The 68,018-nt window shown below is 35.5% G+C and overlaps 3 protein-coding genes across 5 annotated transcripts; 2 read left to right on the top strand and 1 right to left on the bottom strand.

The window, feature by feature from the left end:
• Nucleotides 1-34,877: 34,877 nt before the first annotated feature.
• LOC133851710 (ARM REPEAT PROTEIN INTERACTING WITH ABF2-like) lies at nt 34,878-41,918 on the top strand. The gene is made up of 19 exons (XM_062288258.1): nt 34,878-35,357; nt 35,645-35,805; nt 37,445-37,617; nt 37,696-37,816; nt 37,900-37,974; nt 38,077-38,171; nt 38,455-38,530; nt 38,642-38,749; nt 38,871-38,999; nt 39,110-39,178; nt 39,330-39,389; nt 39,551-39,674; nt 39,798-39,937; nt 40,154-40,217; nt 40,358-40,437; nt 40,730-40,794; nt 40,886-41,003; nt 41,087-41,211; nt 41,637-41,918. Exons 1-19 carry the CDS (start codon nt 35,108-35,110, stop codon nt 41,731-41,733), a joined length of 2,130 nt encoding a protein of 709 aa, XP_062144242.1. The 5' UTR covers nt 34,878-35,107; the 3' UTR covers nt 41,734-41,918.
• Nucleotides 41,919-45,848: 3,930 nt separating this feature from the next.
• LOC133851455 (DAR GTPase 3, chloroplastic) lies at nt 45,849-53,733 on the top strand. Of its 2 annotated transcripts, XR_009895807.1 has the most exons (10): nt 45,849-46,097; nt 46,831-46,965; nt 47,086-47,202; nt 47,521-47,664; nt 47,746-47,832; nt 49,957-50,072; nt 50,753-50,934; nt 52,690-52,747; nt 53,056-53,297; nt 53,375-53,733. XR_009895807.1 is itself a non-coding variant. In XM_062287889.1 (9 exons), the coding sequence occupies exons 1-9, from the start codon at nt 45,951-45,953 to the stop codon at nt 53,177-53,179; spliced, it is 1,110 nt and encodes a 369-aa protein (XP_062143873.1). In that variant the 5' UTR covers nt 45,849-45,950; the 3' UTR covers nt 53,180-53,733. The 2 variants fall into 2 exon arrangements, 1 of the variants encoding a protein (XP_062143873.1); XM_062287889.1 differs by having other exon boundaries at nt 53,056-53,733.
• A 332-nt stretch (nt 53,734-54,065) lies between these two features.
• Nucleotides 54,066-57,908, bottom strand: LOC133851456 (cyclin-P3-1). 2 transcript variants are annotated; one of them, XM_062287891.1, is made up of 3 exons: nt 57,678-57,908; nt 55,063-55,470; nt 54,066-54,701 (listed from the first exon to the last, which is right to left on the bottom strand). In XM_062287891.1, exons 2-3 carry the CDS (start codon nt 55,461-55,463, stop codon nt 54,446-54,448), a joined length of 657 nt encoding a protein of 218 aa, XP_062143875.1. In that variant the 5' UTR covers nt 55,464-55,470; nt 57,678-57,908; the 3' UTR covers nt 54,066-54,445. The 2 variants fall into 2 exon arrangements, with proteins under 2 accessions (XP_062143875.1, XP_062143874.1); XM_062287890.1 differs by having other exon boundaries at nt 57,646-57,905.
• Nucleotides 57,909-68,018: the final 10,110 nt, after the last annotated feature.

The following is a 68,018-nucleotide window of genomic DNA, read 5'->3' as shown; positions in this document are numbered from 1 at the left end:
TTCGACAATGATATTGGAATAGCACTAATGACGTAGTTGAAAGAAGTTACCTAGTGAACAAATTAAGTGTGTGCGTGGCTTGAGAAATAAAGAGGACAATTGGATGATTGAGGTAAAGGGCAATTGGTGAATCGTTTTGGATTATATGATTATGCATTATGTATGTGATAAGTGATTTTTAGAGAATGCTTAGATGAATGGACTGAAGAGCTCTTGGGTACAGGTATTGTTCATTGGAGACTTTGACTTGTAGGGTAATGATTTTCTAGATAATGGGAGAATGGATCACAATAGATGGAATGATTAAGTAAATGAACATATTGGTGAAGAGTGTCATTGCTAAGAATGTGGAGCAGCAAAGGCCGGCATGAGCACCTTGACCACTACTCAAATAGAACGAGATAGCTATGGATTTTGGTAATGGGATTATTCAGGGTATCATCTGGAGAGGACACTATTTTGGTAGTAATGGACAAGTACCCCCCAATTCATTCCATTGAAGAATAAGCTGATAGGATTGTATGTTTCGGGTGTTATATGGATGTCGGAGCATAGATTGTTATTGTATCAAAATGTGATTATAGATTTACTATTAAGATTTTGGCAGATTTGTAGTGGGAGGTTGTGCACAGTTAAAGTTGAAACTGCTTTTCATACATGGAACAACGGTTAGTCAAAGAGGGCTATTCGGATTGTTGCCTTGGATTTCAAGAAGTTGGGTTCAATGTCTACTATGAATTGGGATTGCTTACAATACAAGATACTAGGCGATTATTGGAATGCTTCTTTACGAGACACTCTATGGAAGAAAGTGTCAATTGCCATTGTATTGAAATAATGTTGGTAAAAGACAATTATGTGGGACTTGAGATAGTGGCATACCATGTTCCTTGGCACCGACCCTAGTAAGAATGCATGTTGTCTTGCTCAATATTGAGGTTCAAAGATTTTATTTATTTGGTTAATTTCCTGGAATATGTGCCTAGTCGTTTTGGTTATCAATAATAGTTACGGTTGGATTATCTAAGAATAGTCGATTAAGATAAGTTTGCTCCTGTAATATCATGCCAAAGACACCCACAGACCCTGATTGCTTACGAAATTACTCTTTCTACAAGTTGATTTGCTGCATCTTTTGAGGACGCAAACATGGATCCGTTTATATTGGATGAAGAAATTAACTATAGTGCCAGAAAAAGAAGATAAGATGAGGTTGCCCAAGAATGAACCGAGAACGAACCTTATGAGACTATGGACGTTAAGGTGATGTTACTATTCCTTCTTGTGTTATCATTTTGGGATTTCAAAATTTCGAGGACGACATCTTTATAAAGAGGGAGAAATGTAGTACCCCAAAATATTTTATAGGGTTAATTGAACTTTTGAATGTTAACGAGTTTGATAAGGTTAATTAGGGATTGTTAGAAGTAAGGGTGTTGAATTCTGCTATGGCCAAACGTTTGAGTACTTGTCGTATGCTATAGTCTACTATATATCATAAAGTATAGCCCACACGTCTGTTATATATGTCAAAAGATACATCGAACGTTCGACAAAAGTGACCGAACATTCCATTTTTGGCAGCAATGTGTAAGAACATCTCATCCTTATCTTCAGATGCCCGAGACTGTAAATACCCCACCCTTCGCCCTTTTCACCTCATTTTTGCTCCTTCCTTCAATGTGATCCTAGAGTGAGAGTGAGAGAGTGTTTTGGAGAGAAAGAATGAGCTCTATTGATTCTTGTTCTTCTTAGGATTTAACATTCATAAACCAACTCTTTTCTTAAGTTCTTGTTATGTTGTTTAGTTAGTTTTCATACCCTAGCTTATGGTTTTATATCTCTAGTTTTTTATTTTTATTTTTATTTTTAATACTATATTTGTGTTTGATTAGTAATTTGGTGAGGTTTAACTTACCAAGTTCTGCATAAAGGTATTATTGAGGCTTGGGACTCTTTTAGAGATCATATGAAGATCTTAGGACTTGCTTAAAAGTGGTTTTGTCGCTTTTAGGTTCGAAAATGAGATTCTACCCCAACACTGAACGTTTGACCCTGCACTGGACGAACGTTCGATGTCAAGGCCGAACATTCAAACCTTATCTCCAAACTTCGATCAATTGGCAAAAAGCGTATTTTGAGTTTATTTAGGATTTAGGGTGCTTGTTTAGCTCGAAATTAGGACTGATGATAGGTCTTCTCTCAGATTTGGAGGTTGGAGAGTGTCCAGAAGATTACTCGGTGGAAACACAGGACTCAAGTGAGTAAAAACTCACACGGATACTTGTTATTATATTTTCCGCATAAGTATGATTATTTTGTTACCAAACATGCATGTTTACAACTAAAATGAAATACATTTTTGACAAATGTGAACTCTACTTTGTAAAAATGAGTGATGAATGAAAAATTGAATTGACTTCTAATTTAACAAACAAGTGTGTGTGCACAAAGTGTCAACAAAATAAGCACAGCGGGAAGTAAATGACACAGAGATTTTTGTTGACGAAGTGGAAACTCAATTAAGAGAAAAACCACTCCGAGGCAGCGAAACCCAGGATATCCACTATTCAGAAGACAAAGCTAGATACAAAGCAGTAACACTCACATACTCCTGATGCAGTGGTCGTACCTTGCTCTCTAACGTGTAACCCAACACGAACGCTTCCCAACCAGGTCTCCTACCTGAAAGGGTATTCAATGGAATCCTTTACCTTAGAGCCAACCCCTAAGATAGACTTCACAGCTGATCAAATCACACACTTGGCAAGGCTTTAGAGGAAATATCACGTCTCTAAGCTGCACCACCGAATTTTTGCAGTTCTCAGTGCCCAGGGGCCTCTATTTATAGGATGGGGGCTCAAATGAGTGTCAGGCAAAATATACTTGGGCACCGTCCGGATGGTGGACATGGGCCGTCCGGACGGACAACTGTGCGACAAGATTTTCCGAAAAATTCGCGGAGAAATCTTTCCTGTTTAAGGGCATCGTCCGGACGGGATGGCACATCGTCCGGACGGTTGAACATCTGCCGCAAGTAATTTCCTTATAAGGCTCTCGAGCGTCCGGACCATGGGGGATGAGCGTCCGGACGGCTATTCTTCAACACGCAATTTCCATATCGGTAATGCACGCGTCCGGACCATGATAGGCAGTCGTCCGGACGGTTGAAGTCGAATCGGCAATTTCCTTCTTTGATGCACGCGCGTCCGGACCATAGCTGTCAGACGTCCGAACGGTCATATTTCAATTGCGATTCTTGCCTTAAGGAGACGCGCGACCGGACGGGATACCACATCGTCCGGACGGTTGACTGATCTTCCCTTTCTTGGAACTTGGAAAGAAATCAGAAGCTGATCGAGTACTGGGAGGCGTCCGGACATGCTGTTGAAACGTCCGGACGGATGCAAGCTAGCACAGAAACTTCTCGATACAGTATGGGGTCCGGACGGAATGAACACTTCGTCCGGACGGGATGACACGTCGTCCGGACGGATGGAAAAGTGGACAGATGGGCTTCCGGACGGGATGGCTCGATCGTCCGTACAACTGACAGGGAACTTGAATTCTTCTAACTTGCAGACTTTAAATAGTGGAATCCCTGTTTACAGCATCTTTACACTTAAGTGATTTTGTCCAAACACAGAATGAGGCCAAAATACTAACAATGAATAACGAGATAAAAAAAAAAATACTGAGTGTATAAAAACTTGCATCTAAAAAACGGTTAATATTAAATTGCATCGTAACATGGTACAATGGTACGTGCGGGATAACGGCCATGAGCATACTATACAGGTTAACCCTATGGTCAACGGTTTATTTATTTTTATATTTAACCTTAGATACAATGGTTGTTTTGTAACCGGCACACCATGTTTGAATGGAGGTCACGATTGTGGATGTTATTAGCCGAGTTGGCCACCCAAAGTCGGACTCGGTCAGGCTGCTAATGATAGACGATAGCGTACATATCCGGAGCACCGGTGTTGTATTATAGGTCCCTCGGGATATATATATATATATGTATATATATATATATATATACTGCATCCATAATGACATTTTCAAATAATAAACTCTAACCTTGCATTTCTGCATGTAATTTATAAATAACTGAGTTTCACTACATGATAACATGTACACCAAGTGTATTATTACCTACTAAGTCATGAAATTACGTTTTTATCTTTTCTATCTATAAAACATGTGTTGTGTTTTAATTGGACTACCTGTAGATATTGGATTTGAGATGAACCTCGAGGCTGATGCGGCTGTTTGGCGTAGTGATATCGATCCGGTTATGTTTGAGAGCTGATTGTATGATTTGAAGATCACTTATGGTAATTTGTAATTGTGGATAATGCTGTAGGCTTAGCATTTGAGGCTAGATTGTGTATTAAGGATTTAGTTTAGATCTTTTATATAGATGATTTATATAGTGTAATTTCAATTATATAATAACTCTATGTAGATGTTCTGGTTGTAATTAATGTTGAAAGAATATCTTATATTTTTGCTGCATAGTATTTTTTTTTTATTTTTTTTTTTGAAGATTAGAAACCTTTGAGTCTTATTCCTAATAAAAGGAGACTAAAAGATGAATCGTGAAATTAATTGCTAGTGAACTTGGCAAAGTGAATTGGTCGCCATTTGCATAAGAACGTGTGCTATGTAATATTCCATAACAGGGGAAAAGAAGCAAGTCTGTACTTGCTTTAAAAAGACTGTCCGAAGTCACAAGAACTTGGACTCTTTGAGTCAATCAGTTTCCAACATAAGAAAAAGAAGAGTAAAAAATTATCAACTTCTCCCCGAGTATGACTCAGCATGCAACAACACTGACTAATCCACACCACACCCATTCCGCCATGTTTCCAGATCTCATGCACACGTGTGCCTCTCTCTCTCTCTCTCTCTCTCTCTCTCTCTCTCTCTCTCTCTCTCTCTCTCTGCATGTGTATATATATAATATGATATAGATTATGATAAGATCTTGTCTCCCTAGTTTTTCTTTGATTTTTCTCTCTCATTTCCCTCCTTGTCTTCTTCTTCGTACACAATAACACGACGAATAAAGTTGTCTAGTATTCCTCCCTGGCCTTCATAAGTTTCGATTTGACTATATATTTGACAAACACAATCTACAACCCCCATGCCTCTACCCATAAACCCCATGCATGCATCCAATTAATATCCATCAATTCTCACCAACCATATATTACCCACAAAATGAAATACAAAAGCAAACGTACCCATTACCAATTTTACCTCTTCATTTCCTGTTATTCAACCGTGGATGTTATATACTCTGCCGTTTTACTTCACAGAGGAAGGAGCATATTCTTCTCATCAACGTACGTGTAGTTATTGTACTTCCTATATAATTTTATAATGCCATTAGTACTGATGATTAGGTACATTTACTTAAGTCCGTTGTAAGGCTTGTTTGTACGAATAACTTGTCCGTGCAATCAGTGTCACAATAATGAATCTTTCTGCTCTCGAAATGACTTGGAGGAGACAGCGGGCTTGTCAAGTAAAAGAATTAAAGTGATCGATGGGCATATATATATATATTCCCCTTTATGAGTTGGGAATCTTTCAGACGTTGATCAAGCTAGAGCGAGCTCAACTAATTAACATGCACAAAATGCATGTTGAGCCATAAATAGTTCAGGTTCTGTTTGCTTGTGACGACTTAATAAAGATGTTAATTAGGGATTAAAATGACGAACGAAAATAAAAACAAAGACACTATTTTGTTTCTTCTGTTCGATCTATTAGATCAATTAAATATGTTTATGTTTGGGACAAATCGCAAATGGGGTTATTAATCTGTGTCTTCTTGGTCTCGAGAATGCAATTAACATGTTATTTTCTGTCCATGGGATCTTGAGATTGAGAATATTGCTGAAGAAGAGGTGGAACCTCTGGCAAGAAGATGGTCTGGATCAAAGTTTAATTTTATGCGATCCGAGACCACTATATCTGTGACACTTGTCACACATGCGGGGGCGGCGGACCGCGATTCTATGGACCCTCGTGTGCAAGATTTAATGATATTTACCTCTACGTACGACTTTGACTCAATTGGAAAGATCTTCTTAATGACTCGATCAGTCACACAACTGGCACTGATTAAGCCCTAGCTAGGAGAATCTAGACTCAAGAAACACCAATATACATACAAATCGGTTTATTAATTATAATGTAAAAATAGTTAACATCACATGATCACTAAACTGTGATTAGTGGTCCGTCTGTCATATGAATAATAGTATATTGATACAAATTTTTAGTATAATTCACTATAAAAAATTGACTTGGTAGAATAAGGATGTTTAAGAGCTCATATGTATATGGTTAATATTAGAGATATCTATTCACTCTATTGACATTGATTTGATGGTAGCCATTTTTCTTTTGCCAGCTTCATTCATTTCTTAGTATTCAATGACTTAATACTATGCTCATAGATAGTATCAAGATATTTTAATCCGGTTTATAGGTCGTTCATTTCGTGACTCGACTACAAAGTTGTAACTCATTCGATTTCATATTTGACGAACTGCGTTTGATCCCATTTCAATGCGGTAACTGTCTCTAATATCACATAATACGAATCTTTGGCGGAATTAATTCTTAAAAATTAGTTTAATGTCAATAATATCACATATTATTGACATTAAACTTAACCCATCTCTCTCTCTCTCTCTCTCTATATATATATATATATAAACAAAACAAAAAAAACAAAAAAAAAAACTCTTATGATCGTAATATATCCCGCTAATTATGTGATATGATTAAAAAACACCGACACAAATTATGTGAAAAATCATTTGATTTTTCTACCTTTTCGTTGGTTACGTATATACTTTATTAGCTAGCGTGGACAAGGACCTACCCTAGCCATCCATGATCCAACCACTGCAGGTGGAAATCAAGTAGTGCCAGTCTTCTTGCAGTAGTACTGCCACTGTCGAGTACTATATTGTCACGAGGCAACTTGCTTAGTAGTAGGGTGGAGCTCGTGAAGTTCCGATATGGGTATGGTGGATTAGTTTATATTATTAATTATTAATTATTATTAATTACTAATATAATAGTAATTGGAGGGTGGGATGTATTTAATTTATAATTTTATATATTTAGTTTCTTGCCTAAAAGACAAGCACCTGGCCGCGATAGAGTAGACGTCTCGTGATTGACTTCTTTGTCATTTAATTGCTTGTGAGTGAGCGAGCATCCAGTTGAAGGACTCCACAGTCTGCGCTCTCACAAGTTACAAGAGAGAGAGAGAGAGAGAGAGAGTAAAAAGAGCAGTTAAAAATGGCTGCACCGCTGCAAGTGCGGTGGGAAGGAATCTGGCGGAGGCCCTGACTTTAGGAAACACCACGGGAAGCTTCTTCACTCAATATTGTTTAGTGAGACTTTAGAACACTAGTACTGATTCTTAGGATGCCCTTTGCTTGTTTGTTTTTTCTCATGTCACATTATTATCTCTTATCTTCATTATGCCCTGTAGAGGAGATTCCCTTCTTGCATTGGTCTTGTTCACCCTGTCATATATATATATGGGTCTATTTTTTGCAGTGTTTTTTATAGACAGAATACGACAAGGACAGTGAAGAAAGCTATTAAGAAGAAGAACAAGACAAAATCTATAACAAAGATTCATAGGACCACCACTAAACTCAGCCCAAAATTGTCCACATCGGAATGGGCTAGCCCATGAATCTCATCATGCAAATGAGAGACCATGCATTAAGGTTTGTGAGATGTTGAACAAGAAGTACTAAGCAAACTACGACAAGTCATGCTTGCTAACGTTGCTTTAGTTTATGAGCTAGATAAGTCTACAGAAGAAATCAAACGAGAACCATGGAATTGTATAAAGGCAAGTGGAGTTGTCTTTTCAATCTCTTTTTGGGAGGTGGGGTTGGGGTTGGGGTTTTGCTATATATACAACAGTTATTTGACAAAACGAGAAGGCTCATCAGGGTCGAGGCCATCTTACTCAATTCACACAAAGGATTGAGATAGGAAACAGCAGGATGGCCTAGGAGCTTTAACTGAGACAAGCCCATTACCCCATATTTTGAGTACTCATGTCACCAATACCGTCTCAAAACACACACACACACCCAAAAGGAAAAAAAACCCAAAATACAAAAGAATCTACAGTATCACCTTAATATACGTGCAGTGGCGCCACTGTATTTGAGCACGTAATTAATTGTTCTAACAGTTTGGCGTTGTCCGTGAAAAACCGATTAATAGTTCATTGACAAAAACCAAATGTCAAATACACAGTCAATAAGTGCCCAGGGTAACAACGTTGGTACTTCCACCCAATCCAGCGTCGGAACCACAAACCCCAACTAACCCCCAAGAGCAACACCTCTCGTCTTTCGGAACCCATCTCCTTCAACTTTCTTAGAACATAGATTTCTTGATGTAGCTAAACCACAAGATTATGCAACATATTTAGTGTGACCGACAGAACTACTTACGAATTGTTTTAGCACAACGAGAACACACCCTCGGCCTACAAGGAAGGAATTATTGGAGAGGACTGAGAAAGTGGGAAGGGCCATCGGAATTGTAGTACTCCAAAATAACAAAATAAAAATAACGAGTAGTTATCCGTTATAAATATTGTTTTATAAAGTAATACTCATATTGCTAAATTTCTTCAACAAATACCATTAAACAATTTCTTAAAAAATATCAAAACAAATAAATAAAAGATAATAATAATAATAAATAGGGAGAACTTCACTAATTAAGGTTACCGAACTATCGACCTATTTGACTTAAAGGTACTAAACTTAAAAAAGTCTCAAACTAGGAAATTTAATTTTCAAAACGTCTCAAATAAATATTCCGTAAGGATTTGCCGTTAAATCCTACCAAAATACCCGTATGTTTATTTTTAAAAAATTATAAAAAATTTCAAAGATTTAAGCATGGGTATTTTTACAAATTCCATTAAATTCTGACCAACACCTAAATCCTAAGAATTTTTTTTCTTTTTTTTCCTGAAAAAAAAAAAATAAGGGTATTTTGAAAATTAAGGCAAAATTTAACAGCATGAAATACCTATAATTGAGACATTTAAAAAATTGGATACCCTAGTTTAAAACGTTTTGAAGTTCAGTACCTTTAAGTCAAATAGGCCGGTAGTTTGGTACCATTAAGTGAAGTTCTCCCTAATTAATAATAAACCCTGGCCGAACGTTCAAGGTTCCCATCGAAGGTTCAAAGTGGACCCCCTTTTATTCAAATGTTCGATGTATCCTTGGAACGATCAAGGAAAACCCTAGGACTGTTGGTCCAACAATACACCAAACATTCGACCCTGCCTGAAAAACAATTTTAACTTACTATCCACATTGTTCAGCCTTATCCACTCAAACCCACGCCTATAAAACTACACACACGTCCTTCAGACTTCATAGCTGCTACATGTATCCTATTCACCCTATTTCTTGAGAGAGATAGATTCTAGAGAGAGAATGAGGTAATTTTGGTGTTGTTCTATATTCATTAATGTAAACCTTGAATCTTAAACTCATTTTTCATGTTGTTGGTGTTTTGTTGATGTGATTTATCATGCTTTTTATGATTCTTAAGCATACCATGATGAGTTCATAATTTATCTCTCGTAAAAGGAAATAATTTTCTAAAAAGTTAGAAATTGCTCTCATTTTTCAAGAACTCTCACATTGATATGTTTTAACATGTTTTTATAAAGTTATTATGAGCTTTGGTTATGATAGAAAGTGGTATGGGTAAGAGCTTTGATTTTTTTTTTTTCATGCATTATGGTACCCATCAAACGTTCACTGTGTTGGACCGAATGTTCAACCCTTACTGGTTGATTTCAATACTGAATGTTTGACAGTGCATATAAATGAATAATTAGGATTTTAATGATAAATTAGAGTGCCTAGGTTGTTACTAGGGTTTTTACGTGCTTGGTTAGAACTTTCGTTATATTATATTTAATTTTACAGTATTTTTCGATATAACGGAAGTCCAAGATATCCGAATCTATGGATGACCATTTGAATTAAGTAAATGATTACGAAACTAGTTTCACTTTAATGTGCTATATGTTAGTGGACCGAGCATGCTTTACTCTTCTAAATGTTATGTCCTGAGCCTACTAATTTTATCACATGTATAGATTGTTTCAAATGGATAAATGCCTAAGTATGATTTTCTTAAAATTAAATTAACAATATTTGCTTCATTTGACATGGTACACCGATACGTGCGGCATTTCGACCATGGGCTTACTATTATACGGGCTTAACCCTATGGTCACAAGGATTTACTTTAATGTTTGGCCTTGAATCCAATGCTTTTTGTGATGGACGCATCATGTACGGATGAAGTTACAGTTACGGATTTGCTAGTAGCGTGGGCCACTCGAAGTCGGACTCAGTCGGGCTACTAATATATGATGGTATGCGTACAATATCTGGGGCACCGATGTTATATTATAGGTCCCTCAGGACAGTGCTAACCCCACCAAGAATGGGTAGACCATATGGAGAATAGCTATAATTAAATGAATATATACATATATAGCATGATTTCATGCGTTACAATATCAGTGACTGTTATCAGAAAATTATTGATAATCACCGACTATTGCACGTTCAAGCCCCTTAACTCGCATATGTTAATTCCTTAGCATTGTTATTTGTTTAATTTTTTTTTTTTTTTTTTTTTGTGTTTCAGGGTTTTATATGACAGATGTAAGAATTCTGGTGGAAATTGGGCTTAAAGGACACTTTGGAAGCATGCTGGCAGCCATGGGATAGAGCGCATCACTACCTAAGCTCGAGTGCACTCGGGCGTACAGTACACGGCAACAGTCCTTTTCCACCTTGAATTAGGTTTTCATTCTCCTAGTTGGACTAAGAGACTGACCTACGTTTTTTTCTAGGGTTTCTAGGACTTCTACGGTTCTCCTAATCCCTATAAATAGACCTTTAAACATTGAAGAAACACACTGCTACCTAGAGCTAAAATTCAATAAAATACTTCTTGAAGGCTTTAAGAGTTGAAGAGGAGTAAATCATGGTAGGAAGCCATCTCAGCAGCGTCATGAACGGCTAAAACCCTTTGTAAGGTATTGATGTAACCCTATCAAGCACAATTGTTTGATTGTATCTTAATTTAGAGAATTTTCAATTTATGCATGTTGGTTGTATAATTATGAGAATTCCTACAATTCCATATTATTCTTAATATTTAATGCAATTGTTCTTAAATTCAAAATCAATATTGGTGAAATCCTTATCTTGTCTTAGAAAGCTTTTTACCTTTATTGAACTCAAATTTATTCTCATTTTCTGTGATTATGGGAATGATGATTGTACAACGGTTTTAATTGACATATGACCAAGAGGGTTAGATAGGTCATACTTAGGGAAGACGGATCGTACTACACCCTAGTTTAATGTAATTTAGGTAGATGATCCGTGCCAACTGAAGATGGGTTATGCTATTCCATTGATTGTAGGGATGTAATCGAGCCGAGCCGAGCCGAGTCGAGTCGAGTTTGAAGATTTCAAGATTGGCTCGTTTATGAGTGAGCCTAAATAGTTGAGCTCAAATTCGAGCCAAGCTATAAATTGCATATTTAAGCTCGACTCGTTTAAAACTTTGGCGAGCTCAAGCTCAAGCTTTAGTTATTTGAAAATGACATTCGAGTCGAGCCGGATTACTTGACAAGCTCGGCTCAACTAAAGCTCAAGGTAGACTATTAAATTTTTCAATGAGTGATCAAAGTAGAATTCAAGCTCAAGTTTATGAACAACCTCTATGCATTTATTAATAACATAAATATATAATATGTAATTATATAAGGCATATTATAAAATATAGTACATAACTATAGTTTATAAGTAATAAATTAACAATATGTTATTATATATAACTAGAAAGTATAAACTATGGTATATGTATAATGTGAACAAATAGTAAGTCTAATATATTCTATATAACTAAGTAACTATAATATAAGTATAATATATAATTATTGTTAATCTTGTATGATGTGATATATGTGTTTATATATATATATGCTAACTATTTAATATTGTTATATTGTTATATACTAACTATTAATAACTTAATATGTTAATTTAACATACTAAATATTGTTATCAAAGTATTATAATTAATATGTAATACTATATATGTTATACTATATTTACTATTTACTAATATATGTGTAAGATATGAACGAGCTACCGAGTCGGATTAACGAGTCGAGCAAGCGATCCGGTCGAGCTTTAAACGAGCTGAGCTCGCGAGTCCCTATCTAGTTTTGTCGAGCGAGTCGAGTATGTATCACTTACTAATCGAGCGGGTTTCTACAGTAATGATTGAGTTTCTATAGTATCGAGCTCGAGTTCGGATCAGGCTAAATTGAGCAGTATCGAGCGAGTTGTCGAACGAACTAGTTTATTTACATCCCTATTGATTGTATGTATCCTATTAAAGAATTGGCACGACCCGTCTTCTCTAGGTATGGATTTTCTTGTTAAAAAAAAAATCCATACCTAAGGAAGACGGGACGTACCGCATCTTAATAATTCAATGGACAGTCCGTGTCAACCAAAGATGGATTATACTTATTCTTTAATAATGTATTTTCTTGTTTATTTATAACATGCATAGAATGAATTTCTTTGATTAAATATGATTAACCATTGATGTGCAGATAACGGTGAAGTCAATACCCTCTCTCTCTCTCTCTCTCTCTCTCTCTCTCTCTCTCTCTCTCTCTCTCTCTCTCTCTCTCTCTCTCTCTCTCTCTCATATTTCAACTATCTTTTGCGTTTATTTTATGCACTTTAGTCAATAACAAAAATCAACCATTTTTTCTTAAATTATTTTTAATATTCATAAACTTGATAACAACACCCTTACAGTCCTTGAGGTTTGACACTCTCTATATAGCCTTAACTGACAAGGATTCGTACTATTGCATAGTAATTTATTATTGATGTATTTTTACTTTAAAAAGAACAAATCAATTATGCCTCATCACTTCTTCAAAATAAACTACATTTTTAATGGTATTATAACGGAGAAAATACACGTTATAATTGTAAAAAATCACGTCTAATATTCCATGTTATGTTCTGTCAATTAAGGCTCGGTGCATAATTGGTTTTGTAATAATTTGCTTACTAAGTTGTGGATTTACACAATTATTTCTCTTACACTGTAAAACACCTTGGTGTCTTGCAGATTAGTAGGTTGCTACGCGGTAAAGTGAGAAATTCACTGGGATGAAGATGCCAAGCAAATGGCTTGTACTGTCAGGTTGGATTAGTTTGCAGTTAACTGTTATTTTGTAGTATTATATTCTTGGAGGCTTTGAGTCTATATTGATGATACATGATTATCTCTTAAAGGTTTATTATTAGAAATATCCGATCAATTTATTCTGCTTTCTGCTTTAGTATACTCTGATTATTAATATAGCATGATAAAATCAACTAATTACCAGTTAATGGTTGATGACACTTCGAGTAACACTCTATGTTAAGTAAAAATAATTATAGTTGGAAATTGGTTTGCAAAAACATATTTGCTCAGTGGAAAATAAAATTCACAAGCCAAAATCAAACTTTATGAAGAACAATGCTATTTTAAAATAAACTGCAAAGCAAATGTACTTGAAGATTACGTACACTCCCTGACTTTAGGGCAAAAAATTTCTTCTTTGCTCTTCAAGAAAAACATGCAATCTGAGGGATCATGAAACTTTCAGATCTTCTCACCAATGAATAATAACAACCGAGAGTCTAGGCTCTCAACTTGCATTTCAAACTTAAACTTATTTTTTAAGAATTAACTCAAGAATGTTAGTTCTTAAAAACTTAAGAACTATGTAGATCAGTATACAATTATATCTTTTCTAGAGCTACAAGCATATCTATTTATAGCCTCAGAATACTAGGAGAGTAGGAGATATAAGCAATGTGGGACAAGTAGTAGTGGAAGTTCTAGTAGAACTACAACTCCACTAGGGGCGGACGACTAGGACTTGGAAACCCCTAGCTTCCACCTCATGAAATTAACACATGGGGCCAAGGAAAAATTCTCTGTCCCATGCGTCAATTGCAATCCCTTTAGGCTTGCCTTTTACCCCAAGCCCAAACTTCCCTCTTTGCATCTCATACACAGTTTCTCTCTGACCCATGTTTTAATTAAATAAAACAAGAATCCTAATAAATAAATAAAAAACTTGACTTGGTTAAATTACATCAACTTGGTGAGGGATTCGAAAGGAAAAAATAAAAAGGACTAATTACCTTTTCCCCCTATGAATTACTAACTTTTGTGATAATCCTCCACGAACTACCAATTCGACCAAAATAGAGCATCGAACTACCAAAGTTATAGGTTTTCCCCCCTTCCGTCAGTCAGAGGGGTTAATTCTGACGGTCAACGCTTCACGTGACCGTCATATGCCATTTTACAATTTTTTTTTTCCTATTTTACCCTCATCTTCGTTGTTAGTTCATGAGGTCATGTTGAAATAGGGTGGTAATTCATGGGGGAAAAATGTAATTACCCTAAAGAATTAGAATCCACGCCAACAATTTTTTTTTTTTATAAGTAAACGCCATATCTCGTTCTCTCTCTACTCTCAAATAGCATAAAAATTCCCCAAACTCACACACATAGAGAACCAAAAAACCATAAACCCAGAGTTTGAATTGCGAGAATGGCGTCTAGGGTTTCGATTTGCTTCATGGTGCTCATTGTGTGTCTCCTTGCGTCGTCTCTGACAAGGATTGGTGCCAAGGATTCGGAATCGAAGGAGTTCGTGCTCACCTTGGACCACTCGAACTTCTTCGAAACTGTCAGCAAGCACGACTTCATCGTCGTTGAGTTCTATGCCCCATGGTAGTGTCTGTTATAAGCAGAATTTAGATGGTAGCGTTTTGTAGGGCAAAATTAGTCATATTTTTGTGAAGTATTTAACATACAATCATTGAAATTCACTGCGTATGAACGTTTCAAGTTTTTAAGAGGGGGGAAAAATTAATTCTATTTTGGATGAACTTGCTCTGCTTGGTTTGCTTATGATATTGAAATCTGTTTCTATTATTGCATTTCTAGCTAAATTTATTTGGTTTCAGCAACTTTTGACAAGAATTTCATTTGTGTTATTGTTGTAATGAATTTAAATTGGGATTGGTTCAACTTATGTGACGACACTTTTTTTTATTTATTTTTTTATACAAAACATGAAACGAGTCATCGTAGTGGCATGGCTTAGTGTCACTCAGCCAACATAGACACATGTCCCATAACATGTACCTGATATACAGAGTTACATCTACAGCGGAATAAATCATGATACCATTACACATAGCGGAAAAACATAACTATAAATGAACCTGTTATCTATACAAAAGTGAGCCAAAACACAAGTCTATCTGTTTAAAGTTTAACTACACATTACTATTACAAAAGAATGGCTTATACAAAAGAATACGTGACACACACGTCACAAGTCATATACAAAAGTACCCAAAATGAGGACACCACAGTCCTATCCCACTACGACTGTCGCTACGGGCTTCAATCGTAGTAACCCAAATAGTATGCTATCGGATCATCATCCGCCTCAGGAGTACCTGCAATCACAAAAATATCATCTACACGGTTATGGTGGTATCCACATCCGCATAGGTGAAATGATGAGTTCACCGCCTTATTATAAAACATACTAAGACCTCAGTGATATAAGACTAACTGAGTTTTCACAAAGAACCAACCTTTATTTTATTTTTAGTCGTGCAAGCACTATATTAGTCACAATTTACCAATAGCTAATGCAGCAAACACCGACTATCCAGAAAACATTTAAAACATACTATATAGCTGTGAACATATGTAGAAGTTCCAGTCATCCCTCCTTAGAAGTTTCTACATATAGTCCCCTCTATAATAATACTTTTCAACGGTGGCTTAGACATATGTGCATACGATCACTCAATCACAGATATCAAGCATACACATAGGTCTTAAGCAAAGAACATGGCATCTTACTCTTCCATACTAGGATAACATCCTTCAACAAACACTCGCAACACCATCTCTAATCATATTCCAGCTTCATGCTTTGAACGTCAGTAGATCATGAGAGCACTAGAGTTAAACTCAATCATGCTAACACATCTTTAACAGTCAACCTTCTACTCATAGACATGCCATTACTCGCACTTGAGTAGTCATGTATCCATGTACTTTCAAGTTCAATGTATGATCTTAACACATGCGACCATTCGATAGAAATATATATAAGCGCTTTCCATGTAAGACACTTATGCATATCAACACGTCTAATAAAAGCTATTCATAACATAAAAACATCACTCATAAAACAATGCTATATATGATATGCATGAACTTGGGCTATTAATACTAATACTGCTGATACTGATATACTGATACTGATATGCTGCCGATACTGTTATGCTGCTGATATACTGATACCGCTGGTATGTATGCTCTATACTACATGCTCTATGTTCTGTGCTTGACCAGTATATATTTCACTACTGTATCATGCTGAAATCATGCAGTTGCTAAATCACGTTCTCTTAAAACTAAACAAATCCAACATTTTATCCAACGCTTTGAAATCATTCAAAACTTAGTTTCTTCATAAAACATAAACAGTTTAAATCAATTCCATACTTTTCACTCTTGCACTATTTCTTAAACATCATTGATATAGTTTAAACATAATCGAAACTAATCAAATTATCCAAAACATATATTTTATCATATGGTTGGTTTATATTCATAAAACAATATACATTTTACAAATCCATAATACATAAAAGTATAATTTTTCAGTGAGTAGAATACTCACCTCAGATCGTTTGTACTCCCAATATCCAAACAACTCTAAGCTCAACCGTAAAGCGCCGCTAAAAATACAACACAGTATTAATTAGCATTCTAACTAATAATCACACTAAGTAGCATTTTGAATCGCTCAAAAGCCACATTACTAATTTACCCATCAAACTCTAAAATTCCTAAACATTTATCTAAAATTTCTAATCACTTTATTAAACCCAATATTGCTAACCCATAAGCATCACTTAGGGTTAATCACAATAATATAGCATTTAACGAAATACCCAAAAACTAACGTCTATAGAAAACTTACCAAAAATTCACCAAGCAATGACCAAATGCTCGGGAAGCTCCTAGCAACTCCAAACCTCACCAAACCTAGAGAAAATGCCAAGTTAAACTCATTTCTACAAGATTTATTAAAAATCTCCAAAAATTGCGAGTTTAGCTATTTACCTCAAAACATTCTGTCAAAACTTAGATCGGGCTTCGAGGATTACGTTATCGAAGCCGGATCTAAGATTGGACGGCTGGATTTCAAGATATCACGGTTTTTAGGTGGAAAAACCGAGAGAAATTGGGAGGGAAACGGAGCTGCCGAGAAGAAAATGGCATTTTGTCCTCTTTAATTCGGACCCCGTTCGGATGCGCGCCATCTGAACAGGCACTGTGACACCGGACAGAATAGCGATTATTCTGCAGGCTAATCAACAAGTAGTTTGCAAGGAAGAAAACAAGAAATTCACCCCAAAAACATAGAGAAACTCTGAATTCGATAAAATTATCAATAAACAACAACTGTTGGAAAAACACCCACAAGCCGGGCTTATATAGCTGAAAATTAGGTCTTTAGCAAAATTTTACCAAAAATAGCAAAATCCCGAAAGCCCTAATAAAACGAAATACTGAATAAAATAAGCAGTCTGCCGAAAATTTGGCCCAAATCGGGCTCAGAATCACCTCCTAAACAATAAACGAAAAATTACCATAAATGGTAAAAAATATCTAAAATTAGGGTTTTGGAAAGGAAAACAGTGGATTTTGGGCTTGAAACAAGGCGCACTGAGCGCAGTTGGGTGGCCATGACATGCGCGTAGAAGAGAGCTTTCCGAATTGGGGTTATATGCACGAATCGGATACTCATAGTCAAAGTTATGGCCAAATTACTGCAGTGCACTCGAAAATTTCCCCAATTAGGCCAGATTACGATTTCTTGCCAATTTTGCGCTGATCTGCCTGTTTCAGGTAACTTAGCGCAATCAATGTGCAATCTGATAGCTCAGCATCATCTGACTCGGATCCTCCTGCATCACACTGACTACCGTCCGGACGCGCACCGTTTAAGTAGTCGAGCGCCACACGTTGCAAACCGTCCGGACGTATTAAAGCAGGCGTCCGGACGAGCGCGAAATAAGGCGTCCGCCACGTGATGATAAGGTACCGTCCGAACAAGCCCGTTGAGCCATCCGGATGCGCCACATTAATTTTATTTATTTAATCCATTTTTCGCATTTTATTCCATTTCTCATTCATTCTCACATATGTTCTCCTTGTATAATTTATTTCTTTGGTCCACAAAATATTCTCTGTGCGTCCCATTGTATTTTCCAATCATCTAATTAATTCTATTTATCCCATTGAATTTTTATTCTTAAAATAGCAAATAATATTAGGGACATCACAAGTTACGTTTTGCTAGTTGAGCATAATTGCATATTTTTCTTCACATGGCCGGTTATTTGAATTCGTCAATTTTCATGACACTGATTTGATACTAGCTAGTCGCTTAAGGATGTCCTAAATTTTTTTAAATATTTGATATTTTTGGGAACCTATTTTCAGAGGAAATGGTTTCCAAGATTTTATTTGTGTGTAAAACAAGTTAAGAATCATTTTTGCTTGAGCCTTCTCCTTTCTCAGTTCATGGAGATGTGCTCCAATTTTATTGGATTACATTTTTCTTTCTAACCCATTTAGTTCTTATAAAAAAAAAAATTTGAGTCTGTGGGTAAAGGTCAACTTTTTGGGGTGTTACCCAGATCTTGAATTGTTATGGCTAAGGGTTGATTACATAGTTTGGATCTATATTTGTTAGATGAAGGATTATAGATTTAATGACAGTCATTGTTGGGGACTAGGGGATGCCATTGTTGGATCCAAAATTGAAATGATTAAGGTGGTTTGATAGAATTTTCTCTAAATTAATCTACATAATTCTTGACCCAAATGAATTTGCTAAAAGTATTATATCTTTGTAGCTGAATTCTCGTTTTGTGTTGTCCTAATGGCTGAATTCTCAAATATGCAGGATATCTATTGCTTTATATGTTTGTTTCAGTTCTGAAATGTTTAAATTTTCACTACTTAAAGCTTTGGAATTGATCTTTTAGATTCTACTTATTATCCAATGCGGAACACTCATGTCCCAAAACTAACTATCATAACTAGTTTTTCATCTTTGTTGTTATTGTTCTGCTGCTACTACTGCTCTACTTTTGTAATCTTGGTTTCTTTGTCAATATATATTTATGTCATCTGTTGTTTATTATTCTCAAGAAGTGTTCAAGAGGGCCATACTACAGCCTGGGCCACTTGAAAGTTTTGCACTAAAAACAGTTCAGGAAGTTGTTTATTATTTTGAGGAGTTAGTTGCTACATATTACAATTTTCAGTTGAGAGAACTATGTTATTTTATTTTGGTTCTTGTGAACAAAATGTATCTTAAACAATTGAGATTAATTGAGTCAAGTTGAGTTTAGTTTAGTTTTTTTATCTGGAAATGTTCTTTTAGATCCTTCTATTCCTATCAAGTAACTGTTGCTTGTAACTTTCTTTTGAGTATCTAATTCTGGAATGGAAATCTCCATGTAACTGTCAACCAATACATAATGCATGTAGTCTCTTTACAATTGGTACCACCTCTTTTCTCATCCAACACCATGGCAGGTGGATAATGCTATTGTTTCTCAGACAACACTAGCATTATTATGTAAGGCAGAACACAAATTTCTAGACATATGAGGCTTTTTTGTCTGTACCATAAATGGGAAGGTGTTTTGAAATTTGATTGAATTGGTTTTGGTGAAGAGTGCATCGGTCATATATATATTTAAAAGAAGAATTTAAATATAAAAGTTTAATTATGTAAACTTAAACGTTTTAAGATAAAAATAGGATGAAATTGATTTGAATTGTAGAAAGAATTTTTTAGCTTTTACTTTTTTTTTGAAAATAATTGTTGGCGTAAATTCTAATTCTTTGGGGTACTTACATTTTTCCCCCATGAACTGACAACAAAGATGAGGGTAAAATAGGAAGAAAAAATTATAAAACGGCATGTGGCGATCACGTGAGGCGTTGACCATCGGATTTATCCCCTCTGACTGACGGAAGGGGGGAAACCTGTAACTTTGGTAGTTGGATGCTCTGTTTTGGTTGAGTTGGTAGTTTATGGAGGATTAGCACAAAAGTTGGTAGTTCATTGGGGGAAGAGGTAATTACCCCAAATAAAAACAACTTAATAGGCCTATAACCCAGTTAACTCTGTAACTGTCACTAGACTCCTATTTAATTACATTTAATTCCACTAAACAAATGTAATTGAACTCTAGTATTTCTTTTTTATCAATTCAATTAATTCCTTAGACTTACTTAATACTGACTTTTGATTCCTCTATGAAAATCTTCCGTAATAGAATTCAAGTCAAGATGCTTTAGTAACTAATTTTATCCATTATTCTTGTACTCATGAAAGACTTATCACATATACATTATATTTTGGTCTGTTATACCAAAATGTTCTGGCTAGAGACTGAGAATAATCAAATCCACAAAATCTAGCTCAATGAGAAATGTCTAATCCTTTTAATAAAGGAATTTGATTTTTTTTTAGAAAAGCTTTCTCACAATATTAATTGCGATCACCCAACGCACCAGGAATGTTGACCATAAGATTGGTCTCACCCATAAATGTATCAAAGTGATCTACACTTCACATTTAAGTACATAATCATCTCAAGATTTAAAATCAATATCATAAGAAGTCGATCTTGAGAGTATAAGTTTTAAACAACTCACATAGTCCGTTCAGTACATAACACCTACACATAAACCCGATGCCTCCAACTTCGCCTGATCAAGATAAATCACAAAGATTTGATGTGTGACAATAGCCTTCCCAGATGGAATGTCCAATTCCATTACCGACTGCGAACTTTACAAAGTTTAAGACTATAAGGATTATGTACTAAGACCTTGTGAGATAACCGTGTTACTCATACCATATATCATATTCAATGTAATCTAATGGCCTTTCACATACAAAATATACATAATCATTATTAAGCATGTAAAATATCATGTCTTATGCTCGAAAATAGATCAGTAAATAACAATATTTATTCATAACAAACTTATATGTCAACAGTACATTGGGATTTATGGCATAAACCCCAACAATTATTTAGGGGTAATTACATTTTTCTCTTATGAACTACCAGCCTCTGTCAATATTCCTCCATGAACTGACACCCTCACCACACGACTGCATCGAACTATCATTTACTTACCAAAACCTTCATTCCGTCAGTCAACCTTGTTAAAAAAACTTGAAATGACACAAATACCCTTAGTTTATATAACAAAATTTACATATAATATCCTTAAAAAAAACAAATTAAAAAAAAAAATTATTAATGTATCAGAAACAGTTCCAATAGAAAAAAAAAAAAATCAAAACCAAAATTTAAAAACCAAATAAAAAATTAAAAATAAAAAAAAAAAAAAAAAAAAAAAAAAAAAAAAAAAAAACACACACACACACACACACACACACAAAAACAAAACTTAAACTTAAACTTCTTTTTTTTTTTTTTTTGGATAAATACAAAATTAGTTCATATGCCTAGCCTAAATTGCAAAATTAACCACAACCACCACTCGGGGTGACCAGCAAGCCACCACTTTCTTGTTTCATTTTATTTTTTTTTCTTTTAAATTAATTTTTGGGATAAATGCAAAATTAGTCATTATGATTGGCCTAAATTACAAATCATTTTCTAGAGTATAAAAAATAATTTTAGAGGTCCTTGGGATAGGCCAAAATAACAATTTAGTCCTTACAGTCAAATTTCGTTAAAAAAATATATAAATATATAAAAATTAAAAACATAAAAATTCATTTTTTTAAAAAATAAAAATAAAAAAGGTTGCTTGCGAGCCACCGCTAGCCCCAATCTGTGGACACCCTATAGGCTGGGGGTGGCAAGCGAGCCACCCTAAAGCTGGTCGACACCACCTTTGGGAGTGGTTCATTGGCCACCCCCTCCCCCCCTTTTTCCTTTTTTTAAATAAAAATGTTTAAAATTTTTAGGTTTTATATATTTGTGTTTCTAATACATTGATATTTTTATTTGATGGTATTTTTGTCTTTTAACGAGATTTCATATCTAAAAATAGAATATTATATCTGATTTAACGAGATTTCGTAACAGAATGAGGATTTTGGTAAGTAAATGGTAGTTCGATGTGGTCGGGTGGTGAGAATGCCAGTTCATGGGAGCATATTGATGGAGGTTGGTAGTTCTTGGAGAAAAAGGTAATTACCCCAATTATTTAATTTTGGGGGTATTACAGTGGCAAAGAAAGACCATCTTTCCAAAATCAAGGCTCCAAACCTTAGCTCGTAGGTCACTCGGGGGGGGTTAACTGGGTGATGTGGGGAATTTGATTGCAAAAACATGTTTGTGTAGCGGAAAATAAAAACTTTCATGCCAAGATCACTTTTTAAGAATAATAGATAAAGAACTATGCTATTTAAAATTAAACTACAAAACATGAATACTTACTTGAAGATCACGACCACTCCTTGGCTTTGAGGCAAAACTTTTCTTCTTGCTCCTCAATGAGAAACGTGTGATCCCAAGGATTATGAGACCTTCAGATCTTCTTACCAATGACTAATAATAACTGAGAGTGTGGGCTCTCAACTTGCTCTTCAAAACTTTAAACTTATTCTCATGAGTTAACTCATGAATATTAGTTCTTAGTAAAAACTAAAGAATTATTGTGATTAGTTATTTTGCAAGAGCTACAAGCTTATTTATTTATTAACTTGGAATACTAGGAGATGTGAGACATCCCAATGTAGGGCAAGTAGTAGTGGAATTACTAGTCCTAATAGGACTAGTGATAGTGGGCGCCTAGGGCTTGAAAACCCTAGCCTCTATAGTTGATGCACGGGCCAAGGGAATTCTCCCTGGCCCATGCATCTACCACACTGGGATTACCCAAGCCCAATCTCCCCCTCTTTCATCTTCTGCAAAATTTCTCACTAGTCCATGTTTTAATAAATAAAACAAGCAGAACAATAAATAAGAAAGCTTGACTTGGTTAAATTACATAAGCTTTGTGAAGGACCCAAAAGGAAAAAAATAAAAAATAAAACTAGATTAATAGGCATGTGACCTAGTTATCTCTGTAACTATCATCACTCTCCTATTTAATAAGCATGTAAAATATCATATGCCATATACTCAAATAAATAGATTAGTGAATAACAAATTTTATTCATTACAAACTTGAATGTCAATTGTAGATTGGGATTTATGGCATAATCCCTAACATGTGGATGCTTGTATTGATAATTGCAAGTTAAGTTCGAAGAAATAGCTAGGAAGATGAAGGGTAAGCAGTCCACTGTCGAGAACTTAGTTCAGAGTACTAACCTCCCCTTCACTGCAAAGGTGATGGAATTGTTGCTTCCCCTGAAGTTCAAAGTTCCGCAAGTCGACATGTACAACGAATCCAAGGACCCCCGAAAACCAAAGGTGAGGGGTTGTGGAATTGTCACTCAGGTCCCCATCGAAAACTCATTGGGATCTACCCTACATATTCGAGTATTAAGAAGTGGAAGCAGAGGTTCTTCTATGTATTGGGAACATATTGGGTTCCACCCATGGGATGATGATAGTCAATCTACCCCTTGCGATATCAATCGATCATGGAGGACTCCACCCAAGGTGAATAATATTAGCATTTATTGCACTCAATTGCCCTAAATATTTCTAACCCGTGTCATTTCAGTTATCGCATATGTAATACCCCAACTATTGTTTAGGGTTAAGAAAGCCTTAATTAAATATAATGTATTAGGGTTGGTTAAGGAGGAGAATTTTGATTTTCTATCCTAGCCAAACATTCGACTAGGGATGCCGAACATTCGATAAACATAGTACATTGAACGTCACAAACGTTCAATCTTATGACGTATAGCATTGTTTAGGCGATCAGGCTTTGTGTAAGGAAGTGCATTGAATGTTCGATCAATATGCCGAACGCTCAACACAACCCTAAGATCGTTGGATAAACAATACATCCAATGTTTGACAAAATTGGACCGAACTGTTAGTTTTTGTGTTGGCTACATTCTGTTGGACAAAATCACTTCTATGTAATGTTGCTGCTTTCACAAGGATGTTGCTTTATCCAGAGTCTACTCTTCAGCTATGTTCTTCGAGAAGATTCTGTGAAGTTTTCAAGGATTTATTTCGGTTCCCTGTTAGCCGTCCGGACGACGTGGTATTCCGTCCGGATGCTCATCAGTCAGCAACATTCGTCTGGACGCCCATCAGTGTCTAGAAGCTTTGAACAGTTCAAGATTGCATCCGTCTGGACGTAATGGCAAATCGTCCGAACGCTCTTCAGAGTTCGAGAAGACCCAGTGTTCCAGTGCATCTGTCCGGATGACGTGGTTATACCATTCGGACGCCATTCAGGGTTTGACAAGCATTAGGGTTTCTGCCTCAAGACACAGTTATGGGAAGACGGCTGCTACCGTCTGGATGATGTGTGATCCCGTCTGGACGATGTTTTCTATAAGGCAAGATGTGCACCAGTTCAACTGTCTGGACATCAGTCTTTAGGGTCCAGATGCTCCAAGCCTTATTATGGTAATTACGTGCAGCCGAGATGCTGTAAACAGGGATTCCACTAGTCAGGGTGAAGTCAGAAGAAATTCAAGTTCCCTGTCAGCCGTCCGGACGATGTGTCATCCCGTCCGGACGCCCATCTGTCTACTGCTCCATCCGTTCGGACGATGTGTCATACCGTCCGGACGCCAGACAGTCCAGCATCATCCGTCCGGACGACGTGCTTCTTCCGTCCGGACACTTCACTGTATCGAGAAGTTTCTGTTCCAGCTTGATCCGTCCGAAGGTCTCAGCAGCACGTCCGGACGCCTATCAGTTCTCGAACGGTTCACTGATTCTTTCCAAATTCAAGAAAAAGAAGATCAATCAACCGTCCAGACGATGTGGTATCCCGTCCGGACGCGTGTGTCCATAAGGCAAGAATCGCAGTTTGAATTTCACCTTCCGAACGCCTGACAGCTGTGGTTCGGACGCTGGTGCATCGTATATGGTAACTGACGATTCGACTTCAACCGTCCGAACGTCTCCCCCTTATGGTCCGAACGCACACGCATCAGATATGGAAATTGCGTGTTGAAGTTTAGCCGTCCGGACGCGCGAAGCCTGTTATGGAAATTACTTGCAGCGAACGTGCGTCCGTCCGGACGATCGAGCCATCCCGTCCGGACGATGTTCTTATACAGGAAAGATTTCTCCGCGAAAATTTTGGAAAATCTTGTCGCACAGTTGTCCGTCCGGACGGTCATGGTCCACCGTCCGAACGGCTCACAGGCTTATTTTACCTGACGCTCATTCTGACCCCCAGACTATAAATAGGGGTCCTTGGGCACTTAAAGCTGTAAGAATTCGAAGTGAATTCCTCTAGAGCTCAGAGAAGTTAGAAATTCCTCTGAAGCCATTCAACAGAATTCGGTGGTGAATTCTCTACTGCTCAGAGACGTGATATTTCCTCTGAAGCCTTTGCTAAGTGTGCTGTTGCTGTGCTAAAACCGAAGTCTATCTTAGGGATTGGCCCTAAGGTAAAGGATTCCATTGAAGACCCCTTCAGGTAGGTGAACCTGGTTGGGAAGCGTTCGTGTTGGGTTACACGTTATAGAGTAAGGTACGACCACTGCATCGGTATATATGAGTGTTACTACTTTGTATCTAGCTTTGTCTTCTGAATAGGGGATATCCTGGGTTTGGCTGTCCCGAAGTGGTTTTTCTCTTAATTGAGTTTCCACTTCGTCAACAAAAATCTCTGTGTCATTTACTTTCCGCTGTGCTTTAAATTTTGTTGACACTTATGCACACACTTTACTTTTAGAAGTCATTTCAATTTTTCACGAACATTCAACGTTTGGCAGAATTGTGTTAAAGTAGCTTATTCTTATCTTCATATTTCCAAGCATATAAATACCCCACCCCTTACGTCCCTTCAGACCATTTCCACCCTCTTTTGATCAGTGAATCCCTTGTGAGTGTGTGAGAGTGTTTTGAAAGTGGAATGAGCTCTCTTCATACAAAGGATGTAAATTTCTTGGCTTAGTTCATTTTATTAAAGTTATTAGGTTGCTTATTTACTATTTTGTTAAGTAGTTCTACATAGCTTTACATCTTTAGTGGTTTTGGCTTTAATACTAGTTTAGCATTGGATTAACGACTTGATGAGGTTTGATGTACCAAGTTCTGCATGGAGGTGTTGTTGTGGCTTAAGACTCTGTTAGGGATCATGTTAAGGCCTTAAGACTTGCCTAGATGAAGTGTTGTGGCTTTTAGGTTCGGAAATGAGATTATGCCGAACACTGAATGTTCGACCCTTCACTAAACGAATGTTCAACTCTTTTGTTCGAACGCTCGATAGTCGGGTAATGAACCTATTTTGAGCTTATGTGAGGTTTAAGGCTTGTTTAACTTGAGTTTAGAACTAATAATAGGTCTTTTTTCTTATTTCAAGGTTATGGAGACTCAGGTGGATTTTGTGAAAAAGCCCTACAATGAAATTGAGTAAAACTCACACAGATATTCGTTATTATTTTCTTCCCGCATAGTATGTTTACAACTTATAAGAACTATATATACATATATATATATATATATTGTTACTGTTCACTATATTTTAGGAAAATGAGCGATCAATAAACAATATAATGAAAATGATGAGTTTGTAGAATACATGCATGTAAAAGGCTATGGATATTAAATTGCATCGTCTAACATGGTACACTAGTACATGCAGGATAACAGCCATGGGCTTACTATTATAAATGTCAACCCTATGGTCAAAGAGATTTACTTTAATTGTTTCGCCTTGGATCCAATGGTTGCTTTGTGACCGGTGCAACCATTTTTGATTGATGGTCACTACAAACAGACATCATTAGCTGCGTGTGCCACTCGAGGTCGAACTCAGTCGGGTTGCTAGTGATGGACGGTAGGTTGCAACATCTGGGGCACCAGTGTTGGGCTACACGTCCCTCGGGACAGTCGGGCAGTGACGTTTGATCGCTCGACAGTGGGGTACGGTAGTGAACCTATTTTGAACTTATGTGAGGTATAAGGCTTGTTTAGCTAGGGTTTAGAACCAATAATAGGTATTTTCTCTTATTTCAAAGTTGCGGAGCCTCAGGTGGATTTTGTGGAAGAACGCTACGACGCAAGTGAGTAAATTGACATGGATACTCATTATTATTTTGTTCCTGCATAACATGTTTACAACTCACATGAAATATATTTTTTATTACTATGAACTCTATTTTATGAAAATGAGGAAAAGTCGTACCGATCAATCGTTTTAGGCAAAGAATGATCGTTCGGGTTTTAGGTATCACCGATCGATCGTTTATGCATAGAACCTTCACAAGTGTCAAAAAAAAAGTTCATTTTCTCCCACTTTGGGACTTAGGATCAACCTCAAACATATTTAAGCCAAATTAGAACACTATTAACCTTAATCGTACGTAGAGCAATGTGCTATATGTACAGATGGTGGTCATGGCCTGCAGCATCGCTAGTGGTGTGGGCTACCCAAGGTTAGACTTGTCAGGTGACTAAAGGTGGCTTACTATTGTAACGCCCCCAAAATTAATAAATTAAAACATTTAACTTTGAGTATTACTCATAGTGCCTCCACACTAATTAACTTTTAATTAGTTGGATTTACTTCCCTTAACTCTAACTATCAGATTAAAATATAGTGGAAAGCAAAAAATAATGATTTGAGACAAAACTAAATATCTTTAAGAACATCATTAACTAGCATCGATACAAACACAGAGCTTTCAAAGAATTATAACTACATCATTAAAAACTTCTAACTATTATACCAAACCTGACTATATGAGTCATTCGCTCGACATCTTCATCTCAACGAAATACTCAACCTGCCTAGGTGTTTCACAGTTGGAAAAGTAATTGCGTAGTCCACGACTTAGTAAATTACCACGAAACTTGTTATGCGATAAGCCTTAAGTATAAAAAACATATTCTTTAACCCTTTGAAAATCAAGAATGTCATGGGTTTCAGAAAATTGATAGGCTTTGTCTCCGTTATTATGATAATAAGAAAATAGGCTTATTTTAAAGTAAAGTAACGAAGGATAATTCCAATGACAATTCACATTTAACGCAGACATCATGCTAATGAGAAATCATATACATAATTATACATTAATCATAACTTTTCTCTATGTGGTTTACCTAAGATATTAACCATTTCTTAGCAGGGTTAGCATTGTTCTGAGGGACATGTAATATAAAATTGGTGTTCCGAATGTTGTCCCATACCGTTCATCACTAGTAGCCAGACCAAGACTGACCCCGTGTGGCCCACATCGCTAATGACGTTCGTCTATAGTGATTACCAATCAAACATGGTTGTGCTAATCATGCTATAAACCATTGGTACCAAGGCAACTATAAACTATGCACCATAGGGTCAAGTTTATATATTGCACCTGTTCCCATCATCTGTACATGACGATCTACAGTTTATGTTCAATTCTGAAAAGATAGTTATCATTTGTAGTTATATTCATTCGATGGAAATATTAGGCTGATAACGTAAATCATTTCAATAATCATCATGTAGGAAACATTTCATCGTTTATAAAGAAAAAATATCACATTTGTATATTAAAAGAGTTTATTCGTTCTGTAAGTATTTACTTACCTTGAACGCTCATCCACATTCTCGGATATCTTAATCTCCACTTCACTGCAAATCATACTCTAACATTATATATATGCCACACTAGAAGTCATAATCTTACACATGGAACCCTAATCATGTGGTTAAAACCCTAATTAATCCTTATTGTCACTATCGTATGTTCAGTCCCTGAGGATCGAACCTTCGATCCTTTGTAATAGCAACTAAAACCAAGATCAACTATAGAAAACCTAATCTCATGCAATAACCAAACTCCTAATCATCATAGAAGCCCTAATACACAGCATCCACCAATCGCAATCATTACCAACAGTCCCATCTTCATATGTCATTACCAATTGCAATTATTACTATTAGCTTAGTTGAAAACCCATTTCCTATTTATACAATATAAAGGTATAAAAACATTGAATAGTACGTGTTCTAGTATTGTTTATTGTACAAGCGAAATCAAATCTTCAAGATTTATAGTTCTCTTGCAAGGATCTACTTTCTTATAATAAAAATATCAACCTTACCCATTAACATTTAAAAAAAATAGCTAAGCACGATTAGATATGACATTAAACAGTAAATGTATACATGAAAACAAAGGATTAGAGTTTTGAATTAGGATTATTACCCCAAGGTAAAAGCTTTCCAAGCTTTTTGAAAAACAAAACCTTCAAGAAAATTATTTTTCTCTTTCCTAATTTCTCTATCTTTCTCACTCTAAGGTTTCAAAGGCTAGGGGGTAAAAAAGGGGGCTAAGGGTCATAAGAATGTATTTATACTCACAACATGCATGAAAAAAGGGTTAAGATGTCATATTTTAATTTCATATAATTGTCATCGATAGTTTAGTCATCGAGTCAAACGTTCATTTGTTAGGATTGCATTGATCGTTCGATGCTAGCATTGAATGTTCGGTACTCGTAGAACCATAAATTTTTTTAAAGAACACCTTTTGTGAAACACTTGTGCATGGGAGTAAATGTATTTATTTTTCAAAAGAAAATTCTACATTTGAATAGTTAAAAAATATATTTTAAAGTTCTCGCGAGTTGTAGATCGATATTATTCTAAAATAATTGCCACATAATTATGTAGGGTGTCACATCTATGTATCTCACCAGAGCACTTGTGTTGTACAAGAGGTACTACGAGACGCGAACCTTAATGTAAGAGGGTTAACAGTACGGATAGACCATATGGAGGATGGTTATGATTACTAATATTATGAATATTATAATATTGTACTTCTTATTAGCATGTTTTTTGTTTCTAAACTAGAAGAAAAATGTGTCTCTATAATTACACCTCAACGATTTTATAACGCGTTATCATTTTTCTTTCGTGATGGCATAATTGTAGAGATAAAAAAAAAAAATTAAAATGATTTTATTTAAATCCCATGATATTTTGCAAATGTAACTTTCAATTTATTTCCCTTTATTAAATCAAGATCACTGCATGAGTTAAGTTCCATGATGATTTACTTACTAAGTTGTGAACATACGCAATTGCTTCTTTTTCACTTTGAAAAATATAAACCAGACTCCAAACAACACCTTAAAGGGGGTTGAATAGGTGTGTACTGAAATAATGCGGAATTTAAAAATTATCAAGCACACAAACTTTCACCAAACATAATAAAAGCAATAGAACAATCAACACTGAGAATTTGGTGATGAAGTAGAAACTCTTTAAACTTCAAAAAGAAAATCCACTCTGGGCTAAACAATTTAGAAGTCAATCCATTAAAAAAGAATAAAGGTTACAAGAAGTTCACACTTACAAATCTTTGAAGTTGACACTCTTTTGCATAAGACAAGCGACCTACTTGACTTCTACTGCAGTAGCCCTCTAAAACCTCTGAAAAATTATTCTACTTGATCTTTTTTACTAGAACTCTGATAGGCTTAGTTGTTGATGAACGGTGTGGTTTACAACAAAGACTCTAAGAGGTGAGCAGTTGAAAACATAAAAACCTAAACTTTATCTCTTAGCACATGAAAGGAAAGACTATTTTTTTCCTTGGAAATATTGCCTGAAATCCTTACAAAATTCGTGCTCCCAAAGCCCTTAAATATACTCCCTAAAAATGATAAGTCAGTTTTTAAGAAGTGGAAATTTTTGGGGCTCGTTCGTACGCACTATAGACGAGGCATTTTGCCTAACACTCGTCTACAATCTTGTCCGGACGAGTTATGTTGAGCAAATCTGTCCAGATTTTTTGTCTTCTTTTCAAGGCCCGTTTTGACCCAGAAAAAGTTTGAATTGGAAAATTTTCATCAAATACAAAGTTGTGTAATTTTGAGTCAAATTTCCAACTCCTTCAATTGGAGCTTGGAAGCAAAAGTTATGACCATTTTAATCCGATAAGGTCAATGTTGACAATATACACAAAATTGAATTATCATGCGTTTGATCAACTTTTTCACCGACTTAACCCTTAGACTAAAACTTATAATCAATCATGTTTTGACATTGAATTTGCCAATACTAAAAACCTAACACACTTGTAAAACATTTATTTGTTCTACAGTTTAACATGTATTAGTGTGAGCATGTAGAGTAGAGTCTCTTCCGCGAGGATTTGTGCCGTGTGGTGAGTCCTCGTAGTGGAATTGTTGTTGTATTTCCTGTTTTGTTGTCTCTCTGTGAGATTATTTTGTGAGTAGTTAGTCCTTATTTTGTGAGTAGTTAGTTGTCGTTTTCTTTTAAAGGTTATGGTTTGTATTTTGTATGAGATATCATTACGATATCGTGTACAACTTAGGTCATTATTTTTTTTGCATTCCGCTATATTTTTTTACTCTTATTATTGTTGTTAAAGGTAATACTTCCAGTTAATTACAAGTTAACTAATTTTGGAGCACTATATGTAACGCTTGAAGTTAATTATTTTAATTACGCAAGGTATCCATGTTCTTGGAAAGTTGAAGGAGACGGGCTTCGAACACCGAGAGGCATTGCTCTTGGGGGTTAGGTTGGTTTGTGGTTCTGATGTCGGATTGGGTGGAAGTACTAGTGTTGTTACCCCAAGCACTTATCTACCATTTATTCAACATTTGGTTTTTGTCAATGAATTATTAATCAGTTCCTACAGACGATGCTAAACTGTTAGAACAGCTAACCACATACCCGAATGCTGATGAGAATGCTTGCAAGGGAAAAAAGAATTAGCAAAAGGAGTTTGCCAGAGCGTTCCAGCAAGGGATGGCTTTGATGCTTAAGTCAATCAAGAAATAGCTCAAGATGAATAATGACTAAAAAAAAAAATGAGTAAAGAAGGAGAAAAAATTCCCCTTTTACCTGGCATTTACCTTCTTTTTATAATAACTTGATTCGTAACTGTGTGCTACGTGTCATTTTCTTAGTGGTGATCCTCTTACAACCGAATATCCCATGTTCCCTCATCTCCCTCATGACGGGAATCAAGATGACAATTAGTAAGGTGGCATCATGGGAGTGGGTGCCATGTGGCGTTACCAGTGTGTTCTCAAGTCAATGGGTGCATAAATTAGATAACGAGTCCATGGGTCCAACATGCCTTAACCTAAAGTTATGCTTTGAGATGTCATTTATATTCTTCTCAATTGCATAAAAAAAGAATTTATTAAGAAAAAAAATATAAAATTATTTTACTAATTTGGCCTCTCCAAAAGAAAATTATTGGCTTTGCCACTTACCTTGATAATCAATCTTGAAACAACAACTGAATTTTTGGGGAGTGATATTGGCGAAGTAGCTCCCACGGTGTATTACTTTCAAAAGGGAAAAAAAAAAAATGCATTTATTTTCTACTTTTGAAAAAAAAAAAAAATGTTACTCCCTAAAGTACGTATTTGACAAAGACAATCTTATATTGACTTTGTCGATAAGCTAAGATGTTGAGTCACTAATTCGAAGGTTCGAGTTACCAATTGATTTTTTTTTTTAATACCTAATTATTTACTAAATATTTTACATGCTAGAAACTCTTGTGAATATGGGCCGTTAAATTATTTGGACATAGAATATGCCCCATCAAGAGGTGGAAACGGATCTACGGAGAGGAGCCGGTCTTTTACTTTTAGAGAGGCAAAATTATCCAAAAAAGATTTGCCCCTCTAGCATAAAAGACCAACTTCTCTTCATTTCAAATGAAATGAAGAGAGATCCTTCAAAAACCGTAATTCGACCCATAAGAGGCAACACTTTCACCCCAAAATATTTATACTATGAATAAAAGTTTGATTCATGTTTGGTTTTGAGTATGAAGGATAGAAAATAATAAGGTATTATATAGATTGACAATAGAAAGAGATAAGTAATAGAGATTTACTGAGAAATTATTAAAAAGTTACTACATTAAAATGAAATAAAATTATACAAAAGTTTGGCAAAATATTCTCATTTTTTGCTGTTTTTGGAATAGTTAGGAGTGTAAACGAGCTGAGCTACTCATGAGTTTACTTGAGATCGACTCGAATAAACTCGACTCGTGCTCGAATCGATTATTAAATGAGCTACTCGTGAACACGAAATCAAACTTGATTATTAAACGATGCAAACTCGTATAAACTCGGCTCAACTCAATTAAAACTCGTGAACCCACCCGTATAAAGATCAACTCATTTATTAAGGCTCGACTCGTATATATATATATATATATATATATATATATATATTTGTCAATATATAACTTATTTCATAATATAATATATTAATAAATAATATACTATATGTAAGCATAAATTAAGTAACAAATAACAATAGTCATTAGTCGGTATATATTAATTGGTTATAATTTATTGGTTATATGTATATAAAATGGTAAAAGTGAATAATATCATTAATTAATTGTTAGCCATATAATATAATGACAATCCAGATACTTAATCATATTATTCATGTAATATAATAGGATTATAGGATTATTAATTATATGATCACATCATTTGAAATTTTATGGTTTAATTATTATTTTTTTTGCTAAAATAAATAATTTGAATTATGATACGGGCCGAGCTTGAGCCGATTACTTGAGCTCGGGATCGACCAAAATGACCGAGCTCGAGCTCGAGCTTGAGGTCAATAATTTTTCCTAAGTGAGCCGAGCTCGCACACGAATTTTAAGCTGGTGTCGAGCTCGAGCTCGAGTTCAAGCTTTACTGTTATTTAAACGAACCGAGCCCGAATAGGTAATACCCGCTCAGGATCGGTTCGTGTACACCCTTAAGAATAGTAATAAAAGTTGATTGATGTGATATAAAGATGAAAAAAGTTTGAATTTTTTTTTTTTATGAAAAAAGTGAAAAAGTTTTATTTTGTAGTGGATTTTTTAATTTGAATAGTGATAAAAAATGATTAATATGATATAAAAAGTTTTTTTTTTTTAAAAAAAAAAAGTTACAATATTTTGAATTTGATCTTTTTTTAGAGAAGTGAAAAAAAATAAAAAAAATAAAAAAAAAAAAAAGAGGGGAGAGGAAATGGTTACCAAAAGGTGCCGTCTGGCCCGTTTGGCAACTTCTTCCCCTTACACTTGAGGGGATTTTTTTTTTTTTTAGTAATAGTAGTAAAGTGATTGATGTGATATAAAATAGAAATAATTTATATGAAAAAGTAGAAAAAAAAATTTGTATTGTAGTGAATTTTTTATTTAAATAGTAATAAAAAATTATTGATGTAATATAAAAAGTTAAAAAAATTGAGATTGTTTTGAAGTTGATTTTTTTTATAAAAAAAACAAATATAAAAAAGTGAAAATAAGAGAAAAGAAACGGGGGAGGTTTTATCTCCCAAAACAAAAATCATTGCGGGACATATCATTATAGCGTTGACATCTTTTTAGGGGCAAACGGATCCGTTTACTTTTTAGGGGACCTTGGGCTTCTGGCGCTGGGGGGAAATTGACGCGCATTTTAGCATTTCAAATTCGTAAAATCCACGAGCGCGGGAGTGTACGTTAGCAACAAAATCGAAAAGAATTTGGCGGGCGCAACCAAACCCAACTCTCATTTGCCTGTTTCTATAAAAACAGTTGCCCCCACGTTACTCACATCTTACCCAAACCCACAAATTTCTTTCCCGAGACTACCCCTGCCTCCCTTCCTCCCAATCCAGAGCTCTGCCATCCATGGATCACCACCGCGAGGGCCAAACCTCAACTGGCAGACGAAGCTTGAAGAGGAAGCTAGAGCGAGAGTTCGAAGACCAGAGTGAGCATCACAAGGTTCTCGTCGTCGAGCCCCGCGAGGCTCGCCGGGACCTGGCCCGGGAGGTCCTCGCCCATGTCAATGTCCTTGAGTCCATTTCCTTTTCCGCTGGAGCCGATCGCGCCTCCGCCAAGGGCGCCGCTGTTTCCCTCTCCGAACTCGCCAAATACGGTACCCTTTTTGGCCCAACTCACTAACGCATAAGTAGATACGATTATTCGTGTATGATTATTCTTTGATTTATGTGATTCCTTGGATTTATGCATTTTTTTTTTTTTTGGTTTATTTCTATGATAAGTATGTGGTATAGCTGCAATTTAATTAAGTGATTTATCTAGCATGAATGTTTTTGTTGATAAATGCTGTTTCGATAATTTTCAGTTTTGTGTAATATTTGATTTAGTGGTCGTTGTTGTGGATTTTAGTAATTAGGGTTGGGTTTTTGTGGCTGTGTACAGAGGATAATGTGAATGTGATAGTGGAGTGCGGAGCGGTTCCGGCTTTAGTGAAGCATCTCCAGGCACCGTCGGCCGTCAAAGAAGGTGACAGCGGTCGATTGCTGTATGAGCATGAGGTGGAGAAAGGAAGCGCATTCGCTCTTGGACTTCTTGCTGTCAAAGTAATTAGAGATTGTTGCCTTGTTGGTTTGGTTAATGCCTTTGGTGTGACTAATCATTTGAATTTATTCTTAATCTTTTGTTGTTGTTGATTGATTTAATATGTGATATCTGTCTTATTCTGCTTGTTTTGGAACTATTTGGGATCTTTATTAAATGTGATTTAAGTTTTGTGGACTTTTTGAGTCAGAGTTATCATTTTTGTTTTAGTTTTTACTAAGAAAAATTCTTCTGGAATATTATCCAATTGAAAAATCTAGCCCATGCTTGAAGCATTACACGGATTTTATAGAATGCACATGTAACTGGAAGTCTCTGGCTGCACTAACTTCAGTAATGTTAGCATGTTAGAAAGTTTTGTTTCATCTGTATGATGAATCAAAATTGAGTGCTTGTTTATAGGCAACCATGGCATGTATCTGTGGAATAGGCATGTGCGAGGAGAGTCTAAGTTGAGAAGCTGGTCATACTAAGCCAACCTGGCTTCAGATTTCTAGTATGAAATCTAGTATTGATGGTCAAGTTGGAGGAATAATTGGGGATAGTAATAGCCGGCTGAATAATTTATAACATTGTGTACAATTTAGGTTCAAGTGGATTTGGGTCAATTATTGCATTGTTGGATATATCTGTGAATTTTTTCGTTATTAGATAATTTACCAGTCTGCTATTGGTTGGGTTCTAGAGGGAATTCAAGGAATCGCACCTTTTAATTTGTAGGAAAGATTTGGAAATTATATGATAATGATTGCACAGTCAAAACCAATTAACTTCATACATTTACCTGGACTGGCATCAGACCAAGTTATAGAAGAGTCTGTTGTATTCGATAGTACCTTTTTGTTTATCAAGGGTAAACCAGTGTGCCAGTGTTGTTGAAGTAGAAAGGTGCTGAAGGTTGTAAGAGTGAAAGTAGTTCCATTCCATGCAGCACTGGGTGGGTTATCTGCAGTATTGAAAATTATTGATGAAAGCCCCTGTCAAGCGTTGAATTGGGTTTAGTCTTGTGTGATTGTGTTTGTGTTGACTTTGTACCTGACATTACTTGCACGAACCTCTAATTAAAAGCCAAGTTGGCAAATAAAAGTGAGTAGGGACTGGAAGTTGTCCTTGATCTAGGAGTTTTGGACTTGGTTTTTTTTTTTTGGGGGGGGGGGGGGGGAGTATCTCATTAGCAAGGTTATTGGATCAGTCATCAAAAGCAAAGTTGAATTTTATTGCTACAGTCCTGTGGTCCATATCCTCAGTTCTAGGGTGCTAATTATTGGACGTTTTGGGCTGAAAGTTTTTCCTTATTTACCATGCTTAATTGACAGTCACTCATGAGTGGAGGTTTATAGGTGTTTCCTAATCTAATTTGACTTTTATAGTTGTGGAGAAATACCATCAGTATGATAATGTACATGGATTAAATTAAAACTTATTCAAGAGATGGAATGCTTATAACATTAACTGGGGAGTATTTTCTTCTTTTTATTTTCAGTTCTATGGTTGGAATAGCTGCACATTATAATTAAACATGACCATGCTATCAATGTAGATTTTGTTGTCTCTTTATGGAAAGTTGTTTTTCTGTTTGACTTTAGAAGTCATGCTTTAACTCATTGTTGTAGTTTCTCTGCCTTTATTTGTCTTGAACAGCCAGAGCATCAACAACTCATAGTTGATGCTGGAGCTCTACCCCATCTTGTGGATTTGTTAAAGAGGCACAAGAATGGTTGTAACACCCGAGCAGTCAATGGTGTTATTAGGAGAGCTGCTGATGCAATAACTAATCTTTCTCATGAAAATGGCTGCATTAAAACCAGTGTCAGGTTTGCTTGTTTCCTCACTTGCTCTTGAGTCTTATTTTTCATTCTATCCTCCATGACACAATTGACTGTACATGTCAGGATTGAAGGTGGTATTCCTCCTCTAGTTGAACTGCTTGAGTATTCTGATATAAAGGTACAAAGAGCAGCTGCTGGGGCCCTGCGGACACTTGCATTCAAAAATGATGAAAACAAAACTCAGGTAGATGAGTTTTTGTCTGCTGCATGTCACATTTTTTTTATCCTTTTCTAACACAGCTGTTGATATGAGTTGCAAATTTGCAGATTGTAGAATGCAATGCTCTACCAACCCTTATAGTAATGCTTTGGTCTGAGGATGCCACTATACATTATGAAGCGGTTGGCACTGATCTTTAATATCATATTTCAATCTTTATACCTTTGGGATTCGTTACTGCACTTTCCCTTTAGGCAATTTCTGATTCTTCTGGTGACTGTCAGGTTGGTGTAATAGGTAATCTGGTCCACTCATCCCCAAAAATTAAAAAAGAAGTTCTCCTTGCTGGAGCTTTACAACCTATTATCAGATTGCTTAGGTAACACTGAATGTTCCCTTCTGTTAGTCTTGCCAAATTCACTTTTGCTTTGGAGAATAGTGTTTTTTTTGGATGGATTTGTTAATTTTTAGAGCTATAAATGCCTGCTGCAATTTCATGATATTTGGCTTGTTGAGTCTTTTTTTTTTTTCTCAGAAAAAACCCCACTGTGAACTGATATAAACATTTTGATATTATTACTGGCCAAGTTTATTTACCTATCAGAAAAAAAAAAAAAAAAAAGAAGAAAAAGCCACCAATAAGTTAATCTCTTTGATGACAGTTCCCGCTGTCAGGAAAGCCAAAGAGAAGCAGCTCTGTTACTTGGTCAATTTGCTGGGGCCGATTCTGATTGCAAGGTGGATTATAATTTTTATATCTTTGCTCAGAATCTACTGCTTCCGTATATTGAATCCTCTTGTAGTGTCATATATTCTTTTTGAACTGTTATAAGAATGAGGTTCATGCAGATGCACATTGTTCAAAGGGGTGCTGTCCAGCCATTAATCGAGATACTTCAGTCCCCAGATACACAGCTCAGAGAGATGTCGGCTTTTGCGCTTGGGAGGTTGGCACAGGTTAGCATTTGTTTCCTTTAACTTCTGCAATTATTGATATTTTTATTATTTTTTGATACTGGGTAGCATATTGTGCAAGGGATGTATGTTTTCCTAGATTTCTGAATAATTCTTATTTCAGGACACGCACAACCAAGCTGGTATTGCTCATCGTGGAGGTATCCTGCCTCTACTAAAGCTTCTTGATTCAAAAAATGGATCTTTGCAACATAATGCTGCGTTTGCTTTATATGGTCTTGCAGATAATGAGGTAGGGCTCATTGGTTCACTGTTTAATATGAAGTGTCATTTTCAGTTTGTCCTTTATCAATCATCTAATGGTGGTAATCTTCTATAACTAATTTAAAGTTTCTTCTGTAGGATAATGTCGCAGATCTCATCAAGGTTGGTGGTGTTCAGAAACTTCAAGATGGAGAATTCACTGTTCAAGTAGGTCTTCTCTTTTTCAGTGATTATGAATTTAATTTATACCTGTTTAATTTTATTTTTTGGTGCCTTTTAGCATGGGACTCATTGATTTCTCCCTCTCTGTTATCCAGTTTATTCTTTTTTCCCTTATAATCGAATGTGATACTTGCAGCCAACTAGAGATTGTGTAGCAAAGACATTGAAGAGATTAGAGGAGAAGATTCATGGACGTGTAAGTTTTCTTCTATATTACTGGTTTTTTCAGCTTGCATTATGTGCTATTTAGTTACTTAATTCATTTAGTTAAGGTATTTTACTTGATAAAATTACGGATTGTATAAACAAATCTGGTGTGACCAGTGTACCAATTCCTACAATGCTTTCTCCTCACAGGTACTAAACCACTTGCTATATCTGATGCGGGTTTCAGAGAAGTCTGTTCAAACACGGGTTGCCTTGGCTCTTGCCCATCTTTGTGCCCCTGACGATCAAAAGACTATTTTTATCCATAACAATGGTACAAATCTTTGAGCTTTTCTCAAACCTTGTCTTTTTGTGCAGGTTTGCTTCACTTGTTTCATTCTTATGGGATTTTCAAGTTCTTAATTTTTTGTTGCCGAATATACATTTTTGTCTGCAGGTTTGGAGTTGCTGCTTGAGCTTCTCGAGTCTACAAGCCTGCAGCAGCAACATGATGGTTCAATGGCCTTGTATAAGTTGTCTACCAAAGCTACCTCAGTCTCGCCTGTGGATGCTGCTCCTCCATCGCCAAACCCACAGGTTGTTTATTAGATTTCTTATTCATTTATCACATGTCTATTCTTGCATTGTCTTTTATTGAGTCTGTTAGGGGCATGGGATAATAGAGTTCATTATGTTCCTGAATTGATCTTATTAATTTTCCTAAGTAGCTGATAGTGTATCAAATGTTTTAGTGGGTGACCTAATTAATGTTTTCGTTTTGGTTCCTCTTATACTTAAAAAATTTTATTGCAGGTATATTTGGGTGAGCAATATGTAAACAATCCTACACTTTCTGATATCACGTTCTTAGTTGAAGGTAGCAAACATTTTCTTGCATATGCTGTTTATTATTTTATTGAATAAAATGACATACTTTTTGTTTTTATTCAGCTGATGAATTATGAATTTTGATTAACACAACATGCTATGGGTGTGTATACTCCTTTCTTTTATCAGGTAAACAGTTCTACGCTCACAGGATTTGTCTGCTGGCTTCTTCAGATGCATTCCGAGCAATGTTTGACGGCGGTTACAGGGTGAGTACTGACTTAGACTAAGGCTCTCTGTTTGTGCCCATTATATGATAGTTTAACTTCTTTGGTCAGTCATTTCCTCTCCTTTGGCTTTGCTCTTAAAGATCTAATGAGCTAATGAGCTGGCTCATCATGTTGTTAAGGTGGTCCATCTGATCTGTTTTGTATATTGTACCCTATTGGCCTGTCCAAGATAATCCAGCTAAAGAAAACTTTGCTATGGTAGAAAAGAGGAATGGCTCTGGGGATTTTTGTTTATTTATTGTTTATAAAATCTTATAACTATGTATTGCAGGAGAGGGATGCCAAAGACATAGAGATTCCAAATATTAGATGGGATGTTTTTGAGTTCATGATGAGGTGCGAGTTTGGTTTCTACTTTCTACTTTCTACCTTACATGTTATATTCTACTTGTTCCTTGATAGGTTCTATATTTTCTTGTGCATTTAGATTCATATACACAGGATCAATCGAAGTCAACCTTGAGATTGCCCAGGATCTCCTCAAAGCTGCTGATCAATATCTTTTGGATGGTCTTAAGCGTCTCTGCGAGTACGCCATTGCTCAGGTTGGCCATGGAACTTGTTTGGCAATTTCTTTTTATTTTCTATATTACCAGTTAGTCTGATGGATTCTCGTTATCTTTTGAAGGATATTTGTGTGGAAAATGTCTCTCTCATGTATGAGTTATCAGAGGCCTTTAATGCTATGTCATTAAGGAAAGCATGCATGCTGTTTATTTTGGAGCAGTTTGACAAATTGAGTGTCAGGCCATGGTATGTTACATCCGACTTACTTCTCTCTCTCTCTCTCTCTCTCTCTCTCTCTCTCTCTCTCTCTCTCTCTCTCTCTCTCTCTCTCTCTCGTGTCTACATACACAACACAAGAGTAATGTTAGGGACTATTTTTTTATTTTTTTATTAATATATTATTCCTAAGTTGATGTATCTCTTAAAATCATTATTAGATTTAGGAGGAATCACTATTAAATTCTAATCAAATAGTAATTTTAAAAGTCACATCAATTTTAAGAGGATTAAAGAAGATAAAATGATGGCTGCTAGCATTTCTTCACAACACATTTATAATGATAAATGTTTATATTTATGAATTATGTTACTAATGAAATGTGGTTTATATTTTTTATATGAATTATAAATCAAGTGTGAAAATTAAAAACAATTTCAATGCAAATATGCAGGTATTCCCACCTGATCAAATGCATTCTACCAGAGATTCGCAAATTCTTAACCAATATACTTTCTCAGCCCATCCAAGCTGACTTGTGTCAAGAATAGATGGTTCTTGAATTTTTGATATTTGGTTAGTTATTAAGATAGAAGGTAAAGAATGTACAGAAGGTTGTAGATCATTTTATCTTTAAGTCATCCAGCAGCGGGAGTAGATGTATTTTTGCTTGTGCAATCATACAATGTAATTCCTCATATTAATCGGGCCGAAAACCGTACTGCATTTGGCGAAAGGTCCTTGTGAAGCTCCCTAATTTTTATTTTTTTAAAAAAGTATTTCAACAAAGAAATTACAACAAAGAAAACCATAGGGTTGGACAACCCATCAAAGAATTTTGAATTAACATTATCAATGTAAGTAAACAAAAATTAAAAGGGAATGAATTAAATAAATGACGCGGTCTTATATATTCTTGGCATGAAGACCAAGAAAAGTTGTCGGCAAGGCAAGGCTCACTACAAATGGAGCAATCGAGAGGCGTAAGAAGGGTTGCAAACTTTCAAAGGTTTGATAACCAAATTTGTAGTTCAATAAAGAAATAATTGCAGTAGCACATTTAAAGGTAAATCACTGCAACAGAGAATGCACTAATAAAGGTCAAAACGAAATAAATGGTAAAGATGGCTTTAACAGCCCGAAGTAAATTAGAAAAAGCAAATAAAGACATGAAGAAAAACACTGACAACTGGCTTGGCGAAGGGTGGAGAGTGCCGACGAGTGTAAGACCATGTGCTAGCAATTGATGCCGATAGAGATTCGACCACCATGGGAGGTAGGCGAGAGCGGTGGAAGACAGCGAATGAGGCAACAGGGGGCAACACATGTGGTGGAGGGATGTCCACGCGTTAGAGCGTGTACAACATGCGCTAGCAAGTGAGATCCACTCGCGGTTGCGTGAGCCAAGCACCAGTACGTGGTGGCTGGATGGAGATGGGGCTGGTGGCGAATGGGAGCAATGAGGCCGAGGAACAAGGTGGAGTGGCGCGTATGAAAGTGGAGTTCTTGAAATTGACAAATTTGGGTTTGAAAAACCCAAATTTAAAAACTTCAAAGAAGTGGTAAATTCGCGGATGGAAGTGGCTACAGATGGCGGAATCCAAACAGTTGGTGGTGGAAAAGGGCCCGACTAGCTTGTGTATAAAGATAAATTGTCAAAGGCGATAGATAAAACTTTAAAAGAGGCAGATAGAACTTCCGGAAAGGCAGTTTGAGCCTTAGAAGAGGCGAGAAATAGAGAGGGGGATGAGTAAGAGGGAAGGGGGAGGAGGAGGGAGAGGGTTTTTGGAGAGAGAGAATATAGTTTTTTTCTTAAAACTGGATATGGTTGAGTGGTGAGCATGAAACCGAATGCTCACTATGTGTTAATAGACAGTGTTAATCGCTCACGTGGGCGAGGACCTCTTGGGCCAGGTTCTGGTGAGCCTTGTGGGGCTCGACGACAAGAATCTTGTGATATTCGCTCACTTCCTCTTCAAGCTTCGTTGGCAATGGAGGTTTGGCCCTCGTTGTGGTGATCCATGGATGGCAGATCGCTGAATAGGAAGGGAGGATAGGGGTAGTTTTGGGAATGAAATTGTGGGTTTGGGTTAGGAATGACGGTTCGTATTTGCATATCGGGTTCGAGTCGTGTTGAGGTATGAGTATAAGACTATATTGTTCAATCTTAATTTCACCCATCTAATTAAACAGATCAAATTTCTCAACCATTACCTTCTAATTTTGTATTTGATTCATGTTACGTTCACGGGTTGTATCAAAAATTGTCTGCAATTATGTTGGGTTCAGGTCATATCAAAGTATAGGTATAAGACTATATAGATTAATAATAACCCGACCCATTTAATTAAACAGGTTAAACTCTTCACATCTAACATTTTAATTTTATGTTAGATTCGTGTCGAGTTTGCAGATCATATCAAAAATTGTTTCTAATTTGAGTAAGATGTAAGAAATGCGGGCGTGAATGTTAACCGGTGATGAGAGTTGGATTTGGTTCCACCCGCTAATTTGTTTTCGATTTTGTTGCTAACGTGCGCTCCCACCTCGGGGACTATATACATTTGAAATGCTAACATGCGCATCAATTTTGCCCAAGGTCAATGTAAGGCAATGACTAGTGTCCCGTAATCCTTTCCACTTTCCCCACTAGTGTCCCCTAAAAAAAAGTGTCAACGCTATAGCCTATGATGATATGTTTGAAGTTTGAACGGGGAGTGGATTTTTGTTTGGAGAAATATACCCATAGCCCATAAATCCCATTTTTCAATTCCCTTTTGGAGGGATGTGAAAGAAGAGGATATCTAAATTTAATGAACTTTTGTATAATTTTATTTTTACCATTACTTATGTAGTAACTTTTCAATAATGTCTCAGTAAATCTCTTTCAATTGTCAATCATTTCCTATCCTTCGTACTCAAAACCAAACAAGAATCAAACTTTTAACCATAGTTACATATTTTGGGGCAAAAAAGTGTTGCCTCTAGAATATTTAGTATATATTTAGCTACTAAAACGAAAAAATAAAAATAAATAAATAAATTCGGTTGGTGACTTGAGCCATCGAATTATTGACACAACATCTCGACAAGTCTTTCCCCTTTTCCACATTGAATAGGCCAAAATAAATAAAAAATATCGACAAGTCGATATAATGGGAGATGGACACAAGAGAATGTTGAATATCATCTCTCCACTAATACACCTTTGGGGGCAAACTTTGCCAATTTCACTCCCAAAAAAAATCAGCTGTGGTTTTAAAAATCGATTATTAGGGTCAAAGACGGAGTAATGATTTTTCTTTTGAAGGGGTTGAATTAATAAAATAATATAATATTTTTATTTTTCTTAATAAATTCTTTTGTTGGATGCAATTGATAAGAATATAAATGACGTCTCAAAGAATAACTTTAGGTTAATGTCGGACTTGTGGACCTATTATATGATTTATGCACCGACTTACCCCTCTCTCTCTCTCTCTCTCTCTCAATACATGCGCTTGTTTGCATGCACAACACATTTAGATTTTTGAATTGTTATTTTTATAATTTCATATTATGTAAAATTATAAAAATATTCCTATGTATAAAAGACCGACTCCTCTCCGATTTCTTTATACTAATGCAATTTCTCATGTTACTTGGTAACGACTAACGACCCCAATCCTAATCTAGGGTAAATTGTAGACCAAGCCCAAGTTGATGTGCTTAGAATATGTAGGCCCCACTAATGGGGCCTAGAATTTGCTTAATTATTGGATCACAAAGCCCACTATGCTTACAATAAGGACTTTTATTTTCAATATTATTTCCAAATAATATGAATAGTTCAATGTTAGTGTTGTATTATTTTATAAATATTTTACATGTGTATCCCACCCTCAATTTGATGTTGATTTTCTATTTGGTGAACAATGAACATAACCCCAAGGTAATTTCTTTGGGAAATTTGACTTTATTGATCTTTCATCACTTTTGTAATTAAGTACTTTAATTTTAAAAATTGTTAATTTAGGGTATCCAATTTTCATTTTTTTTTTTTCAATTTCAACAATCAGTTAGAATTTCCTATTAAATCTTGTCAAAATTCTCAAAATATCTTTTATTTTTTTAGAAAAAAAAATTGTAAGGATTTAAGTGTTGGTTAAAATTTAACAGAATTTGCAAAAATACTCATGCCTAAATCTTAGAAAACTTTATAATTTTTTTTTTTTTTAAAAAAAAACATGGGTATTTTTAGAATTGGAATAGGATTTAACAGAAAATTCTAACGGAGTATTAAAATTGAAAAAAATTAAAAGACGGATACCTTAAATCGACATTTTTTAAAGTTTGAGTATTTAATTGTAAAAATGATGAAAGATGAATGGTTATAAGTAAAGTTTTTTCAATTTCTTTACGTTTTAAATAATTTAAACATTTTGCCAATAAGTTTTCTTTTAAATTGAGTTAAAAATTAAAAATTAAAAAAAAATCTACAATTCAGCCTATTCAATTAATATTTATCCATAAAACATATACAATTTACATACGTTATTAAAAATATATGTAAAAAATTAAAAATTAAAAATACCAGTAAATCAATTTAATAGAGTGGTTTCCTCCCACCCAAAAAAAACCTTTATCCTATTCCTATTACCGGAGAAATGAAAAATAAACCAACGTCTTAATCATTTTCATTCATGCATTATCTTAACACTTCCACTGGGGTTCATCTCACAGACTCGCAGCAAGCCAAGGCCGAGACTGGTACTAGTACACTTGGTCGATGGCTGTTCAGCTCTCAGCCCTATGGCTGCCAAACTCTCCTACACTCCCGGGACACTTTCTTCAATGCCCAAGAACCAACCCCAAGTCATTTCCAACGGCTCTCGCTGCTACACCTTCTCTCTCATCGCCGCCTCCCACTATTCAGGCATGAACTACCAACCTCACTCATATATTCCTCCAAATTTGTTTGATATTTTTTGTTCACTTTTCTTGTTTGGTTGCCTAGAAAACATAGGAAAATGTAATTTCTAATCGTTTTATCTTATGTTGGGGTTTATTTACCAGGAGACCCAGGCCGAATTAAGTGGAGGGTTTTTTTTTTTTTTTTTTTTCCAGAGTTTCTTTACAGTGGAGAATGCAAAAATGTTTTCTTTTTCTTCACCACATATTTCAGCGGCCAATCAAAGCATTTGGTCCGGGTTTTCGTTTATTTATATTAGAATTGAAAGCATTTGTGCAGAATAATTCTTCTTTTTCAAAGAAATTTTGTTTACACGAAGGCTGAATTTGCTGGTGCATTTTGATTTTCTTTATGGCTTTGCCATTTTCAATTTGTGATATGGAGGTAATACCAGTGCATGTTTCAGTATAATACTTTTGTGTCCACCACCTGATTGTGAATTTGTGGGCTAAATATGGACATCAATTTTCTTGCCCTAGATATTATCAAGTTTTTTTTTGCTTTTAGACGAGCTATTGTTTTAGTATTTCCAGCTCTAGAAGTAATTATATTCTTGTCCCTGGTTTTGAGAATTAATTTGGCATTACATGTTACTGTAGAATTCTTTCGACTTTTGTGGATATTGTCAACATTATTTGGAAATAAATTTCCGGTATGAATGGATAGGATAACACAGTGGTGAATGAAAATATTGCAGATTGTTGGTGGGAAAACTCCCAGTTGGTATGAAAATGGGAATGCCAATTCCAAAGATGGCTGCCAAGGAGAGAGTGATTGGGTTGATCTAGATGCTGATCTTTATCACTGGACAAAGGCACTGCGTCCTGTTCAGGTATGAATAGTGTCGGGTCTAGAATGATTGAATTTTCTAAGTGGTAGCTGGATGAGCTTTTTGGAATTGCGAACTAATAGTTTCTACTTTAATATGCTATGGGGTGTTGGCAATGGATAGTGGTATCCTGGTCATATAGCAAAAACAGAAAAGGAGCTTAAAGTGCAACTCAAGTTAATGGATGTTGTGATAGAGGTGCGAGATGCAAGAATTCCATTGTCCACAAGCCATCCACAGGTTAGAATTCTGTTTTACGTTGTTACTGCTCAGATGTAATGTGAACATATTTTGTAACAACTTACATAGGAAATATATCGTGGTTGTTTAAAATGTATTCTCTCTCTCTTTCGGTTGAAACCATGATTGCTATAATTGTGGCATCATATAGCATTACTTAGATCCTGAGTTGCAACTATTATTAAATGCCTGTTGATACTCCCAAGAAAAAGCTCCTTTAGTACTGAGGAATAGAAACCACAAGTTGTAGGCCTTGACCTTATTCATCAAAAAAAAAAGTTGTAGGCCTTGACCTTCCTATTATTTTCTCTTGGGCAGATGGATTTGTGGCTTGGGAATAGGAAAAGAATTCTGGTATTGAATAGAGAAGACATGATATCCACCGCAGACCGGAATGCTTGGGCAACTTATTTTGCAAGGCAGGGTATGAAGGTTGTCTTTTCCAATGGGCAACATGGAATGGTACCAAAACAAGAGACCCTCTTTCATCCAATTTTTTGGACATCATAACAGAATTTAATTATTCTCATGCATCAAGTACAGGGGACTATGAAGCTTGCGCGTTTAGCAAAGGCATTAGCAGAAGGTGTAAATGTCAAACGCAGAGCCAAAGGACTACTTCCACGGGCGGTGGGTTCCTCAGCACAAGTGAAACCAAATATGATACCTTTTTTGTTTATTTCCTTTTTCAGTTGTTTACTTATGCATAATTTTATTGTCATGTGCTTGTTAATGTGGTTGCTAAATTATAAATGCACTTATGGATATTTTGATGTTATCAGTCCACTTACTAGACACAGTTGATCTTCCATAAGAACTAATGAAAGATAGTTGATTTTTGGAGCAGAATGTTTGTTTTTCCAATCTTTCCTTGACATAATCTTTAGAATGAAAATGAACAATTTTATACTTTTTGATTAACACAGTTTTTAGATAGTCGTGTTAATTTAGCACTTTAAAGATGGGGGCCTCAGCTCTGTTCCCATTTGTTTTTCTCTCATCTCTCCAGTTAGCCACTAGATATGGGCCACACAGTATGTTACTGATCCTTTGGCTTACATCTAAGCACGTGCCTTGTCTAAAACACTTGTGAATCAAACCCAAAACCGAGAAACCTAAATGTACTACCAATTCTTCTGGAAGAGCAATTACAGTGCCATGACTGATCATCTGGCACAAAATGATGGCATTTTTTTTACCTCCAACCTCCCCACACTCCTCTTCTCTTTTAGTACCACCATCAAGAATGGCACCTACCATGCCACCTTCTTCATCAATTGCAGCCCTTCCCTCAAGGTCTTCCTCCCTTGCCTTGACCTCATTTGGACCCACAGCCACTGCCACCACCTCGCCTCCCCTGCTGCTGCCACCCCTTCTTCAACCTGTTCTGTGCAATAATGCTAGAAGATGACTTCTTTGGCGAGAAGGAGAACCCTAATCTTTACCCCGATGGCAGCCTTGTGATTTTCGACAATTTCAAGCCAAATCACAGTTTTCAACAAACGCAATCGACATGGAATCAGCATTCCCAAGATTTTCTGCACTGGAACAACATTTGGTATATTTTTGTCACAGCAACAAACACAACGGCAACAATGATCAACAAAATGAAAATGAAATGATTGGATTGGAAAAAGTTCAAGACATGAACAGAGAATTTTTGTTTTCCAATTCTTTATAAAGGATTAAAGCTCCTTTGCTGTGATGCCTTTTTTTCTTTAATAGCTTAAAATATATCTTTTCCCAGTGATGCTGTTGTCTAATTTCTGTGCTACTTTATCAAAGGATTAGAGTTTGATTGCCTCTTTGATGTTCACGTCTCTATCAACCTGTGAAAAGGATCTATCTATTTAAAAATTGTTGTTATTAGGCTTATGGAGGCCATAATTTCCCAAACACCAGCAGATCAAATTTTGGCATCACCTCATGAGTGTGGTTGAGATTAAGATGAGGGTGATCGGGTTTGCAGAGGATAGATAATTGACTTAAAAGAGTGAGTTTGGGGTTATGTTGCATAGGAGGAAGAGTTTGGTAGATGATTAATAGATGACATGATCAACTGTGAGCCATGAGATAGACAGAGTGAGGTGGCACTTTTTGAACAGTTGATGGGAGGAAATGGGAAGATTCTTCATTTGAGGTGAACTGAACCCAAAAATGGGAAGCTTTCAAGATAGTTGCAGGTGGTTGTCTTTCAAAGAAAAGAGCATTGTCTTCTTCCTTACTTTTTCTTTTTGAAATATTTTTAGATAAGAAACAATAGTATTTTCACTTGATGTTTACCTCTCTTTGCTTTTGAGGCTTTTGTCATCAATATTTAGTTACTTTGCACTTTTTTATAGAAACTACCCCTGCTTTTCAAGTTCTGGACTTTCTTTTATTTTTATTTCATTGCATTTTTGCATATTTTTTGGCCAGATATTGAACTTTTTATTTTTATACGTGTGTGTGTGTGTGTGTGAATTTGTTTGTAACGTTCCCCGGATGCGCATCCCGGATGCGCATGCTGGGTTACAGTAGTTTAAATCTCAAGGAGTAACTCAATCGGCTGGGGACCATGCCTCACGTTGCGGAGGTCACTTTTTCAAATCTCCCCTTACCCAAAAAAAAAAGGAGAGAAGAGATTTTAGCTTAGTGTTATAACCTTGTATTATGCAGAGTGATATCGGTCCTTTTCTTCATAAGATTATTGTTCACATGCTTCTCAAAAAATTAGTTCCTATGTTTAAACGAGTTTAAACTATTGTCGAGCAGGTTCGAGCTGGAATAGTTGGATATCCAAATGTTGGAAAATCATCTTTGATCAACCGTTTGCTGAAGCGGCGAATGTGTCCCGCAGCTCCCAGACCAGGTGTTACAAGAGAATTGAAGTATACCTCTTCATCTTTGTCACTTAGATATCTTTGTAGATACGAGGTTGGGGGTAGGGGAAAAAATGGAAGCAGCCTTCAATGGTAGTTTTAAAGTTATATTTCTTGCATTAATTGCAGTCCTAGAAAAATTCAAGAGATTCTAAGGATTTTTTTTTCCCCTTTTGGTGGTAAGTTACACGCATAACCAGTGGTTCTAGAACCATCAACTCACCCTCCATCCCATTCTTGTGGAGGAGGAAGTGCCATTTGAGCTAGAGCTCATTGGCAAGATATTAAACTTTCTTGATTGTCATTGAAGATATTGGGAATTTGGTAAAAGATAAGGCTGGAATCAATTGAAAATATATATATATTGGATATCTATTGAAATATTAAAATGCTGAGAATGCCAAAGAATCTTTTAAAAAGAAAACATGAAAAGAGAAAGAGAATTTAACAAATTTAGAGTGGCTTGGTATTTTAATGGAAACCTTTTTATTCTGGAAAAAAAAAGTCCAAAACTCAAAGCCACTAACCTAAATTTTGTAATTTGAAAACAACAGCCTTCTGGAATTTCGTCACTCTCAAAATAGTTTCAAACAATACTTGTTCTATTTGTTCCATGAAATTAAGAACAAATCCTGGCTCTTCCAATGTACTTTGTTCATTCATTTTATGTGTTAATGTTCATTTAAAAGGTGGGTTCGTTTCGGGACAGACCTTGAGTTGCTAGACTCTCCTGGAATAATCCCAATGCGGATTAGTGATCAGTCAGCTGCAATAAAGCTTGCTATTTGTGATGACATTGGAGAGAGATCCTACGATGTCGCTGATGTTGCCGCAATTCTTGTACAGATGCTGACTAGGCTTCCATCAGTAGGTAAGCATCATGTCTATTCATCAAATGAATCTGCTCTCTCTTGGAATGCTTGAGGCTACTTGTTCTTCAAGGACACTTAACCGGTATACACAAAAAATAAAAGAAAATAATAATAATAATAATAATATAAAATTGATCGATATAACAGGGTTGCAACCAGCACCATTCTCTCAACTAGTGGTAATAGTTTAAATGATATAGTCCATTCCTTGTGCTAGCTTTTGTTAGGATGCCAAAAACCATTTGTAGCTTTTGTTAGGTGGCTCTAGGTAAGATCCTTATCCTAGATAACGTCAAGAATCGGCACGCCATCGTGATAGACAGATGTTGCATGTGTAAGAGGAATAGGGAGTTTGTGGACCACCTTCTTCTTCATTGTGGCGTGGCTTATGCTATTTGGATTGCCTTTTTCAATCGTTTTGGTTTGTCAAGTATGCCTAGACGTGTAGTCGATTTGTATGCTTGTTGGTGGACCTCTGATAGTCTGTGAGCGCTGATTGCTACAGTGTGGAAAATAGTTCATACGTGCCTTTTATGGTGTTTATTGAAGGAAATGAATGACAAAAGTTTTGAGGACCGGGAGAAAATGTTGGAGGAGATTAAATATTTATTCTTCAAAACTTTGTATATGTAGACTGCTGCTTATGTGTCTCCTCTAACGATTAGTTACAGTGATTTCCTTATTCTTTTTGCTACTTTTAGTTAGGTGTTTTCTTTTGTATACTTCTTGGATACTTAAGGGCGCTTTACGCTTTTGATGATATTTGTCGATTACTTAAATAAGCTTTCTTGAAAGTATAAGACTCGTTTGGCAACACTTTTTAGGATTTTTTTTTTTAAGCAAAAAAGTAAAAGCATTAACAAACAACTCAAAACACGACATTCACAAAACACTCAAAACTAATGTGACCTTTTTGTCACATCACAACCAAAAAGCAAAAAGCATAATAAAAAAAAGCATTGTTAAACGAACCCATAGCTTTTTAGGAAGTTCAATTTGGCTCCAGTTTTTCGTGTGATCCCTGCCAGAATGGAATGTTTTTTCATATGAGGAAATTGCCATGTCAATCATCTTGGAATCAGAACCCTACACCTTAGACACTAAAAAAACAATATTGATTCAGGCAATGGAATTTAAATCCTGAGCATTTATACCTCCTTCCTCCTCCATGGAGAAGGGGGGGGGGAGGTCGGGTGTGGAAAAAAAAAAAAGCAGACTTATATTATAGTTTTCAAGGCCCTGTCAAAATTTCCTATGTGATACAAAAGAACTTGACAGCATTTTGGCATCAGCTATCCATTTACTCTCACTCCATCTTCCTACTGCTCTCAAAATTTGACCTTGTGATCATATAGATATTCCAGTTTAAGATATGGAATAACAAAGTCAAAAATTTGAAGTAACGAATTGCCAAGAGCCTCAACTCACCGTGATTTAGAGTTTTCTTATTAGGAGAACACAACTTATCTCTCAATAACTTAAAAGCTCTCGAAATTTGAAACTCTCTTAGCTTACAAAATTGACCCCATTCCCCTCATATGCAAAATTGTTCCATTTTTTTAGTGTGACGAAATAGCTTGGTCTTAATATCCATTTTACATATTCTTGTACATTTTTTCACCTGTGTTCAAATTTCAACTAGCTTTTATTCAATGCCCAACTAATAGTAATGTCATTACTCAAATTTAAGATTTATTTTCTCTTAAATGTGTACAAAGCGTGAAATGCTCCTTTTTTTGTTGGGCTTATTGCAGGCACAAGAGCTCTTTGCAATCGCTATAAGATTGATGTGGATGGTCAATGTGGTCAAATGTATGTCTCAGCTGGGTGATTGTTGTTCTCACTTGGACTCGCATTTTTTTTAGTTAAAGATATTTTTAGGTGCTTGTTTTGGGGAAGATTGGGGGCTGGGGGCTAAGCACGTTTTGAACGATGGCTTATATCGACAGTCTGGTCAGAAAAACCAAGTATGCCGAAAAATAAAAATGAATTTTGGGTGGCTTAAAGTAGATGCAGTTTGGGCATTTGGGGACCTTTTAGCAGAATGTTTTGTCGCCCATTCATTTTCATTTCTACAAAATTTCAAGTTGAATTGGTTGCAAAACGTTTTCTGACTGCAGATTTGTTCAGAAGCTTGCACTTCACTTGTTCAGTGGTGATATTCAACAAGCGGCATTCCGCATTTTGTCTGATTTTCGGAAAGGGAAGCTTGGTTGGGTTGCACTGGAGAGGCCTCCTAGATAATGCTCTTGAATGTTTGCTTTGAAGATGAGAACTTTTTGAAGCTTCGAGGAAAACTCCTTGACATGTCAAAAGGATGCCAAAGTCCATCAGGGACAGAACTTGGAGAACAAAAATCTTGGTAAGATGTGAGATTTCATAATGGTCAATCACGTTAATATGGCTTTAATTTATAACAGGGAAAGTCGGGAGTTTCAGGTGATCCAAACAGAGGAAGTGCCATGAAGGCAATTGAAATTTTGAGTCTTCCTGCCACAAGGTGCAATTAGTTGTTTTTCAGCTTGTATTGTCATCAGCCACGACAATTTGACAGCCTCTTTTAGTATTGAGTTTTGTATGCATTATGTATAGCAAATGTATGTAAATTAAACCCATAGGCATCATTGTTCACAACTCATCTCTAAATCGAAATATTTATTTTGTCATTTTTGTTTATCTGCCGAAAGAATCCACCTTCTGAAGGATAATTTGTGGTGGATGTAAGGATATGCTTATTAAACTCATCTGTAAGGAGGTTCAATCCAGTACTTCCATAACTTTAAAGTGATGAAAGCAAATTACTAATCTCTATTGGGACTCCAAGAGATTTTTTTTTATTTTTTTCTTGGATGAGCGAGTTGTTGGCCCAAGCTAGGGAGGGAGAGAAGGAACTTAAGTAGCTTTTAGACTTGAATGAGAACCTTTACACAAGACAAAAACAAACGAGAATACAAGGTGGAAAACATCCAAAGAAAAAATATTGATGTGGCATATTTCAAATCATTGTTTCCCATGTTCGTCCTTCATCGGGATAATTGCTTAAAGAGAGTTAAACAGTTACCCATTAAATCTCCAGCAAAATGTGAGAAAACTCCCATGAGATTGCTAGTTATTGCAAGACACCATCAGATGTGAAAGATTAATAAGACTTTTAACTTTTATGACTAGTAGTTGCTTCCAGCTGACATAAAGAATACAAACGCAATCTCTTCTTCTAACCATACAATTGCTTAAACATGTGTTTACACTCTAGCATCTATGAAAGACCCAAACCAAACGGGGTAAAACCACAAGAAGATGATGCTTTGAGAAAAAGCACAGGATGAAAAGAAACATGGAAAAACCTATTACAATTTCTACCAGGTTACAACACCTTTGAAATACAGTAAGCAAGCCAGCTTTCTGTCCACAACATGAATAATCATGTTCAACAATCAGGTCTTCTAATTTGATTGTATTTAAGAACTTTGCAGGTTTGTAAATGATACATTGGGAATGATTTCCACATTTTCATTGTGCAACTGTGGGAGCACAACTCGAATCTTCTTTGCTTGACCAACTCTCTTTAATTCCACAGGCTTTAAAAGGCCGTTCAATCTGGAGCCCTTCTGCGGTTTCCTTTTCCAATTGTAAACAATATCTTCCGAACGTCTCTGTAGTTACTTGAAGTCTGAAATCTATACTAAACAAAAACTTCATCTCCAACCTGTTCAACTCTGCTGTGCTTACTCCTCCCACTTTGGCATAATATGCATTGTTGAAGAATCTGCGAAATGTTGTAGAGCTATTTGTTTCAGAAGATTACACCAAAAGTAAAAAAGCCAACTAATGATGCAAAGAATAAAAATACAGAATGTAAAGGAACCTAATCTCCATCTAATTGGTGATCTGATTGGCTTATGGATTTGTCTATCAGGCTCCCTAGGAAGTTTTGGGATATTATCAAGCCTGTTCATTATTATCAGGAACTAAATATTTGAAGACTATGAACTTAGAGCTTCATTCAAGAAAACTATTGAATGATACCCACAGGGGCACCACACAAACAATCTATCTCTACCTTGAAAGAGAATTAAGACGCTACAGTCAGATCAAATGTAGAACTATTTTCTCGGGTCAGTACTTACGCGTCATCAATAAATTTTGCGGCAAGCATTAGGCTTGTTATCAGAAGCCGGTGAACATTTAGTGAAGTTAAATGAACCTCTGTACTCTGAATGAATCTATCCACGTATATGTGTGCGACAACAAAGCAGGAAGGGCTGCAGCCAGAGTACTTGAAGATCCGATCAATATACTGCCGAATGCTCAGAGTGGGTGCTCTCAAGCCATGGAATATTGTGACAACATCTTCAATTTGTGTTGCCTCCAACAGATTCTCATTTTTTTGAACAGATCTCTCAAGAAGTGAGGAGAGAAGTGATAAAACCCGTGGAATTCCAGGAACGCCTTTTCTCAGTTCTGTAAGCCCCAATGAAAGGTAAATATCTGAGTCTACATTCTGAGCATCAAGTGCCAAAGTTTCCATCTCCAAGCTGCACAACGATCATGGAAATCAATACGCTAATTAATTCATAACCAAAGAGTACTCAAAGCAACATTCTTGCTGGAAAACATGAGAGAACAATCCTAAGTGGAGCTATAAAGTGGTCATGTAGAAACCAGTCAAGCATATGAAAGATGATAAAAGAAAATCATATATCATCATAATAGTATCTGCAAAAACTGATTAGCTATATTAGACGATTTGAAGGAATGAAAAAAATTGTGACATTTATTACAACACTGGCCATTTACACAGCAGAGAAGGGCCACAACAATTTCGAATTATTCAACTGCCAGTCTAGTCCAGGTTCCAAGACACTGACGGAATAATCATGCTGGCTCTGACATTCCATTTACTTTAATCCATTTCATTTCAAAATTCTGAAAACATCCAAAGAGATGTTTGAAATAATGTTTTTGACATTCTTGAAAGCACCATTACATTCTTGAAAGCACCATCCTTTGAATGCTTTTAACATTTCATAAACTTGTGATCAAAATCAAAGGATTTCAAGCTGTGAAGAAAATGCTTTATAAATAGTACTTTGATGCAATGAAAGTGATTTCTAGGTAGTTATTTTCAATAAAGAAAAGCCAAAGACACTAGGCAACCAATAGGGGCGGGAACCAACCCCCTCCAGTCTGTTTCCAGTAGTCCCTCCAGTCTGTTTTTCACAAAATGCATTTTTTTTTTTTTTTTTTTTTTGAAGGAAAGTTAGCCTTTCATTAAGCATTCAACAACAATTACAGATCACCATCAACACCATTAAGGTGTGAATCCAACACTGAGCCAAGCTCAGATTAAACAAATACAAGAAAAACGCCCAAAACGAAACTGCATCCAGAAGAAGACCACCTCCTAAACACCCGAACAAACATCAACCACCAAAAGTCACCGGAAACCACCGAGCCACGGCAAAAGGAAACGGAGAGTAGCTCTCACGCGCGACTCAGAACACCAAAGAAACCTGGCACGTGAGAGCTACGCGCCGCACACAGACCATCTTTCCAGCCGACAAAACCAGCAGCAAGACCAGACGACCCCGGCGACTGAAGATGAGGGGCGCGTGCCGATTCGAGGGCAGCAAAATAAACAGATCTGGCCTCGCGAAATGCATTAAAGAGAAATGATATTATTCCATGTTGCTAAAAAATAAAAAATGAATATCACAAATTTTCAGAACTAATCTAGAATAACATGCTTCCTGCACTTGCCATGATATCCACAGCTTTCACTAAAATCCATTTGTCTTTCTCAAAATCCTTTCTACTAATGTTAGATATCCAAAAAAAAAAAAAATCCTTTCTACTATTGTTTCTTGATTTTAACAACTTTTCTCCCTGGCAAGTAATTCCCAAAAGTGTATAATTCCAGCTACTAAGAAACGTCCAACTCTAGCCTTAGTTCCATGTTTACAACTCAAATATTGTGTTGAATTCCCTCCTTTTCAGGGATACATTTCTATATTATCTCACCCATATCAAACTGGTTCTAAGTTTTTATCTAATCCAGCTGATACCCAAGGTTGGGTATCAATCATGACGAAAAAAAAAAAATCTAAAGATTGAAGAGAGTATTCAATCTCTTCTGACAGTGGTATACCATAGCAAGAACGAACCTGCTTCTCTATTGTAGACATTATGCACAATCCTATTTCCATCTAATAATCAAGAATTCCAAGCTTGTTAGAAGGAAAATCACGTGACGAATTGCTTCTCCAATAAACGTTTTACAGACCCAATTTGCACACGGAGGCCTAGTTCTTCTGCTTCAGACCGTATTAATCTATTTCTCTACACAGTCGCACAGATCTCAGTGACCCATTTCAGATTCCCCCGAAAAAAGAAAAATTAGCGATGTAAACTGACCAAGCACTAGAAAATCAACACTAATAAGTAATAGGTCCTCCAAAGAAGAGAGAATCCCATATACATTTCTAATCATTCAAAGTCAAAACTCATAAACGAAATGAACAAAACAGGCGAAACCCAGAGGAGAGAACCAAAGAAATCCAACAAAATAAGCCAATCCCACCATCTCAAATCAAACCAATCAACAGATATACATTGTTCCATCAAATCCCAACTCAGTAAACACAATGTCAGGCCCAAATCTGGAAAGAAACACATCCCAGAACAAAAGCAAAATAATATATAAAACTTACAAGAGAATTCCCAACAGTCCGGTAGCAAGTACCTTCTTCTACCTATGCTCGAGGCACGAAGAAGATACACTGAACACAGAAGGCTTAGCTTGTCTCATGGAGTTTACCATTCTTGCTTCTCCCTGCCATATCTCTTTTCTCCACACTTTTGCCAGACAAAAGATTCAAAGATTGCTTCTTTATTTATTCTCACACCTCTCTCTCTCTCTCTCTCTCTCTCTCTAGAGTAGCTTCACATGAAAGATTGTGTCGGCAGTGCACTCCACCTTGGTTGAGAGAGTGGGGAAAGCGTTAATTCTGGCCTTTCTTGGTGGTGAAGTGGGACCCGTTGGTACAGTATTTTTTTCTTCTTTAATGAAAGGAGTATTGTCTTTTTTTTTTGTATTAGATCGATTTAATGATTGGAGGGAAATGGATGATTTCCAAAGATTAAGGCTAAAAATTCTATTTTTGTACTTTAATTATTTCACAATCTTAACCAATTCTTGTTAAAGATAAATGATAGAAACTATCACGTTAATATTGTGGAATGAGTGATGCTATTTAGTAAAGTAAACTGATATACGACTTTTATACAATTGAAATGACGTGTCAGTGAAATGATCCTTGATTTTTTTATTTTTACAAGTGTTGGTTTAAGGATTGATTTTCACCGTCACATTTTCAAGTTATATGAGAGTCGTTTACTAAATAACATTACTCATGTGTAATAGTTGTAGTATAAAAATATAATTTTACTAGACTGATGTGACAATCTTTAGATAATTTTTTATTAAAACAAAAACAAAAAAGCTAAAATCAGTCTATTGAAAGAAGTATAGTATATAATATATAGTGTTACGTTATTTAAAACTAATTTATTATTAAATCTACAAATTCTAATCTAGACAATATATTGAATCTCTCTAATTCACATCAAATGGAAAAAAAAAAATGTTCAATATTATTTAGCCTCCTAAACTAATAGTCATTTTTTATAAAACACTACAAACTGACAAGTGTCATAATTTGACCCTTCAGTCTTGACCGTTATATTGGATGAAAAATCAAATTTAACCAAAATATTTTGAAAATATCCTTATTTTGACCATTGAAAAACAAAAATTACCTTTTTTATTTATTAATTTTTTGAAAAAGACAAAGGGTACTTTTGGTTTTTCAATGATCAAAATAATGGTATTTTCAAAATATTTTGGTCAAATTTAATTTTCTATCCAACATAAGGTCAAAAATGGCGAAATAAGCTAAGTTACAATAAATTAGCAATTTAAAGGGTCAAAACATGACACTTATTAATTTATGGTGCTTTTTATGAAAAATAGATGTTAGTTAACTTAGTTGGGGGGCTCACTTATTATTACAAAAAAAAAAAAAAAAAAAAAAAAAAAAAAAACTTAATTTATGGAGGGTGTAGGGGCATTGAGGATTTGAGGTGCTTGTTAGGGGGATCCGAGGTGGAAGTTTATTTCAATTAAATTAATTATGCCGCAAGATAAGCCACCGTCAGCGGTTCACTTGTAATGAAAAATGATTGAGCAGCGGAAAAATGTCTTTAAGTGCGGATCTTGTGTAATCCCAATGGGTTATAAGTAGAGTCCAAAAGTCCTATTAATTAGTTATTACACATAATAATAATAATTATTGTTATTATTATTATTCTCGTGACTTTGTTTGCTTCCACCTGCACACCTGATTGGACCACACCCACTTTTTTTAACATATTTTTTTAGACATTTTATTACCTACTCAAATTAATTCTTTTGTAATTTAATTTCTTATCCTTTAAATATAATTCAAAGCGGCTTTAAAAGTCTTAATTTTTTTTTTTTTTTTTATTGCTAGAGAAGAGAAATTTAATGGTATTTTTGGTTTGATTTTATTTTGGATAAAATGCAGTAATATTATAATATTTTTTTGGGATTCATTATATTTTAGAGGTGTTTTTGTGTAACTGCATACCAATTAAACAAAATTGGTAAGGCAAATAACGTGCAAACATGTTAGTGTTAGAATTAAAGGCATATTAATGTGGAATTGAAAGAGATTAATGACAATTGATTTTATGAAATTGAAATGATTCATTTTACCGTTTAGACTTTGTTTATTGCATTTAACAGTTTACATGGTAACGCATAATTTAAAAATTTAAATGACGTGATAACATATTAACCACCATGTAGCAACATATACATTATTAAATCCGTAAAATTAAACTGTTAAATAAATTATTTTCATTTTCACTTGAAAATTGAGAGGATCTTAATCCGGAAACGTGTTATTTGTAAACATTTATGGGATTAATGAGGTAAATGATACTTCTATCAATTGCAAAAGGAAAATGTCACTTTAATTTCAACTTTTCAATATCCCTTTCAAAAATTTCATCACAACCACCTAAGAAAATAAAATAAATAAAAAGTCTCTTGTCCCTAACTAAAACGAAGAAGACATATTTGGTAAGAAAATCGAAAACAGGTTTGAGAGGAGAAATGAGCAGATTTGATTTTTAACTTTTTTTATACATGAGGTAGCGGAAGATAAAAGTCATAGATAACACTTTATTGTAAGAATTTTGTTTGTATTTATGACTATGTAACCTTATAGCATGTAGTCATGATTTTGCAGAGCTTTATGCTTTGTGATGTATGGGTTTTATTGTAACACTCAAGTCCCATATTGGGAAGATGAGTAGCTCACACAGAGTGAGTGGTTTATAAAGATAGTCATGAGTGTTAAGTCTCACATTGCTTAGTTATTAGGTGAGACTGAGCTTTATAATGGATTATAGGAAACCTCCAAATTAACTAATCATTTTGAAGTGATAGCTCAGATGTGGCTAGCGTCATTTGGTTGTTACATTTATGCTCGTTTATATATATATATATAGGGAAAGTGCAACGTGAATTGAATTAAATTGCAAGGGGCAAATGGCAGGCGGAACAAAGCATTTTAGGCAAGAAAAATAATTTTTTTACATCACATTACCTTATATCAACTCTACATCAAGACACATAAAGTGTAGGATCCATACATGTGAGTCTTATACATATAGGTCTCATATACATGAGTTTCACATCCAATATGTCTTGATGTTGTAAGGTAATATAACTTCAATTGGTTGGAAAGTTGAACTGGGAAAGGGACAAGTGAGGCACGAGTATAAGGTGTTGTTGGCATGTTGCATACCGTAGAACCAGGTCATCTAAGGTAAGGCCAGGTACAGTTGGCAAAGTGTCGGTTCCGACAACATCAAAATTAGCCCATAATTAAACCTGCTTAATCTTAATACGGCCGTCATCCCATTTATAATTAGGTTAATTGGGGAAATTTAAACTAATTATGTTCAAGTTTAAATAGGACAAGGCTACATAAAACCAGATGCATGTACGTACCCTTTGTCTTTTTTATCATTCTATATCCATGTGGTTATACCGTTATGGTGGTTGGTAGGTTAAGGCTTTTAGTGTTATTATTAGGGTTTTTATTGTATTCAACGTTGAAACTGATCTTCTAAGCCTATTAACAACTTTGAATCTGTTTCGTTTGTTAATAGTTTTTTAGAGGGTATTTTTCGTTTTGTTTTATTATTTTTTTTTCTTAAAAAAAATGATAAAAATAGTTTTGTTAGATTTGTATTTAATTAGGTTGTTTGTTAATATTTTTATTATCAAACAATACCAGAGAAACACTGTCCCTCAACATTATTGAGACAAGAATTAGAAGATGATAAATTAGATTTATTGCTGTTAATGTAAAAGTAGAAGAGACTTATAACATTCAAACTCTTTCTCTATACATAAAATCTTGTATACAATCAAACAAGTCAAGAAAATATGTAGCCAACATTAACGTGTGGATATAAGCACCATTAACCGAAGGGAAATACTAGAATTATAACAAGTTGCATTACAATGCACAACTCCAAGGCATATTGGGGTGGGTCCTATATGTGTGGGCTCCACCCCAATGTGTCTTGGAGTTCTGTACTTATAGTGCATGTATCACTTTCGCTAACCGAAACATCTTAATTTTTTTTGTGACTATATTACTTGTTCCCATCTCTTTCCTAGTCCCTAGACTAGTAGTTATTTCACACGTGTTTTTATTTTTATTTTTTGGAATTTGAAGTCTCAAAGCACGTGCCACTCAACTTGTTGTATATCTTTTTCATTGCAAGTAGGGGTGTAAACGAGCTGAGCTACTCGTGAGTTTACTTGAAATCGGCTTGAATAAATTCGACTCGTGCTCGAATCGATTATTAAATGAGCTACTCATGAACACAAAAATCAAACTCAATTATTAAACGATGCAAACTCGTATAAACTCGACTAAAGCTCGTAAACCCGCTCGTATAAGGATCGACTCGTTTATTAAGGCTCGACTCGTATATATATATATATTAATTTGTTAATATATAACTTATTTTTATAATATAATATATTAATAAACAATATACTATATATAAGCATAAATTAAGTAATAAATTCATACTAATACAATGATTGAATGTCTAGATGATAAATTGATTCATATAATCCCAGATTAAGTAATTAGAATTAAAATTACCAATTAGTTAATTATAATCACAAATTACGTATTATCATTACAATTTAGATCACGTGCTCATATGATCTAAAATTGTTCCATATAATCATTAGATATGATTATATGACCTAAGTATTATCATTAAATACATATGATCATATGATTATATAATAATTATCGTTGTTAATGTTATTAACTCAATATATGATAGTTAATATTTATATTGACTATTGTTACAATTTTCTATCATTAGATACTTAAGAATCATTATATCACATTTTATGATTCAAAATCAAATGATAATACTTTTTTGTTCGAGATCATATGATACGATCATTAGTTATATATTAAGTATGTAATTATATACATTTCGTATCTAGATTATGAGTAGGTATATAAATTATGAATTGTTTGTATCATAATTTATAAATGTATAATTAGAAAATTAGTTATAGGTTTGAGTTCATACAATCACATTATAATAAGGGTCCGTTTGAGTTTGCGATTTCAAAAAGTGCAATTCAAAATAAAGATTCTAAAATGTGCGATTTGAAAAAAGTGATTTTTAAAAACGCAGTTAAGCGTTTGGCAAAATCGCAGTTTAGCCTTTAAAATCGCGAATTTACTTTTAAAATTCTGCATTTTCAAAAAAGCACAATCTTATCTGCGATTTGAAAAAGCAGAAAATCGCAATTTTTAAAAACGCAGTTCCCAAACGATCTATGTTATGCGATTTGGTTTAAAATTGCACTTATTGTCTATGAAATCGCAATCTCAAACGCAACCTAAATATATGTTCATATAATTACAAATTAAGTTATGAATATTAAACAATTAAGTAGGTGCTAAAAGCAACCTAATCAAATATAATTCAACTAATTGGATCACTTGGGAAGAGAAAAAAAAAATGTATTTTAAAATTAAAAGTCTAAGTTCATAAGAAGATTAAATACAAATTTAATGAATTATTGATTTCAAATATTATTTGATATTAAATTGCAATCTCAGAATTATAAAAGGATCTTGGTAATTGAAAATATGGAAATAGGATTGACCAAATACACCTAATAAACAAATATTTTATTATTTCAAAATTTTCATTAAAGATTTTACAATCAAACTTTCCTTAATTATCTAAAAGAATCTTCTTCTTCTTCTTTTTTTTTTTTTTTTGAAAATTCTATTTTCCATAGTTACATGATCTCATTCACTTTTGATTTTTTTAAATCGCAAGACAAAATCAAAAGGAAAATAATTTTTTTTTTTGAACGAAACAATCTAAGTTTAATTTCACTAAAATCTCATTAAATTTCACTCAAAGCTCTCTCAAAATTCTCCTATAATCAACTAGCCCTTAGTTTTGCCAAATTCTTCCCTCCAAAAGTAACACACGTTGGGCATAAAAAATTTGAAAAATTATTCTTAATTTCTTTAAAAAATCTCATTAATTAAAGACTTAAACCTAAAACCCCATTATTTCATTGCATTGAACACATTCCTTAAATTTGATTTAACAAAAATAAATATGATATATTATTGATTTCAAATATTTGATGATATTAAATTGAAATCTTATAATTATAAAGGATATGGGCAAATGCAAATATGGTAATTGTATTGACCAAATTCACCTAATAAAAAAATTAATTATCTTTTAAAATTTTCACTAAAATCTCTCTCAAGATTTTTTTTTTTATTTTTTGGCCCTCCCTTAATTTTGAAAAAATCCCCCCTCCTCCCTCTAAAAGTCACAAACCATTTAAAAATTAAACTAAAATTAAAATTTTGAAAATTTATTTCAAAATTACATTAATTAAAAACCTAAAACCTAAAAGACAAATCTACATAATAAAAAAACAACTCACCACCAACAGATCCCCACTTTATAGCTTTACAAGCCCACTAGCTAAACTATAAACATTTATACAAAACTGTGCGTTTAACAAAAGTCTTCTATTAATTACATATATTTCAAGATGCTTCTTAGATACGCTAGTCCAACTGTTGAACACAATGGCACGTTTCTCCATCTGATCACACTGCTCGAGGTTGGCTTTCACACGTCTCAATTCTTCACATCACGCACGCCTAACGTCTAATTTCACAAGTCTCTCCAAATTATCTTTTATCTGCAACCTGCCGAATACTCCATTTCCTCCTTCTTCGCCTTTCTTCCTCTACCTCTTACAAAACATCAGCAAAGGTCTTGGTCTCAGTCGTTCCGTGGGCCGCCATCTTCGGGTAATGTTTCGGCGTTGGGTATAACGTGGTTGGGAGAGAGATTCAAGGGGCTGAAGGGGCAGTGCAAGGCGTGTCGCTGGCCATTGCAGTAGTCTCTGACAAGAGAGCACGTCGGAGAAGCCATCACACACAATTCTCGACCTTTGGGCGGTGAACTTGTACCGTTTGGGTGCCAGCCGTTTCTGTTGCTTAAACCGAGCCGAGTCGAGCCAATTACCCGAGCTCATGCTTGTCTAATAGGTGAGCTCGAGCTCGATCTCGCACAAGGTTTAACCCTTGGCGAGCCGATCTCGATCACAGTTTCTTGGCTCGTCCCGAGCTCGAGCTTGAATAAAACTTGAACGAGCCGATCTCGAACAAGCACTACTCGCTCAAGATCGGCTCGTTTACACCCCTAATTGCAAGCATTTTCTCATGAAAAGAAAAACAAGTGTGAGTGAAGACCCGTCGCCATATGTTTTCAATGTCAATGACCCAATAGCCTAATCAAGAGGAGATTGATCAAGGGGCTTTCATCAATTATTTTAAAGCATTAACATAGACAGATTTTTGACCAATTTTTTATTATCTAGTTGTATTTTTTATTTAAAGTTTATTGTCGAAAAGCCCACCCATTTTCCTCTATTTTGATCTCATCTAACATTTTTCCCTATTTGCTTAAGAAAAAAAATAAAATAAAAATTGTGTATTTTCTTGGAATTTTAAGCCTACGTACCACATAAAGAGTTCTTTGAAAGAGCATGGAACCTAAGAAATTGACAATTTGCATACTTTATGCAAAATAAATCAAAACGTATCATTATTATTAGTTTCTTTTTCTCATTCAATAATGACTATTCGGCTTAAGTGCTGTTAAAAAAAGAAAAGAAAAAAAATTATAGCACATATGTTGTGATTTTTTTTTTTAACTATTCAGATTTAATTCTAATTTTTCAATGAAAAAATAAATAAATCTAAACCGTTGAAAAGTTTTTTTTACGGAAAAGTCATTTTTGTTTGTTTTTAAGCTTCGTAATGCTAAGGTTACAGAGACAACGCATTTGGGCTAAACATGGAGCAAAGAGTGAAAGCTGGACCTAATTTGACCAAGAGGAGATTGAAGGGGCTTTCATCAATTATTTTAAGGGTTAAATACTTCATTAGTACTTGAATTTTACGTATTTTTAAATTTAGTATCTCAATTTTGTGTTATATCATAGGTGGTACTTGAATTAAGGGTAAAAACCGATTTGGTATATCCGTTAGATTTTTCGTCCAACTTTTAACACCTTGCCTCGTGTTAATTGTTGAGGTTGATATGTGTGGCAGTATATAAAAAACAAATAAAAAAAAAAAATCTTTAAAAAACATATTTTTTTTTTTAAAAAAAAAAAAAAGAAAAAAGAAAAAAGAAGAGCCCTTGGCCACCATGGTGGCCCCATTTTGGCCAAGGGAGCCACCCCCTTGGCCGGTCTGAGGTGGCCAAACTACCCCATGGAGGGTGGTTCGGCCACCCCATGGCAGGAAAAAAAAAAAAGAAAAAAAAAAGAAAGGTGTTTGGCCCGAACCACCCCCATGGCCACCCCCAAGGGCCAAAACCCATAAAAAAAAAATAAAATAAAATTGAGGGTTTGCCCTTAGGGGTGGCCGAACCACTCCCATGGGCCACGGGGGTGGTTCAGCCACCCCAAACTGGCCAAGGGGGTGGCCGATCACCCCTCCTCTTTTTTTCATTTTTTAAAGATTTATTTTTTATTTTTTTTATATAGTACTATATGTCATCCTCAGCGGTTGACACATGGCAAGACGTTAAAATTTGGACGGAAAATCTAATAAAGGTACCAAATAGGTTTTTATCTCTAATTCAAGTATCACCTATGATATAAAATAAAAACTGAAGTATTAAATTTAAAAACACATAAAATTCAGGTACCAATGTAATAGTTAACCCTTATTTTAAAGCCCTATTCACGGCAGGGGAAAACTTGGAAGTGGAAGCTAGTATAGCGGCTGTTCAACGGAGGGTTACACAGGCTATGAATGCAAAGCTGATGGTAGATTTTACTGAGAAGGATATTGCCACTACCCTTCAGCAAATGGTAGCCCTCAAGGCTCCGGGACCCGACGGCTTTAATGCAAGTTTTTATCAACAGAACTAGTCCACCATTCATAAGGAGGTTTGCTTGGCTATTTTGCAATTTTTTAATACTGGAATTTTGGATCCTATGATAAATATGACCTTTATTGCATTGATTCCCAAGAATTCATCTCCTGGTAGTGTTACGAACTTTAGACTTATTAATTTATGTAATGTGATTTATAAACTAATATCTAAAGTGTTGGCTAACTGTCTCATAGAGGTGTTGCTAGGGATCATATAACCTTCACAAAGTGCATTTATTCTCGGGAGATTGATAACGGACAATGTTATTCTTGCTTATGAGACTATGCATACTATGCAAACTCGTATGTGGAGCAAGGTTGGTTATTTGGGGGTAAGGCTCGATATGAGTAAAGCCTATGACCGTGTGGAATGAGCTTTCTTGGAAGCCGTCATGAGGTGCCTAGGTTTTGATAACTGTTGGATACATTTGGTGATGGTTTGTGTTCGTTTTGTATCATATTTAGTGGTGGTCAATGGCAATCCGGTGGGCAACATTCAACCCTCAAGGGGAATCTGGCAAGGGGACCCAATTTCTTCCTATTTATTTCTGATATGTGCTGATGCTCTAAGTTCCTTGATTTCCCATGCTGTTGACACAGGGGTAATATCTGGAGTTCCCACGTCCCTAAGGGGACCTATTCTCAGTCATTTGTTTTTTGCAGACAACAGTTTGCTTTTTTGTAAAGCAAACTCGGTTGAATGGCGGAGACTCGTGTATATTTATATATAATATATATTATAACAAACATGTATATTTATATATAACATACCATATAATTAGCACTTCTTTTATAAATTAATTCAACACATCCATATATATATATATAGATTAAATGAATCTAGTATGCATACATGTATTCATTCACGTTTATCAGAAAATATATTGGTATTGACTAAATTTTCATTTATCTAACATATCAACACATTTTGAATTTTAAGTAATTTATTTCTTTTTCTTGGGCGTTAAGATTGGTGTGGAGAATAGGTGATGGGAAGAAGATACAAATATGGAAGGATAGGTGGCTGCCAACACCTCTTTCTTTCTCGGTGCAATCTCCTCCTCGGATTCTCCCAGAGATTTCTTCAGTGTCTATGTTGATAGATTATGATATGCGAGGATGGAATTCTACACTTATCAGGGCTATTTTCCACGTAGAAGAAGCTGAGGTCATCTTAGCCATCCCTTTGATTCCTATTTTCCCACCGAACCGGCTTGCATGGAGGGGTACCAGAAAATGGGATTTTCTCTGTTAGGAGTGCTTACCATTTGAGGATGAAAATTCAACAGCTAGCGTAGTCAAGGTAGTACATCCTATGATGTCGGGCAAAATCGGGTGTGGACGTTAATTTGGAGCTTAGAGGTACCCAATCCGGTCAAACTTTTCATGTGGAGAGCATGTAACGATTTGCTTCCAAGAAGAAGTAACTTGGCATGGAGGGCTAT

The sequence above is a fragment of the Alnus glutinosa genome, chromosome 12 (genome assembly GCF_958979055.1).
Source record: "Alnus glutinosa chromosome 12, dhAlnGlut1.1, whole genome shotgun sequence".
Lineage (NCBI taxonomy): Eukaryota > Viridiplantae > Streptophyta > Magnoliopsida > Fagales > Betulaceae > Alnus > Alnus glutinosa.
This window is presented reverse-complemented; position numbering and strand designations above follow the sequence as displayed.

What these genes read in the sequence shown, in the direction of transcription:
- LOC133851456 (XM_062287891.1), bottom strand. Translation starts at nt 55,463, where the DNA reads ATGGAAACTTTGGCACTTGATGCTCAGAATGTAGACTCAGATATTTAC. An exon ending in GCAAAATTTATTGATGACGC is followed by an intron (nt 54,702 to 55,062) that starts GTAAGTACTGAC and finishes AACATTTCGCAG; the next exon opens with ATTCTTCAACAATGCATATT.
- LOC133851710 (XM_062288258.1), top strand. Translation starts at nt 35,108, where the DNA reads ATGGATCACCACCGCGAGGGCCAAACCTCAACTGGCAGACGAAGCTTG. An exon ending in ATGGTCTTGCAGATAATGAG is followed by an intron (nt 39,000 to 39,109) that starts GTAGGGCTCATT and finishes TTTCTTCTGTAG; the next exon opens with GATAATGTCGCAGATCTCAT. An exon ending in AGGAGAAGATTCATGGACGT is followed by an intron (nt 39,390 to 39,550) that starts GTAAGTTTTCTT and finishes TTCTCCTCACAG; the next exon opens with GTACTAAACCACTTGCTATA.
- LOC133851455 (XM_062287889.1), top strand. Translation starts at nt 45,951, where the DNA reads ATGGCTGTTCAGCTCTCAGCCCTATGGCTGCCAAACTCTCCTACACTC. An exon ending in AGGCACTGCGTCCTGTTCAG is followed by an intron (nt 46,966 to 47,085) that starts GTATGAATAGTG and finishes GGCAATGGATAG; the next exon opens with TGGTATCCTGGTCATATAGC. An exon ending in AAGGACTACTTCCACGGGCG is followed by an intron (nt 47,833 to 49,956) that starts GTGGGTTCCTCA and finishes ATTGTCGAGCAG; the next exon opens with GTTCGAGCTGGAATAGTTGG.